The 71,043-nt window shown below is 46.6% G+C and overlaps 5 protein-coding genes and 1 pseudogene across 6 annotated transcripts; 3 read left to right on the plus strand and 3 right to left on the minus strand.

The window, feature by feature from the left end:
• Positions 1-5,899: 5,899 nt before the first annotated feature.
• Positions 5,900-10,482, plus strand: gpr37l1a (G protein-coupled receptor 37 like 1a). The gene is given in 3 exon segments (XM_047025832.1): positions 5,900-6,759; positions 7,901-8,839; positions 8,841-10,482. Coding segments are annotated over 3 exon segments (1,770 nt in total). The 5' UTR covers positions 5,900-6,069; the 3' UTR covers positions 8,982-10,482.
• A 7,865-nt stretch (positions 10,483-18,347) lies between these two features.
• arl8a (ADP-ribosylation factor-like 8A) lies at positions 18,348-27,540 on the minus strand. Its single transcript, XM_047025879.1, has 7 exons — positions 27,083-27,540; positions 24,133-24,213; positions 23,705-23,778; positions 23,406-23,499; positions 20,605-20,672; positions 20,039-20,109; positions 18,348-19,899 (listed from the first exon to the last, which is right to left on the minus strand). Exons 1-7 carry the CDS (start codon positions 27,203-27,205, stop codon positions 19,850-19,852), a joined length of 561 nt encoding a protein of 186 aa, XP_046881835.1. The 5' UTR covers positions 27,206-27,540; the 3' UTR covers positions 18,348-19,849.
• Positions 27,541-27,672: 132 nt separating this feature from the next.
• c9h6orf89 (chromosome 9 C6orf89 homolog) lies at positions 27,673-34,928 on the plus strand. The gene is made up of 8 exons (XM_047025847.1): positions 27,673-27,984; positions 28,375-28,670; positions 28,881-29,046; positions 29,588-29,736; positions 30,604-30,752; positions 31,138-31,273; positions 31,366-31,489; positions 32,500-34,928. The coding sequence occupies exons 2-8, from the start codon at positions 28,482-28,484 to the stop codon at positions 32,580-32,582; spliced, it is 996 nt and encodes a 331-aa protein (XP_046881803.1). The 5' UTR covers positions 27,673-27,984; positions 28,375-28,481; the 3' UTR covers positions 32,583-34,928.
• A 118-nt stretch (positions 34,929-35,046) lies between these two features.
• znf76 (zinc finger protein 76) lies at positions 35,047-45,111 on the plus strand. 2 transcript variants are annotated; one of them, XM_047025799.1, is made up of 13 exons: positions 35,047-35,175; positions 39,420-39,499; positions 39,605-39,688; positions 39,867-39,944; positions 40,259-40,488; positions 40,698-40,811; positions 41,363-41,564; positions 42,216-42,395; positions 42,566-42,769; positions 43,304-43,392; positions 43,784-43,912; positions 44,014-44,118; positions 44,376-45,111. In XM_047025799.1, exons 1-13 carry the CDS (start codon positions 35,159-35,161, stop codon positions 44,463-44,465), a joined length of 1,602 nt encoding a protein of 533 aa, XP_046881755.1. In that variant the 5' UTR covers positions 35,047-35,158; the 3' UTR covers positions 44,466-45,111. The 2 variants fall into 2 exon arrangements, with proteins under 2 accessions (XP_046881755.1, XP_046881754.1); XM_047025798.1 differs by lacking the exon at positions 35,047-35,175 and having other exon boundaries at positions 38,661-39,499.
• Positions 45,112-57,967: 12,856 nt separating this feature from the next.
• Positions 57,968-60,618, minus strand: btg2 (B-cell translocation gene 2). Its single transcript, XM_047025883.1, has 2 exons — positions 60,134-60,618; positions 57,968-59,568 (listed from the first exon to the last, which is right to left on the minus strand). The coding sequence occupies exons 1-2, from the start codon at positions 60,279-60,281 to the stop codon at positions 59,189-59,191; spliced, it is 528 nt and encodes a 175-aa protein (XP_046881839.1). The 5' UTR covers positions 60,282-60,618; the 3' UTR covers positions 57,968-59,188.
• Positions 60,619-63,475: 2,857 nt separating this feature from the next.
• LOC124470619 overlaps positions 63,476-71,043 on the minus strand; it is a 7,931-nt pseudogene continuing 363 nt past the window's right edge.

The following is a 71,043-nucleotide window of genomic DNA, read 5'->3' on the forward strand; positions in this document are numbered from 1 at the left end:
CTCAAACACACTGTAGCTGCATGCAGCTCCCACAGTCAGGCCTCAAACACACTGTAGCTGCATGCAGCTCTCACAGTGAGGCCTCAAACACACTGTAGCTGCATGCAGCTCTCACAGTCAGGCCTCAAACACACTGTAGCTGCATGCAGCTCTCACAGTGAGGCCTCAAACACACTGCAGCTGCATGCAGCTCCCACAGTCAGGCCTCAAAGACACTGTAGCTGCATGCAGCTCTCACAGTGAGGCCTCAAACACACTGTAGCTGCATGCAGCTCTCACAGTGAGGCCTCAAACACACTGTAGCTGCATGCAGCTCCCACAGTCAGGCCTCAAAGACACTGTAGCTGCATGCAGCTCTCACAGTGAGGCCTCAAACACACTGTAGCTGCATGCAGCTCCCACTGTCAGGCCTCAAACACACTGTAGCTGCATGCAGCTCTCACAGTGAGGCCTCAAACACACTGTAGCTGCATGCAGCTCTCACAGTGAGGCCTCAAACACACTGTAGCTGCATGCAGCTCTCACAGTGAGGCCTCAAATACACTGTAGCTGCATGCAGCTCCCACAGTCAGGCCTCAAACACACGTGTGTGGGTGGTCATGTGACACCAGCACTTTGTTTTTACTGTGTCTTATCTCCCATTTATATCTCTTATTAGTAGCACCTGTGATGTGTCTGTGTCTTTCAACAGGCTCATATTTGCATGCGCATTCAAATGTTTTGGTCATTTTCAGTTTGTGTTCCATTTTTTACTGACAGAATCTGAATGCTTTGAAGTTCATGTTGACATTCAATCTGAAAAATGCAAGCAAAAACCCTAAAAATGTACATTTACAATTAGTCATTTAGCAGACGCTCTTATCCAGAGCGACTTACAGGAAGTACAGGGACATTCCCTCCGAGGCAAGTAGGGTAAAGTGCCTTGTCCAAGGACACAACGTCATTATTGGCACGGACTGACCAACAGAAAAAAGTTGTTCAGGTAAGTCAAGTACACCATCAGGAGAGAATTTAGAAGATATCTGAATGTGTAGGTTGATACGCTTCCCCACAGCTGACCTGGACATGCCTGTGTGGGCCTGTGTGGGCCTGTGTGTTCATGGGAAATTCAGAAAGTGTTTGGACCCCTTTTGCACATTCTGTTGTGCTGTAAATTTTGTTGTGAATGGATACAATTCTGAACCCATTCATCACCATTGATAATCCATAATGACAGTGAAATCATGGTTTTAAAAAATTCATGAAAAGTTCCTTGAGATGTGTCTGTTTGCTTTACTTCTCCTTGAGATGTGTCTACAACTTGATTGGAGTTCACCTGTGGCAAACTGAATTGTTTGGACATAGTTTACAAAGGCACAAAGGGCCTTTTTCTGCAACACTGTGTCAGTCAGGCCTGTATAGGGAAGCCACGCCTCCGAGTTAAAGCCATGTGACAGCCCGCTTGGAGTTTACCAAACAGCCTTTAAAGGACTCAGAAAGCATGATGAAAAGATGGGAAAGAAATGTTACTCTTTGGGCAGAATTCCAAGCGCAATGTCTGGCAAACACCAGGCACTGCTCATCACCTGACTAGCACCATCCCTACGGTGAAGCGTGGCAGTGGCAGAATCTTGCTACTGAGGTACATCTCAGCTGCAGGGACAGGGAGGCTGGTCACTACTGAGGGAAGGATGAATGCATCCCAACACGGAGAGGTCATAGAAGATTACCTGCTCCAGAAAACACAGACCTCAGACTGGGGCGACAGTTCCCCTTCCAGCACGACAACGACCCCAAAGCACACAGCCAAGACAGCCTGGAGTGACTTCAGGACAAGTCTCTGACAACATCTTCCACTCCTGGTTTCTACACACAAAAATACCAGGCCCAGTTTCGCATGCTTCTGCATGCTCCCCAGGCCCAGTAGTCCCTCTGCTCACTGCCACATCTCACCACATCCTCTGATTGTCAGTTTCTGGCAGCCAGTTGAGGCATCACAAGACAAAACAATGTGTGGAGAAGCTGCCAAAACGATTGTTTTCAGAGCTGGATTTACCTGTAGTATTACAAGTTCCTCGACTGCATTCCTAAACAAACAAATGCATGCAGGAAAACCAACACTTGATGCAGGTGTTATCATGGATTACACACAGACGGATGAGCAAGGTAACTCAAGTTCACTATCAAACAGCAGCACAAATCCAAGTCCCCAAACGAAACAACACTGACAAAAACGATTAACAAACTGGGACCAAGACTGAGAAGAACGACAAAGACAGCAAGTAGAAAACAGAATACAGAAAATACTTAAACCTTTAAAGGCTTGTTAACAAACCCAACAATCTGGCCAGGAGAGATAACCCAAGACAGGGCAATGAAGGTGAGGCAGTTTGGCTGAGCGGGAATCTCATCGTCCTGTAACTCAACAAGGAGAACACAGAGTCTGGGGGACATCTAGTGGAGAAACACAACACCACATCCGCTGTGCTGCTGTTGGGAGTCTGCTACACCACGATGAGACCAGCCATGGCCCAGTCAGTGACCGCTTTGCCACTTGGTGCAACAAATCTTTCTTAGAGCTAAACATAACAAAAACAATGGATGTGATCGTAGATTTCAGAACTCATGCTTTGATCTATGATACTACAATCATACGATTTCACATTGATGAAAACCATGACAACAAGGTTTTTTCTGCCTTTTATAGAATCAATCTTGTCCTTTTCCCTTGGGTCATGGTTTGGTACCTGTTTTGTGTGTGTGTAACACTTTGACATGAACTTCTTGAGAGTTCCGATATTTTAATTAAATGTTTATACTATGATGATACTTGTTTTAAAGTATCTGTTTTATATATCCGGTACTATCTATAAACATGATCCAAATGCTTTTTTTTATGGTACTTATTTAGGTATAGATCATATCTGTCTATCTGTCTGTCTATCGCTTTGCCAGCCTGCCTGCCTGTCTGTCTGTCTGTCCGTCGGCCTATCTGTCTGTCCGTCGGCCTGTCTGTGTGGCTCATAAACAAGTAAAGTTTAAAGCCCTCATGTAATCCATTATAAACACTACCAGTAAACGATTTAGAAATGCCCATTGTCTCCAGGGTTAACTGCATGTGCTGAGTCACACCTTCTAAATATAGCCAGTATTGATAAGAAGAGGAAGGTCAAACGTCTTACGTAATCAGACCTCATCACCGTAAGGGGCGTGTCTGTCCGGACATATATAATATAGAGAGTTTGTGTTTTAAATAGCACGACATAGCATCAACTGTCTTGGAAAGGAAGGGAGAGTGAGCGGTGTGTGTGGGCACTGAGTGTGTCCTCACTGGAGTGTGTGCACCTGTTGTTCCACAAAAGGAAAACTGTGGTGACGAGGGCAATCCCCTGTAAAGGAAATAAAAACTTTACCACGATACAGCAGTGGGCTGTGTTGCTCCACTCACGTTGACATGCACAACTGTTCCTGTCTCCTGTAACAGAAGACCTGCTGTAAAAAGACTCAAGTCGTTCCAGGACAGTAAGAGTGGTCCATGCATTGTAGTATGTTGCTTTACTTTTTTAGGTACAGGCGTTAGGTGAGACCAGGCCTGACCTAATCTTAGAATACCTGTATGAACCCCAATAGCCCCTGAATGCTTGGATCAAGGTCTGGATGTTTGTGTATGTGTATGTAAGTCGCTCTGGATAAGAGCATCTGCTAAATGACAAAATGTATGCGTGTGTGTGTTTGTATGTAAGTATGTGTGTGTGTGTGTGTGGGGGGGGTGTATCTGTATGTGTGTGTATGTGTGTATGTAAGTCGCTCTGGATAAGAGCATCTGCTAAATGATTAAATGCATGCGTGTGTGTGTATGTGTATGTATGTGTGTGTATGCGTGTGTGTGTGTGTGTGTGTGTGTGTGTGTGTGTGTGTGTATGTATGTATGTGTGCGTGTGCGTGTGTGTGTGTGTGTGTGTGTGTGTGTGTGTGTGTGTGTGTGTGTGTGTGTGTGAGTGTGTAAGGGATCTCAGAGATGGAAAACACTTGTTTTACTTCCTCCTGGCTTCGCAAATAAGATGAACGACATTCCTTGACTGTCAGACCAGGATATGGAACATGTGATCCCTCAGTCTCTCCAACCATCTTAATAATCTGTCTGTCTTTGTCTATCTCTCCATCTAGCTATCTCTTCATCTCTCTATCTATAAATATGTCATCTGACTCCTCAGAAGCAGGGATGTTGTCTGTCGGTCTCTCTGTCTGTCTTAGAGCCACACAGTGGCATCTTGGTTAGCTTCAAACATTAACACTGGGAATGAACTCAGCAGGTTATGTAATAGGTTCTGTGTGGCTCAGGGGGACATGGAAACTAACATTTTCATGTCATGATGTTATAAACATCTGGGTTTCTGGGAAATTCATGGGCAAGAAGGAGAATTCTGATGTTCCATTTGGGATCAGTCAATATCGGTTGTGTTTATTTCCCTGACTGGATGTTTGGTGGTTTATTTTCTTTATCATGAAGACAATGGATGGTTGTTTAAATTGGTCCATCATCTTTAAGCATAAATAAACTCTGTTGTTTTAACCATGTCCTGCCCCCTTCTTATTTTCCGAAAAAGTTATTTCTGGTTTTAAGGTTTTAAGTTAAGGGTGGGGAAGTGATGAATATTTAATATCAATTCAGATGGCTAAGCGGTGAGGGAGTCGGGCTAGTAATCAGAAGGTTGCCGGATCAATGATGTCAAATGACGTTGTGTCCTTGGGCAAGGCACTTCACCCTACTTGCCTCGGGGGGAATGTCCCTGTACTTACTGTAAGTCGCTCTGGATAAGCACGTCTGCTAAATGACTAAATGTAAATGTAAGAATAGTCATTGAAAGGGTAGACTACTTGCGTTACAGTAATGACACTTTGACCCGCCAAATTACGCTGACAATGCTAGCTAGATAGCATGGGCGTATCTAGCCTATTTTGTTGGGGCTGGAGCCCAGTTTAATTAGCCCCCCCAAAACATAAAAAAAAAAACATGCCCCCAGACCCCCCTAGTTTTGCTGGGTCACAGGAAAAATAATAGGTTTTATCTAAGGGCTTAGCCCCCCCAAAAGTGGGAACCTAGATTCGCCCCTGCTAGATAGTTTAAAATGGAAATGATAGAGAGAGCCATGGTGTGTAAAATCCCACGTGAGGTTGGCAACTGATAGGTCATACATAGTTAAAGATTTCTCGCCACACCCACCTCACGCTGATGGCCGGAGCCTTATCAGTTAGACCTGTTGACGGTGTCGTTACCATCAATGAAATCTGCAGCAGCAGAGTTGAGACCACGGAGGGACAGGTTCGGAGAAAGCCATTGTACACTCCGGTTTTGGCATCTTAATCCATTCCGAGACGATGTCGCCATGCTGTGCCATGACGCGTTTCTGCGGGAACCTAATCAAGCTGGAATTGGTGTAGCCTAACTTCCAACCGCACTGATTTCAAGCAAGAAAGCAATAAATGTTAGCCCATACACATAAAGCTCTAACCTATAACTATAAGCTACCAACGTTCTTCTGAATATATAAAGCAGAAAGAGCTTGGATTTACCCAAAAATAATCCGAAATAACATTTGGGAAAGATTCTTCTGAATCAAGACGAGGATTGATGAGTTTAGCCGTCAGTATTGTAACCAGGGTTTTTTCATGAACAGTCTTTATTGTGGATTTATTACTCTTTAAGCCTATCACGGATTTTGAATTATTTGAATAAGACACAAGATGTAGGCTAATTTATGGTAAAGAAATGCCTTAAAAAAACGTCTTAAACATTTTGAAATAGTACCTACCACAAATAGTATCTACCACACTGATGCCATGGGGTGGCGCAAATGTCCACCAGCCCAGCCAGAAGGCAGCAGCAGTAACAGACGCACGCTTCAGTCACACCAACTTTCTCATCAGCACCAGTTGTATCGAGTTCTGACCAGCCAGAATAGAAAATCGTGTTCCTTAGTAGACGATCGCCGTGATTGGCATTTGGGAAAGTCTTCTGAACTCGTAGTCTGCACATTTAAATCAACCTTTGTAGGCTTTTGCAGGGCAATATTGGAAAGACCTTTGAAAATGACTCCTCTTTTAACTTTGTTGTTGCTGTTTTTGAGGACTATAGAGTCTCGTCATATTGTGTCTGGGCAGGCAAGGCTGAGTAAGGAGAGGACTGCCCTAGGCACAGAGTTGAACCGGGAGGCAGGTGAATTGACCCAAGAGGATTTTGTCGCACGGGTGAGTCCTCACCACGGTGAATCTATCACGATAAAGGAATCCATAAATCAGAATTTCGACAAACCCCCCAAAAGAATTCCCCGAGGCGCCAAAGATGGGAGCCCAAAGAAACGGGACCAGCATTCTCCTCATAATTACCGACACCCTAGACCTTATGATCCGGACGGTTACTTTACGACACCTAGCAGCGCACATAATTCCGATGGTGCTGTCCGGGGAAACTCCTCTAACAAAGGAACTGTGCTCCTTCATAACCCACTCTACCCTGTTACCGAGAGCTCCTACGGGGCTTACACGGTCATGTTACTGGCTCTCATCCTGTTCGCCGTGGGTATAGTGGGAAACCTAGCGCTCATGTGTATAGTGTGGCACAATTACTACTTGAAGAGCGCTTGGAACTGCATCCTGGCCAGCTTGGCTTTCTGGGACTTTCTGGTGCTGTTCTTCTGCTTGCCCGTCGTCATCTTCAACGAACTCACCACGAAAAGGTTGCTAGGTGACCTCTCGTGTCGTTTAGTGCCGTACTTGGAGGTAAGAGAAGTGATCCTTTGTCAGCAAAAATGTACAATATAGGCAGAAACCGCAGGTGGACTTTCGGACAGGTGCGTCATGTGCAGGTGTTTATAAAAACACCCAGCCCATTAAAATAATACTACAACATTATTTGGTCTGATCTAGACTTTACAAGTTCTTGTTGGGATACTCTTTCAAACAAAGTTAAAGTTAAAAGTCAAAGTAAATATTACAATTAATATACAATTGTACAATAGCATAATAACTAACATTCCAACAATTCTTTGGGCGTATTACCCAATAAGCCAATTTCTACATTCTGGGAAATACTACAGTTACACACTGTTTATTCAGAGTATGCCATACTTCAACTTTAAACTGTACTTAATGACTGGATGGGTGTGTAAGTAGCTAGTAATTGCAGTATGTGCACCATTGCCTGTGTATATAGTTGTCTGTAGACTGAGTTGGTAGACTGCCAGCCCCTCACTGTGTCTCGGCAGTTAGCTCATTGTTATGCTAACGAGCGCCTTACTTTAATTGTTGAAGGGGTGTGCTTAACTAATTGATGGCATTAGACTCTTGCTGGAGGAGGGGATTTGGGGCCAGAGTGACCTTGATAATGATAGGCTGTGCTCTCTTTCTACCAAGCCCAAGAATAGGAACATTTCCATGTATTTTACGGCATTCGTTTTTTTTCCATAATGGCAAGGCAAATGATCGAAAAAGTTAACAAAGTTTTGTCAAGTAAAGCGTTTAACTATTGGACATTGGATAATGATTGCCTACGTGGCCAATTCAGAGTAATAAAGTTGGACTTTATGACAGTCTTACATTTCCTAGGAGTCATTTGAGGTCAGACACTGTATGCACTCTATGGGCAACTGTACTTCTGCGGGGTTTACAGTGTATCAATGTTTCTCTTGGTAGAATTATCTCTGATGATTTATTTCACCTGTCCCTTCTCCCCTAACTACTGTCTGGTCTTTTATTAAAATGATTCACCCCTTCTCTCCATTCTCCATCCTCCCTGCACTCTTTTTCCTACCTCTATACCTCCCAAAACCCCCCTCCCTCCCATAACCCCCCTCCCTCCCTCCCAAAACCCCCCTCCCTCCCTCCCTGCTCTCCTTTTGCCCATCTCCTCCCCCCTGTCAAGGTCACCTCTCTGGGCGTGGCCACCTTCAGCCTGTGCGCCCTGAGCATCGACCGTTTCCATGCCGTCACGGCCGCCCCACCCCTCCGCGCCGGCCCGCGAGTGGAGCCCTGCCAGTCCATCCTGGCCAAGCTGGCCGTGGTGTGGCTGGGCTCCATGCTGCTGGCCGCGCCCGAGCTCCTGCTCTGGCAGCTCAGCCAGGAGACCCTCAGCACCCTGCCCTCCGCCCGCGACACCACCCCCCGTCTGGGGCCCCTCGCTGGGCTGAGGGCTTCCAGGGACGGAGGGCCTCTTGGGGGCGTGCAGCAGCCCCAGCCGGGGGGCCCCCTGGTGGACATGTGCGTCCGCAGGCCCTCCTTGGACCTGCCGGAGTCGGTGTACTCCCTGGTGCTAACCTACCACGAGGCGCGCATGTGGTGGTACTTTGGTTGCTACTTCTGCTTACCCTTGTTGTTCACGCTGGCTTGCCAGTTGGTGACGAGGCATGTGGCGGCGCAGGAGGCGCTGCGGGGAGGAGCCGGCTCCGGCGGCACAGCCGGCAGTCACTCCTCCTCTTCCTCCTCTTCCTCCTCCTCTTCGCTGAAGAACAAGCAGCGTGTCCGCTGGGAGCAGCGTCTGAGCTCCACTGTGGTGGCGCTAGCCGCCATCTACGCCGGCTGTAACCTACCCGAGAACGCCTGCAGCATCGTCCTGGCGTACCTCTCCGCCCCTGTCTCCACGGCCACTGAGGCCCTCCTGGCTCTAATTGGCCAGTTCCTGCTGTTTGTGCGTTGCTCGGCGACGCCGTTGGTTCTGCTGTGTCTGTGCCGCTCGCTTGGCCGGGCCTTCATGGACTGCTGCTGCTGCTGCTGCGACGAGTGTCTCCCAGACGCCTCCTCCACCACGGCCCCCTCCACCTCCGCCTCTGCCCTCTCCTCCCCTTCGTCCCTCTCCCCCCCTTCCCTCTCCCTCTCCCCCCCCCTCCCCCTCCACTCCCTCCCCCAAGAAAGACAAGCTGAAGATCGGGTCCGGGACTTCACCAACGATCTACTTTGACAAGGCGAAGGAAGCGTCCTCTGTGCTGGCTATCGGTACTCCCTGCTGAGGCCTTAGGCCTCTAGCTCGGCCCCAGCCGAGGGCAGCTCAGCTGGGGACACAGTCAGGAAGCTGCCCTGCTCCTCCATCTTGGCCACACTGGATGGGCCGGGTCCACATAGAGAGGCAGCCTGCTGGACGTTTTGGGCTCAAATCTTTTCTAGAGAGACGATGTTCAGTAGTTAGGGTTACAGACTTGCAGTGAATGAACATTCTCTTCTATGACTTTGGTTTGTTCTAGTTTGGTTTGACTTTGAAATGTATGTAGATATGTCAATCAAAACTGTACATTTGTCGCTGAATACGAGGACAAGCTGAATTATCTCAAAACTTTGAACTTTGAAAACTTATCTCTTCTATGACTTTGGTTTGTTCTAGTTTGGTTTGACTTTGAAATGTATGTAGATATGTCAATCAAAACTGTACATTTGTCGCTGAATACGAGGACAAGCTGAATTATCTCAAAACTTTGATCAACAACTAATTTTGAAAGGTCACTGACTTTTTTGTATGAGTTTTTATGAAAAAAAGAAAACAATGATGTTGGCCAGCTGTGGGTCATTTAAGCAGAGTTGAAGAAGTCAAAGGGACTGTGGGCTGACTGTTCTCTTTACGCACGCCTTCGCGGAATCTTCCAGAACCCAAGGAATGTGAACCAGTGACACACGGCGTCAAAGTTTGTCATAATATTCATCACTGGTGATTCAGTTTACAGTCAATGTTCTGTCGGGGTTTAATCAGTGAACTCAACTCAGTCAAAGGTCTTTCACTTAAACAACTCAATTCATGTTGGAGTTAACCCTCGTGAATTTGTGAGGACAAGTCAGTTTTTAAGGGCTGTGGGAATAATTTAAATTGTCTGGGTGCAGCGTTTCTCAATATTTTGTCCTTCAAGACCCACAAAACAATTTCAGTCTTGAAACAACATCAGATACGGACACCTATGTCAGTCTATTTCTTGTTTTCCAGTTCCAAGCCCTTTCTCAGTTTTCTGTAGCCTAGCAGACAGGGAGGTCAGACCACTAGAAAACTATGGTAGCTATTTCTCTCGTGTAAGATTTCTAACATCTACTAAACATACTATTTTCACATATCATGTAGCGAGGTTACCACCAATGCATTTCTAACCAGTATTCAACAACAAAGTTTATCAACCTTTGAAACAAATTATGTAAGAATAATGTTAATATGAACTGGAAAAGCTTGTTACTTTACACAAGATCAGAGTTTGAAAACCTGTTTACAACTTTGACTCATTCCAATATACATATACAAAGTGATACCCCCTGTCACAGGAAAATCTAAACTGAAAAAAACATTTCTTCCCAACTGTGGAAATGCTAATATTACTCAAATATGATATCACACCTGACAATGGTAAGTACCCTGGCATTGTGAATATACCTGTTGAATTCCAAATAACATACTGTATTTAGTAGAGATGTAATATTGATAGTATATTTTTGGTAATTTTTGTACTCAGTTCTCTTCCCAATAAACTCTGAGGCTGACTGAGGCTGTTGTCATGTTTTCTGGTCCAAGAGATCATCGCTGAGGGAAAACATTCCCTGCATGAGCACTTCAGTATGAGGTTAAACAGGCTACCATGACTGCACAAACACACACACTCACTCACACACTCACACACGCACACACTCCCTCACACACACACACACACTCACGGACACACAGACTGTTACAAACGACCTCAGTCTCTCCGGCTCACTCAGTCTCTCCCACACACGTCCACAGTCCCACCGTGTGTTCCTCTCTCTCACAGAGAGAGACAGCATGGCTTCTTCTCCCAGCTGCATCTGTCCTGTGTGATGCGTCCCAGCTCCCTGAGCTGAAATATTTGTCCTCCCACTTAGTTGTGCCTGGGCCTTGAGAAAGGAATGGGAGGGGAACGGCTCTCATAAGGCCAGCATTGTCCCTAGCTGCCCACCCCGCCCCCCTCCCCTACCCCAGCCAAAGCCCCTTTGCCGCATATCAATAGCTGGCCACCAACTCAGTTGCCAAGCTACAGTCACATTTGAGTTCCCCCCTCCAGAACCCCCCCCCCCCCCCATTGGTCAAAAAGAAAGAAGTGAAGTTGGGGTGGGGGAATGGGGGGGGTTGGGGGCACAGTGATCAAAACAACCCGGCTGCACTTTCCCAAAACCCCCTCGGTTTCTCTGGTGGTTGCTGTGGCAACATGTGCAGGGGGTGGGGGTGTTGGGTGGGGCTGCGGGTTTCTGTCAGCTGCTCTGTGAAGCCAGACACTCCTCCCCCACCTGCACCACCTCTAACTCTCTTACCCTCCTGTCCAGCCCTCAATCTCACCCTCTTGTTCAGCCCTCTGTCTCACCCTACTTCTGTCCAGCCCCCCGTCTCACCCTACTTCTGTCCAGCCCTCTGTCTCACCCTCCAGTCCAGCCCTCTGTCTCACCCTCTTGTCCAGCCCTCTGTCTCACCCTCCTGTCCAGCCCTCTGTCTCACCTTCCTGTCCAGCCCTCTGTCTCACCCTCCTGTCCAGCCCTCTGTCTCACCCTCCTGTCCAGCCCTCTGTCTCACCCTCCTGTCCAGCCCTCTGTCTCACCCTCTTGTCCAGCCCTCTGTCTCACCCTCCTGTCCAGCCCTCTGTCTCACCTTCCTGTCCAACCCTCTGTCTCACCCTCCTGTCCAGCCCTCTGTCTCACCCTGATGTCCAGCCCTCTCACCCTCCTGTCCAGCCCTCTGTCTCACCCTCCTCTCCAGCCCTCTGTCTTACCCTCCTGTCCAGCCCTCTGTCTCACCCTCTTGTCCAGCCCTCTGTCTCACCCTCCTGTCCAGCCCTCTGTCTCACCCTGATGTCCAGCCCTCTGTCTCACCCTCCTGTCCAGCCCTCTGTCTCACCCTCTTGTCCAGCCCTCTGTCTCACCCTCCTGTCCAGCCCTCTGTCTCACCCTGATGTCCAGCCCTCTGTCTCACCCTCCTGTCCAGCCCTCTTTCTCACCCTCCTGTCCAGCCCTCTGTCTCACCCTCCTGTCCAGCCCTCTGTCTCACCTTCCTGTCCAGCCCTCTGTCTCACCCTCCTGTCCAGCCCTCTGTCTCACCCTGATGTCCAGCCCTCTGTCTCACCCTCCTGTCCAGCCCTCTTTCTCACCCTCCTGTCCAGCCCTCTGTCTCACCCTCCTGTCCAGCCCTCTGTCTCACCCTCCTGTCCAGCCCTCTGTCTCACCCTCCTGTCCAGCCCTCTGTCTCACCCTCCTGTCCAGCCCTCTGTCTCACCTTCCTGTCCAGCCCTCTGTCTCACCCTCCTGTCCAGCCCTCTGTCTCACTCTCCTGTCCAGCCCCTCTGTCTCACCCTCCTGTCCAGCCCTCCATATGCTTGTTGCACTTGCAGGAGCGGACATCTTTGAAAAAGGTTAATTAAGATGAGACTCCATCTCTCTCATTCTCTTTTTCCTTTCACTTAACTTGTTTGTTCTTGCCAGCCATTGTACTCCGTTGCTAATGAAGTACTTTTAAAGTTGAAGAGTCTCCTTAAGTAGGATCATGTGCCAGAACTTAGTCCCTCGATGCAGACTAGGAGGACAGTGGAAACTATTTGTGAGGTGACCCACATGAAACGTGGGGTTACTTTCTTGTAAGCTGTTAAGTAAACAGGTTTTTAGCCAGGTCCCAGCCTTTGGAAAGCATTTGGATGAACATTCTGGAATGGCCACTTTGAGCTCTTCAACAGGTTAAGTGGAGACACTCTGAAGAAGATTTCAACAATGGTTAATCTGTTTTCAGACCACAGAGCAGCAAGGAAAAGCACATTTTTAGTCAGGAACACTGTCAGAATTTGTATTTTTTTATTAGGCAATCTTCATTGCCGTTTGTTCGAAACACAAATGTTACTTCATGAATTTCGTTTTTTTATGTGTCTGCTTAGTGTGTAGAATTTTTTTGCGTGGTAATTGTCATGTTGTGCTGATTTACCACTGTAACCATGAGTTAAATACTGTTACGTTTGATAATAAGAGCTGGATTGCTAACAAGTTAGTATATGCATTGTAGTTAGCTTCCTTCAGCTAGTAATCTACAGCAGCAATTGACGAAGCCGCAACGGTCCCGTTCTCGTCAAGTCACGCAAAATTGGCGGCGTTTGAGGGGACCTGGGGTAACCACATAAAAACGATGTCAAAAATGAGTGTGAGTTTGAATATATTTTCAACATCAGTGCGCGGATGTTAAATGGACATCATGTTTTTGACGTCAGTTTGATTTGCATATTTGACCAGTTTTTGACGTCAAATTTTTATGTAAATTTGATGTATTTTCAACATCAATTGCCCACTGGTTAATGTACTGGGAAAATAGAAGATAGAGGCATGGATTTAGGTTTGTTTTTGCAACTGTACTGTTAACTATTGACATAACTATGATCATTATATTGGGATAATTTAGGGATGAGACACATTTTATGTAGCAAACTCATAAGTATCACAAACTACCATATAAGTAAAACGTAGGCCATTTAGGTTTGTATCATTCTGAAATCATTGTTCATCATTGTATAATGTATGTTTAGTGTAAGTACATTTCTATAAATGTAGGGCTACATTTTAAACTAATACTGGTTAATAAAGTAAAATATGGCATCATAGCCACAAGGTCCATGGTAAATCATCTCTTTCTCGTCAGGTTAGTGTTACAGGAACATCTTGTTAAGCAACAACACAGGCTAAGCCTGACAGTTAGCCTGCCCCAAACCAGGCTTGTTTTGCAGCATAAGTTTCCATAGTAACTGAGCTCAGATTACATTGAACTGGCTTTATGGAACTAAATCAACTGGAAATGACCAGTTTGACCAATGACCAATCCATCTCATTGATATTCTGTGAGTTGATTTATGAGGCTGGGTCTTGGTGTTCAGTCAGCCAGACTGATATCTATGATATCCATATCTTCCACTTCCTGACGGGGAGGCCACAGGCGGTGAGAATCGGTGACCGCACCTCATCCACACTGATCACCAACACAGGCACCCCCCAGGGCTGTGTGCTCAGCCCTCTCCTGTTCTCCTTGTTCACTCACGGCTGTGCGGCAACGCACAGCTCCAACCTCCTTGGTAAGTTTGCTGACGACACAACCATCATCTCTGACAGTGACGAGTCAGCCCACAGAGAGGAGGTTGATACCCTGACATCATGGTGTCAGGACAATAACCTTTCTCTCAACGTCAGTAAGACTAAGGATATGATTGTGGACTATAGGAGGCGGCAAGAGGAGGAGCATGCCCCCTACTCATCAACGGATCCGAAGTGGAGAAGGTCAGCTGCTTCAAGTTCTTCGGGGATGAACATCAGCAATGAAGCAGGACACCTACGACACACGTTGCCTCAGGAAAGCTGGCAGGATTCTAAGAGACTGTTACCACCCATCCTTCAGTCTTTTTAACCCATTGCCTTCTGGCAGGCGATACCGGAGCATTCGGTCTCGCACACGCAGACTGGACAACAGTTTCTTTCCAGGGGCATCAGGCGTCTGAATGGACATTGATATGGACACTGATACACTGTCAACACTCATACTAGTCACTTTACTCACTGTCACTTCAGCTACTGGTTGCATAATCAGCAATATTGCACTAATTGTACCATACTCTAGGTTAGTATAGGTTACAAGGTTGGTATAGGATATTGTGTGTATTGTAATATTTACTATACTGTATTTATTATTTTGTATATTTAGGAGGTTTATTATATAATTTGTTAGCTTATCATAAGTGTAACCTATGTTCTGAGTACTTATATGTCATGTTATGTTAGGTTGCTTTGCGTTGTCTTGTCCAAAGAATTTCAGTGCCCAGTCTGACCCTGTGTTGTTTTGTGCATCTGACAATAAAAGACTTAACATCTCAGAGCAGCTGGAGACTGATAGTTGAGTTTGAAGGCCCAGGTTCTGGTCTCTCCCTGATCTCCAGGTTCTGCTCTCTCTCTGATCTTCAGATTCTGGTCTCTCCCTGATCTCCAGGGTCTAGTCTCTCTCCCTAGGTCTCCAGGGTCTGGCAAGCAGGCTGTCTCATGACTTGGGTGCATCCAGGAAATCCACCTCAGGGGAGAGACCTTTGTTTAGGGGCACAGCTGCAAGGCTTATCAGAATCAGAATCAGAAAGGGTTTTAATCGCCATGAAAGTTTGCACAGACAAGGAATTTACTTGCAGGAAGGTGCATACATTAAACATATAGGAATCTTAAAACTCAAATACATGGTCTAACTAAACTAAAGGTACAAAGTCTAATACTAAGGGGATTTATAATAATAAAAGAAATATATATACAGTATATATATAAAATACTTTATAAAATAGCCATAATTTACAATGCGAAAAATACAAATAGTACAAAAGATACAAATTGTGTAATATACTGTAGTGCAAATTGCAATGTGGCAAGGTGTCATTGTGCAGATTGTGATTAAAGTCAGTGTAAGCCCTTGGCCTTGTTGAAGAGGCCAACAGCTGATGGAAGGAAACCTACTGTCAATGATGGCTGTGTAGAAGTGCACCATCATTGTCTTTGGCAGGTTGAATTTCTTCACCTGCCGCAGGAAGTACATCTTCTGTTGTGCTTTCTTGGTGAGGGAGCTGATGGCCAGTTCCCACTTCCACGTCCTGGGAGAGGATAGTGCCCAGGAAGCAGAAGGACCCCACAGAGTTGACCGGGGAGTCGCACAGGGTGATGGGTTTGAGTGGGGCTGTATTCTTTCTGAAGTCCACAACCATCTCCACTGTCTTAAGAGCATTGAGCTTTAGGTTGTTCTGGCTACACCAGGTCACCAGGTTGTCAGCTTCCCACCTGTAGTCCGACTCATCTCCACCAGAGATGAGCCCAATGAGGGTGGTGTCGTCAGCAAACTTCAAGAGTTTGACAGACGGATGACTGGAGGTGCAGGTATTGGTGTACAGGGAGAAGAGCAGAGGGGAAAGGACGCAGTCCTGAGGAGATCCAGTGCTGATGGACCGGGAGTCAGAGACTTGTGTTCCCAGCTTAACGCACTGCTTCCTGTCAGACAGGAAGTCTGTGATCCACCTGCAGGTGGAGGCAGGCACGTTCATATACGATATTTATATTTATTCATATTTGTATTCACCCAGGCTTCCATTCAGTCTACTTATTCATGATCCTGTCCACATCACATGCTCATATGATATTTGGGGTTAATTCATACTTTAGGCATGCCTGTATGCCTGTATGTGTGTTGTATTGTGTGTGTTTTAGTGACTGCGTGGCTGTATTTGGGACTGTGTGTATGTGTGTGCTGCACTGTGCCCAGCCTCTCTCTGTTTTGGTAGCTGCTCCATCTTGTTCCCCATCGGCTCCCAGCAGACTCAGGAACCTTTTGCATCACACGTTACCACGCCGACGGCCTCACAGCCAGCGCGGAATGCAAACAGAAGCGGCTCTGAGAGCTCCGGATCTCCAGGGGTCTGGGGCAGGAACGTCTGGGGTCAGCAGGCTAGGAGGGCTCGCCCTCTCAGCCGCCATCCATCCCTCCTGTCAGCAGCACAGAACCAGTCCAGCTGGGTCTGTCACGGGCCTGTCTCCGACTCTGTAGGGGAGGAGCTGGACCGGAGTGAGCCCAGCGGGGGACCGCTTGTGAGAGCGGTTCTTATTGCAGTCATGGTCGGTACCAGCGACACGCCAGAGGGAGGTCTTCCTCTTTGTGAGCTGTTTGGCTCACGGTTTTGCCGACATGGGAAACATCAATAAAGCTTTCACAAGTCAACACGGAGGTCTTTTACTTTCTGTGATTAACAAATACTGCATTCATTGAGTCCCATCACTGATGCAAAGCTTTACTAAGTGAAGCCAAGTCAAGAACCGACATCTGAAGGAGGCCTCGGGGTAAACTCTGGCTAATACGACTTTTAAGATGACAAATTAAATAAACAGTTGGGGACAGACAGGATTCCAACCAGTCACTGGTGTTGTGGACGAAACAAAGAACAAACTCCTGATCTGTTAGAGCTCTTTCTATCCTCGAGGGCTGTGTGTCGCTTCACTGCATGGGCGGCACTACAGCGTGTGTGTGTGTGTGACAACAAAAGTGTGAGAGCGACACAAAGAGAGAGGGAGGAACGTAGGCCTGGCGTGGGAGGGGGTTCTCAAGATGAGAGGAACAATTCCCATACTTTCCCCAAGCTCCTTTGCACTTGAAGCTTGAGAGGGAAACCTAAATATATGCTGCCCTCTGGTGGTTACAATTGAGAACTGCAGGCCTATAGGCACTGATCAAATTCCTTGATTAGAGTAAATATTACAACAACAAAAGAAAGTTAAACCCCTTTATTTAATATTTATGTATGACCAAACTCTTCAGTCGTGGTCATTCCGATCTTGACTTTTGACTATTTGGTGGCAAACTCTTTTGTCTCTGTTGGTGAAAAACCTTTGAAGAAAAGTGTGAGTGATGTGTCGCTCTGACATATAACTGCGTCTGACTGAAGTACCCTCCCCTGAACACACTCAGGTGACTACTGACTGAAGTACCCCTCCCCTGAACACACTCAGGTGACTACTGACTGAAGTGCCCTCCCCTGAACACGCTCAGGTGACTACTGACTGAAGTGCCCTCCCCTGAACACACTCAGGTGACTACTGACTGAAGTACCCTCCCCTGAACACACTCAGGTGACTACTGACTGAAGTACCCTCCCCTGAACACACTCAGGTGACTACTGACTGAAGTACCCTCCCCTGAACACGCTCAGGTGACTACTGCTTTGGAGCTTTAGTTTAGAAGAGCGTCAGTTGGTAGATTTATTACTGTTAATGTTTGCCTTTTAACATTTGAATTAATTGAATGTTAGATGGTAGAAAATTGCCTTAATTTTGAACTTCATGTGTGGTTGCAAGTACCAACAGCAATTCTGGACAAGGTTCCTGGTTAATCGTGGTATGGCACAGCAAATGGATATAAATGGAACTGATTTGGCCACCTAAACGCAGGGCATCTGTGACCACATATCTTGTCTCAACATCATCTGACCTTTCAGTTGCAAACCAAACATTTGATTTACAGACCATCGCTCTCCTTTGTTTGAATTGTGAATCAGCTGGCACCATTAGCATAACTGGGAGTTAGTGTCACTTTGAGATCATTTCACGTATCCTAGAATTTAATCTTAAATCCCCCAGCCATAACCTTTCATCACATTGTTAACCATGAAGGGAAAGGCTGAAATAAGGCTTAAACTGTGAGTTTAGCTAGTAATTCTGTTGCAATTTTCATGTGCAATAAGCATATTGAATGCAAAGGTGATTCTAGTTCTAGGTCGTCTAGCGGCCTTACTTATATTAATATCACATGATGTGTATGCTATCACTACTGAGTGACCATGTTTACTGGCTGGGAAAATTGTTTATTTATCATGTTTAAATATTCGAAAAAAAACAAAAAACGATCTGCATCCGACCCCGCGTGGCTGGGAGTGAAAGGGATGTTCTCCCTTGGGCTCTCAGTGGCACGTGTTGCAGCCCTAAGCTACCTGGGCTAGCGGGCCTGCTGTCTTCGGAGAGGGTGTTTGTGCAGTCCACTAGTCCGGCACCAGGGGAGTCAACTGAATCTCCACATACTGCCCAGCGCTCAAAGCCACTGTTAAATTCCCTGCCTGACTTTATAAGGAGGACGACGTAACCGTGACGACAAACACCCGTTTCTGCTGCAAACAGTTTTTTGATGATCCTACCTGTAACCTTTGGTCACTTTGTGTGGATAAGTGGGTGAACATAATGTTATAACGACATTGGTATGACTCATATTAATTAATATAAAACAAAACAGCTCCCACCTCACAAATACATCAAATTCAAATGCAAAGAAAAGCATATACACAAACAAGACCAAGGTGCGTTCAAATGGCATAAATTGTGTGCTTTGCATTACATCTGTGCTTTATGTTTTCAGTAGGATTTTTATAATGCATTGTCTGGTTCAAATACAACAATACAGCATACATTTAGCTTTTTAATAGAACATTAATGGATCCTTAGAAAATCCTTCAGTTTTAATAACTGACTAGATTTGTTGAGGTAAAAAGGAGCTTGTGAGAGGAAATCTTTGCTTTTAATGAATCATGTGTTGGTTGTTTAGTTCGTAATAAACGTGAGAGGAATAGTTCTGTAATACATGTCTGCCCAGCAAAAATGTAGTTTTACAATGTGTCAACTTTTATTACATTGCTCTCATTTAAATAAAGTGACAAATATTGGTGTTCTAAGTCAACACAGCAGTTTGAAAATGTCAGCGTTTGAACACACATTAGGCCCCCACCAGCAATTAAGCTGATGCTGCTTGTATCAGTACCAGTGCCTGCCGTATTAAAGCAGGACCCAGGAGAATGAAGAGGAGTCTGGATCGCTGTTAGAAGCCAGCTTTATCCAGTCTTTAAGTACATGGCGTAAAAAAAAGCGTAGATATAAAACAAAAACAATTCAAACAGTGCAAATCATAATATCTCACAATCTTTACAAGAATGGAATCCATTGCTTGGGGGCAGAGGATAAGAAGGGGGGGGGGGTGGGGGGGAGGGTCCACTGGCTCCTCCTCATTCTGTTTGAACAGATATGGAAAAACTTCATGGCTGTCAGCAAAACTGTATATGACTTCTTCCACCCATCCAAAATCACAGAGGTAAATACAAACTGGCACAGGAGCTGGGGGACCAGGGGGGGAGTAGAGGAGAGAAATGTTCAGAGGGAGGAGGATGAAATGCAGGAAGGAGAGAAAGAGAGGAGAGGGAGGGGTGAGAGGAGGTAGAGGAGGGGAGGACACCGTTTGTCTTGGGGGGGGGGGTGGCCGTGGGAGGAAGGGAGGGAGAGGAGGGAGGAGGGAAGGAGAGAGAGGAGCAGGAGGAGGATTCAGGTCTCATGTCCTCCTGGTTCTAGAATGCTGGATCAGCCACTGTAGTGTGATATCTGAGGGGACACACAGAATTATTCTATTTAAATGATACTGTTGTTTGCAAAAATGTAAGTAGCTTTGGTATTTAAGTAGTAGTATGTAAGTATGACAAAGATTTGTAATTCTGTTCTGTGTAGCCAGACAGATATTTACCAATGTTGTCTTTTTCCTTGCAGGAGATAGAGTAACAGCAGATCTCTCTGTCCTGAATGGCTGACAAATTCCTGCGAGGAGCAACCAGGGCAGGAAGTGGAGAGAGAGAAAAGGAGAAAGAGAAGGAGAGAGAGAAGGAGAGACAAGTGGAGGTGGGGGTAGAGAGAGAGGGGGAAGTGGGGGTAGATGGTGAGTAGATTAACACTAAATCACAGTAGATAATTATCTATCACAGTGGATAGATAATCACAGCAACTTCAGTATAAAGACTATTTAATATACAAGCAGAAACAACTCCTTAACATCAAATACAAAAAATGTATGAGACGTTTTGTTTTTTAGGAAATAATAAGGAAGGAATAATAATAAAAATACTAACTGGTGTGGTTTTGGACATCAAAATAACATCAACTAGGCCATGGATTGGTTTACATCAAAACAAAGTTAAAGTCAATGAGTCATTCCATGTAATCTCCACCTAAAACAGGAAGTGAGTAATTTGATAGTTCACATCTTGATGTTCCAGACATGCTTTCATTCTGAAAACCTCAGAAGACTGTGCTTACATCCTCTCGATAAGTTCCTTCTCATCCAAGGCACCTGGAATGTCTCTCTTGTTCCCCAACACCAGCACCTGAGAGACAGAAGCACCGAACAGGAACCATGTTAGGAAACCAAAAATGGTGTTCTAGTGCTATAAAACCACTCCGTCGCAGCATCACTCACATACTAAATTTAACATTTAATTCCATTTGATCATCTGTCATATTTTATGTGAATTCTGTCATCCTATTTTGTCTGGAATTTTGCTACTTATTCTTCCAAATAAGCCTTATATGTAAACTAGTGCACAGTGATGCAGTTGGTGACACAGATTTCTAGAATTGTAGATAGATAGTGCAGTGCCTGTGATGCAGCTGGTGATGACAGTTATTCTCAGTGCCTTTGGTACCTATATTTCTCAGATCAGCTATTCTAGACACTTATGCACATCATAAAGGCCATTTCTCATTATTTCAAACAAATTGCCAATGCTCTAGTACATTCACGCAAATAATTAAATAGCCTTTATTTGTCTGCTGTTTCATACATTATCAATTGCTTATGTAATGTTGATCAAATTGTATTATATTGGTTCTATGTTAAATTGTCTTACCACCACAAACTTACACAAATTTAGTTCATAACAGAAGTCATTACATGCACAATGGTTGAGGTCAAAATCACCATACAGCTCTTGCATGTACAGTTCTGCCCCAAAAAGAATCTTCTGGGGGGAACATGCCCCCAGACCCACATAGTTTTGCTGGGTCCCAGGAAAAATAAGATTTGCCCCTGTTGCAGAGTGCCCAGTTCTTGAGATGGTCATGGGAAACTAATTTGTAATACATACACAAACAGCCAGAGATTCCTGACATTATTAGAGACACAGGCACTGATACAAAGCTAAACGAAGTTTAATGTAACTCCAGAGAGCTGAAACTGCATCTCTCTCTGCATGCCTGCGCTAACGGGCTTCTCATCTATTAGAATTACCAAACCAGGCTAATGAGAGTGGATGAGTGTAGGGGAATATGGCCGAACCCTGTTCATCCATCTTGGTTTGGTTTCAAAAGGCTCCCAACCTCACTAATCCCAAATCTACCTGTTGTTGGTCAGGACAGGGCAGTTACATGGACTGTTCTCCCCCAAACACACCTGCCTACTTCTACAGCCTACCCACCATTCAACTTGTGTGGTTGTGATAGGTTGATGCTTTGGCCATTCTTAGTCAACTAAGTATTCCACAGGAGTTGGGTGATCTGTCGGGTCAGAGTTCAGGTATTGCTTGTGAAGCATATCCAACTTGAATGAATCCTAATAAAATATGTCAACTTCACTTCATATTATATTACTCGGCCCAATTACTGTACTTTAAAATGGGGGGGGGACTATGCATGCTTAAATACTGTAATTCCTAGATGTTTCATGATGTATGGATCTGAATATTGTTTCATTTAGTGAGTTTGTTCTTTGACCTCATAGACCTTGTTTTCAGTGTCCAATGTGCTTCAGAGCTAGATATACATAAAGGCACTGAACAAATGCTTATGGGTAACACATCTGACAGCACCATGAGTCAACCTGACGTTATGGTGCTGCTTCCCAGTCATGTCGAGGTATCAGCAGGTGATCAAAACGTCTTCAACCCCCCCTTCCTTCCACCTGCGCCTCCCTCTCCCTTGGTAAGCTATCCATCCTGTATAGATTTCACTACTGTGTCCTTCAAATGGTTGCCCTTGTCGATACATCTCTCACCCTCCCTCCCTTCCTCCGCTTGGAGGGGCTTGGACATCTGCAGTCTTTGCAACTAGTCATTCTCCTTCCTCCTATCCCATTCATTCCTCCCCCTCTCCATCATCCTCCCCCATTAATTCCTCCCCTGTTCATTCCTTCCCTCTCCTTCCTCCTCCCCCATTCATTCCTTTCCCTCAGAGTTTTCTTGCGTTTTTTCCTTTTGTCATCATACCCTACACTCTTTTTCTACCCCCTTAGCCCCCCCTTTCTTCTTTTCTCTCTCCCCGTCGATAAATCAGAACCCCAGTTCTACGGTCATCACTCAGACACACATTCATTATTCATGTCTGTGCTGAAGAGTCTGTGTGTGTGTAAGGACAAGACAGCTGTCACAGCGTGGATCATCTTCATGTTAGAACGAGCCTCTGTGAGGCGACAGCAGCAGACTGTCATTGCTGCTAGCTGGTGTCTTGCATGCTACACAGCTGCTAACTGGTTTCTTGGTACGCGACACAACTGTTGCTACACGGCTGCTAGCTCGTGTCTTGCATGCTACATGGCTGCTAGCTGGTGTCTTGGTACGCGACACGACTGTTGCTACACGGCTGCTAGCTCGTGTCTTGCATGCTACACGGCTGCTAGCTGATGTCTTGTATGCTACATGGCTGCTAGCTGGTGTATTGTATGCTACATGGCTGCTAGCTGGTGTCTTCTATGCAACATGTCTGCTAGCTGATGTCTTGTATGCTACACGGTGGCTAGCTGGTGTCTTGTATGCTACATGGCTGCTAGCTGATGTCTTGTATGCTACACGGTGGCTAGCTGGTGTCTTGTATGCTACATGGCTGCTAGCTGGTGTCTTGTATGCTACATGGCCTCCTGACCAGCAGCATATAACTAAAGCATATAACATTAGTCTAAAGTCTAAAACGATTCAACTGACACACCAAAGGGGACTCTATCCACACAGCCACAGCAACTTTGCCAATACTGAAAATACAGTACAATCATTTCATCACAACAGTCAACATGGAGCATGTGTGTCTTGTTAGGTCAATATTAGAGCATGATCCAGGGGCTGTCCACTCACCGGGATGCCCTGGAGCTGGGGCTTGTCTAGGAGGTTGTGCAGCTCATTCTTGGAGGCTTCGATCTTCTCCTGGTCTGCTGCGTCCACCATGTAGCTGAGTAGGGCAGAGAGAAGAGAGCGAACATCAAAACTGTGAATAAGTGAACAGTGAATGAATAGTACACGGGGTATACATATATCGCTCTGGATAAGAGCGTCTGCTAAATGACTAAATGTAAAATGTAAATGTACATCATTTTGTGGATTAGATGTATGGTTAGTGGTCACAGAGGTGTGTGTGTATGTGTCTGTGTACTTACACTATTGCACTGACTCCTCGACAGTACCTCTCCCACATACTACGGAATCGAGGCTGGCCTCCGATATCCCACAGCTGCAGAAATACAAAACACACATTTAGAACCAGTACACACACACATATACTCCTGCAGAAACACAAAACACACACATCTAGACACACTTATAGTCCCGCACAAATGGAAAACACACACGTGGGAACCCATGTACACAAACCTCTTGCTTTTTCCACCAATGATTCATTACTCAAATCCCAGAGCAGACAGATAAACATTAAAGTCCGTTCCATCAAGGACAGAGACCACAGGTTTGCATCCCCACGGACACCATGAGCAGGGCTGGCCGCCTGTCACAGACGAGGGCCACGGGGCCTCGGAGGGAAACCACACCCTCCCCTCGTCCCGGCACCAGGACGCCCGGCAGCACTCACCTTAATGGTGACGTTGCCCTTGGTGATCTTCCTCATGTTGAAGCCCACTGTGGGGATCATGTCCTCGCTGAACTGTCCCGACTAGGGGACGGGGAGAGAGAGAGAGAGAGAGAGAGACGGAGAGGAGAGAGAGGGGATAGAGATTGAGGGAGAGAGGAAATTACAGTGAGAAGGAAAGAGAAAGTGGGAGAGGGAGAGCAATAAAAATGGGTTAGGGAGAGAGAGAAACAGTTAAGGGGAAAAGGTGTGGACAAAATATGGAGATGAGGTGTTAGTGTTAGAGAACGGAGGAGGGGAGGGATAGAAGGGAAGTAGAGAGAGATTAAAAACAATAATGTTTTTGTCAATAGTGAGACAGTACTGATGACGAACCGTGGTTGCTTTATCAATGTGTGAAAATAATAATCCACCCCTACCAAGATGCACATGTATCCAAACATACTGCTTGTTTACAATGACCCTAAAACCAGGTCGAGCGTTTAGAGGTGGTAAGCTCCTGAGCATGAGAAGGATGAAGGAGATCATAAAAGGAGCATTTCCTGGACAAAAACCATTCTCCAGGGGAAACTATGTCTGACCATGTTCCAGTAAGCTGTAGGCCACACACTACACCAAAAAGAGGAAGAGAGACAGGGAATTTTCACTGGGAATAAATTGTGTTGAACAATTGGCTTTGTCATTAAATGAAGCTATTTTTCAGCTCTGGAAACACAAAATACCATTAACATCAATCTCCTTGCACCGTTCCTCAAGTCAAGCTATTACTGTCATTAGAAAACAGGTTCCTTCATCAGTCACCTGACGCTCTTTCAAGCTTTCTCAATCCATACCAACCAGGAAGTCAAGTGCAGCAGCAAAAGGCCAGTTTGTGTTATTGACATATTCACACCACTTTGTCACTGCACACAGGTGGAATAGCTTTCTCTTCTCCAACTGCAGCTTTACTTCCATTTGAAGAATTGCAGCTTTCGACAAGACAAATGCATGACGTGGGTTTTGCCCATCCTGTAACGATATTTAATCAGGACTCTGCTAGGCATTTTATTACAAATGAACCTGCGATGCAAAGACTCTCACAGTTCAATACTGAAAGAGAGAGAGATGGCTTGCTTGGATACCTGAAGAAAAATAGATTAAAAAAAATAGTCAGTGACAGGCACCTTGATGGGAAACCTCTTTGAACCTTGTGGATTGTACAATAGTAAAACTAAGAGCTGGAAAGCTACTGGATGGAAGTGCTTGAGTAGACAGCTATGGCTGTAATCCCCTCTGGACCTGTGAAATGATATGAACTCATAGTGCTGGGCTTTCTCCGTATGCTCAGGGGGTTCTTTTAAGATAGTTCAGGTTATTTTGATATAGATTTAAAAAATAAAAGGACAATGTACAAGCACACACCTGACTCATCATCACACTGACAAAGACTTCAGTAATAATTACACCACTGGAACAGTTTAGACACTCCTCTCCCTAATACACCTCTTTTCCTCTTTGCCAAACTGCATTCAAACAAGCTATCTGCCTCCAGGCTCTTAGTCATGAAGCCAGACAGTTTAAGGACACTTTCCTGTAACTCTTTAGGAGTGTGATGACAAGAATGAGACACACACAGACCTTCACAATAAGAGTCCAGATAGGACAACGACACCAACAAGGATGACTCACCCCACCCCAATGAAGCATCTCCCATCCTGTGGGTGAGTAGGAACACTGCCCAGTGCCCTCTAATGCTGGGCCCTCGGACATGACATCACAAGTCCAGCCTTTAAACCACCTGGGCTTGGTCAGAGGGAGAGGAGAGCAGAAGAGAGTGGACCTACTATGATCTGTCTGGCTGTGCTGCTAGAGGCCCAGTTGTCTTTCAGACTGCCAGTGGATGATGCAACATGTGTGTGACCATGTCTAGATATACAGGAGGGTCTGGACCTCTATTCACACTTGGCTCTCTCTGTCTTCAATGGTGGTTTCAGTCTTTTGGACCTTACTCTGTATATTAATGTAGCTTTTAGCTGGGAAGTACAATTTCACTCTATACTATGTGGAGAAGAAATGTTGAGATATTAAGGGGCAACTTTGTATTTTGACCAGTCAAAGTGTCTCTGCATTTAAGTTACTTAAGAGTTGAGCATGTGCCCCCTTTGCTGTTTTTGGAAGGCTGACTATCCTTCACAGAATTTTTACATTTGAGTTATGTCCATTTTTACTCTCACATTTATCTCAGTGCTTATAGTAAATCTAATTTGTGACAGACAATGTTCACTTAGGATTGTTAGCTTAATTATCAACTGTATTAGACAGCACAAAACTCAATGAGCAAAGTTAAGAGTTTTAGATATTGACCAGCATCTATCAAATCTTTTGACTGACTTGCTAACTCCATCCACCAGCCGAGTAATATGATCCAAAGGTATTCTCTTTGTCCAGTTGTTGTTTGGAGTAGACAGAGACAAGGGCCAATGTAAATGTATGTGTGCTCTAAAACGTGTGACTGGACATAGACAACCTTTTCCTGTTCCCTCCTGGTTTTATGTGTGCTTGCAGAATAGAGTCCCCAGCTATACCAAGGTAGGCTAATGCACATTCTTGGAGTATTTGAAAAGCGATCTCGTTTGTGTGCGGTAGCTTAATTATAGAAAACTGGGCTGTTCAATGTTGCACGTCTCGTTTCCCGACAGCATCACTGATGTCGTCATCATACGCGCATCATGTGGTGTCTCAGTAGTTAGTACACTATAGGGTCATTAAACGGCCATTTATTCCAAATTACAAATAGAAAAATATTTTGGGGTGATAAAATAGTTTCAGCTTTATCGACAGGGAGCTAGTGCTACATACTTGTTTTCATTTAGAAAAATGCTTCCCTTACGATCGGAGCTCAATCACGGGATCGCCACATAGTCCAGTCAGTCATAAATCGATGCACCCATACAATCTAAAACACTGAAATTACCGCTATAACGTTGACGAAGGTGGTCTTCCCCGAATACTGCAAACCGACCAGTGTTAATTCCATCTCCTCCTTCCAAAACAGCGCTTTAAACCAGTCCAAAAGCTTATTAAACAAGGCAATCATCTTGAGATAGCGCCTAGGTGGACTCGTAGCAAAATATCAGCTGACTCTTCACCGCCTCGGCGAATATGAGAGAGGAATGTGAAGATGTAGACTTTCCGTTCCAATCTTGGACAATCAAAATGTGTGAGACTATGTTACGTATGTTGTCGTTAACAAATGTTAAACGCTCCCGGCAATATTTCCTTACTGTCTGTATAAAATTGGTTACGTTTGCCCTTCCTCATTGGGTGGGGTTACGATAGATCCATGCACAGCTGATTCGAAACAATGCGTGGAGAGGGGCGCATTGACGGAGCTACAGCAAGTTGAGGGGTTCATTCGCTGTATGGCGATCCCTGCTGGAGGGTAGACCGTACCGCACTGTGGATTTGCTCCAAATGGGTCCGCCTCTAACTCTATGGTCCGCCTGCTGGCAGATAAACTGTGGTTACAAAATATTGCATTTTGCTGTTTAACGCTACAGATTCGTCAAAATATTTTTCTCAACGCCAGAAAACCAAAATCGAAAAGGACCTGAAATGTTACAGAAAAAACGACAGAATAAACACAATACATAATCATAATGCATGACCGTACACGTTTTGTAACTTTGATATAGGCCTACTGAAAGCGAGGTTTGATGGCCGAGTTGGCTATCATCAGTGTCAAACGCGAAACTGACAGATAGGGAAGTGAGTTGACATCGTCATATTTCACAACAGCAAGCAGATGGGGATAGCCAGTTCGGCGCAAGCAAAATGAAAAACACCATCAAAATTAAATGAACACTGCATCGCTAAGTAAGTGCATGTTGACATTGTTATGTTACCTTTACGTATTTTGCTTGTTGGACACGTGTTAAAAAAACACGGACTCCAAACTCATTGTCAGCTATTAGCTAGTTAGCGGCGAGCAAAAGCTGCCAGCAAAAGCCGAAAAAGCGTATCAGGCTGGCAACAAACAAAGTGATTCGACTTCTCAATAATGTAATTATTAATGTCTAGATAAGACTAATTGACCAAATACAAGGTTTAAAAGTACCTAGCTGCGTTTGTGTTAACATCAAGCTAGCTCGCTATTAGGCTATTCATTGAACTTGAAATACAAGTCCAGCCTAGGTTACATTTACTCTATGCTGTGTTTTTGGAATAGCCTCCCATTTTTTGTTTGCCCTCTCCAACTTTAAACAGAGGATGCACAATGTTTTCTCGCTTGACGTCGACCCAAGACCTTTAAAACAACCCAGCGAGTCTGACTTGACTTGCCAGAACGTTTTTGAGAAGTAACACAGCTAACCATGGGGACTACACTCAGTGAGCCGTGCATTTATGACAAATTGTCAGAAAGTATTGATATCCTGCGCCAGTCGGGTTATCGGTACGGCATGTCGGAGAGTGAGATTGAGAAGTTTATAAAGCAGGTCCTGGAAACGAACGAACCCAGGAGAGACCCACCCCAGTTCCCCATCCTAAGAGCCACTGTTAAGGTAAGACAATGGTACGATTAGTTGCTTAAAATACACACACACACAACCTAGTAATATCATTTACATATAACGAGCCAAACACCTTTATTCATAATTATTCATGTGTTTATACAGTTCCCACGATAAGGCAATTTACCGTATACCAGACATCAAATCCATCATGATGACCTTTTACAATATATGGAAGACAAACTTGTGGTGTCGTCCTAGTTTGTGGTGGTGGTGGTCCTGGTTTTAGGGGTGGTGCTGGCCTTCTCTTACCCCCAGAGCCCCCCCCAGCTGGGGCTCATCAACATGGGGGGCCACAACTGGTCCTCCCCCCTCAGTCACGTTCGCCTGCTGGCTCTGCCCATCGCCAAGAAGTACAACCTGCAAGGTACTACCCCCTCTAGACTGTAGGTTCAAGGTTCACTGCACTTTAACCAAGCTAAAGGAAACATGTACAGTAGATGTTTTTGCTGAAATATTAACCCTGCTGTAAGTTCACATACTCTATGCCAGCTGTGTTGTGGAGCAACGTCTTCTTCTCCGGTTTAGTGGAGGACAAATCCTACATGCATTACTGGTGTGTTTCCTCTTTCTGCCTGTTTCTGCGTTGAGTTGTTTAACTACTGAACCACGTCCCCCCCCACACACACACACAAGTAACTGCTACCAACCAGGACCTTAGACAACCTGGTCTATGACCTAGTGGCATTTTGTTAGTTATGACGTTGATCGTGTGTCCGTGTGTGTGTCCGTGTGTGCATGTGTACTTGTATATATGTGTGTGTGTTCCTGTGTGTGTGCGTGTGTGTGTACCTGTTTGTGTGTATGTGTATACCTGTGTGTGTGTTCCTGTGTGTGTGTGTTTGTACATGTGTGTGTGTGTGTGTGTGTGCGTGCGTGTACCTGTCTGTGCGTGTGTGTGTCCACAGGGTTCCATGAGTGGTGGAGTGCGGGGGCCGTGAGGCAGGGCCTGGTGAACTGTTCGGGCTGTGCGGAAGTGTCCTCGGTGCTGGAGGTCCCAGACACCCTGAGGGAGTCTGGAGCGCTGCGCCGCGGGCCCCAGCCCGTCCTGCTCAAGGTGACCCACCACCGGAGAGAAGGCCAAGCTGACGTGGCGCCGTGTTTGAAACGGTTTAGTGTAGACGCCTCGTGATGAGGGTCGAGCTTCTTTTCTGCTTGTGCGTTTACTGCCAAGTTTTTATGTTAATTTATGTTTAGGGAAATATCACAATGGTAGGTTATTCCTGCTGCATTAAACCCTTGTTAATGGTGATTTGATTTATCCAAATATTGTTTCCCTTTGCATTCAGTTTGTCCCAGCAGGGCCCACTTCCCTTTCTCTTGTATAATTGTGGTATTAACACTAATAGGGTTGGTTGTTAGGGGATTAGCACGAGCCTCACAAGATGGTGGCTGCATGCAACGCGGCGTGATGTAGCTTTGCGTACTCTCTATACCCACAAGTCCCAGCTAGCAGTGGAGGGATGGTTATGATCTACTAATGAGGACAGAACTGTAGCACAGATGTTCATGGGATTAGATGCTTATAGTTTTGTTCTACCCTAAGCAGGTTTTATCAACCATAAGTGCCAATAGTTTGTTTAGTTCAGTAATGTTCAGTTCTATTTACTTGATTGATCCTGAACATTTTAATAGCAGGCATTTATAAGTAAATCTCAACCCCATCCCCCTTTGGATAAAAGTAAATACATCAATATATTTGATGAGAAGGACTTTTGGTGTAGTAGTAGTAAATCATTTTATTGTAATAACATGTTGAGTTTATTCTTCATTCATCTTTTGTGAAGCAGCTTTTTGATTTGTGCCTTAAGCTTGTGTGTGTAAGATCCGTTAACTTAAATGTGTGTACGTGTGTGTGTGTGTGTGTCTGTGTGTCTGTCTGTCTGTATGTGTGTGTGTGTCTGTATGTGTGTGTGTGTTGCAGGGAGGAGAGACTCTGCTGGTGCAGAGGCAGCAGTTGGAGGAGCTGTACTCAGCCCACTCCAGCTCCATGTCCATCCTGCTGGAGGAGGACAGTCTGCTGCCGCAGGACCAAGGGTTCCCCCAGGGCCCGGCCAACTTCACCCTGCTCTGGTACAGTTTAGGGCCCGGCCAACTTCACCCTGCTCTGGTACAGCTTAGGGCCTGGCCAACTTCACCCTGCTCTGGTACAGCTTAGGGCCCGGCCAACTTCACCCTGCTCTGGTACAGCTTAGGGCCCGGCCAACTTCACCCTGCTCTGGTACAGCTTAGGGCCCGGCCAACTTCACCCTGCTCTGGTACAGCTTAGGGCCCGGCCAACTTCACCCTGCTCTGGTACAGCTTAGGGCCCGTCCAGCAGTGTTCAGTAGGGTTCAGCTGTATGAGAAGGTTGTGTTCATGAAAACTGGGGGGGTTGAGCTGGGCTCCTTGTTAAGGCATATTCAGTATGTAGTTTGACGGGAAGTGTCTTGTTCCTTCCTGTCCTTGACCCTGTCAGGAGGTTCCATTCTGGAGCCAGGGAGAAGGTGTTGAGGTGGCTCTTCCCCAAGGCAGAGCTCTGCCCCCTTCTGGACAGCGCTGGAACTACACTGCAGCGATGCCTGGTCACTCACAGTGCTAATTCTCAGAGCAGGGTGAGTTTGGAGCGTGTGTGACAGGTGTGTTTGACAGGTGTGTGTGTGACAGGTGTGCGTGTGTGATAGTTGTGTGTGTGTGTGTACTGCAGGGAGTCAGAGTTCTTGGCTGGCTGGTGGTAGGAGAAGGCTTGCCCACTGTCAGAGTGCTCCCCGTGCATCGCTGTCAGAAACACTGCAGCTCCTTCAACCTCTGGCTGGGCCCTGGAGACATGGGTGAGAACACGCACACACACATACACACACACACCCACACATACTGTGATTAGGGCTTGAACTAGGACACACTCAGACAGAAACACTCGTACCATGCAAGCCAACACACGCACACTGAATATCACAATCTCACTGCCTCACAGATACACGCCCTATTACAAAGACAGTAGCTGTGGATCCGTCAGTAGCCCTCAGATGTTGTAAGTCTGCGTGATGCTTCCGGCTCGGCGTGACGTGAGGTCATGCCCCCTCTGTGAAGGGGGTACATGTCTGGATCAAGGGGCCTCTACATTCAGATGGCTGTGAGTCAGTCTGCTAACGTCAGACAGACCACGGCTTCTTCTTAAAGATCTTGTCATTCGAGCGCATGCAGCCAGCTGCCATTTATGAGCTGATCGGTTTAACAACTGCAAAGGGTGAATAGTTACAGGGAACACACCAATTCACCCCCCCACCCCCCCACATATTTCCTATCAGTTATCACTGACCTGCCTCAGTCATCATTGACCTGCCTCAGTCATCACTGACCTGCCACAGTCATCTCTGACCTGCCTCAGTTATCACTGACCTGTCTCAGTCATCTCTGATCTGCCTCAGTTATCACTGACCTGCCTCACTCATCTCTGACCTGCCTCACTCATCTCTGACCTGCCTCAGTTATCACTGACCTGTCTCAGTCATCTCTGACCTGCCTCAGTCATCTCTGACCTGCCTCACTCATCACTGACCTGCCTCACTCATCTCTGACCTGCCTCAGTTATCACTGACCTGTCTCAGTCATCTCTGTCCTGCCTCAGTTATCACTGACCTGCCTCACTCATCTCTGACCTGCCTCACTCACCTCTGACCTGCCCCATACTATATGCCTATTGTCAGTTCTCTTCATGGCTGTTTACCTCTTAGGTTTACAGGTACATATATATTTTAGATATGTTTCAGTCAAGTCAACACAGTAAAGCATATTAATGTCCATATTCCTGTTCTTCACTCTTGACCTTGTTCCTCTCCAGTGTATGCCGACCCCCGCTACTGGCAGATGGAGCTGTTCCCCGGGAGAGGCCAGAACATCGTCTGTGACGGCTCCGCCTTCTGAGGGAGGAGGGGACGCCCTCGCCCCTGACAACCACAGAAGAAGAGAGGGAGAAGAGGGAGACAGAACCTGTCCTCAAAATCCCTTCTTTCTTTCCAGAAGCCCACAACTCTCTCGGTGGCATCTGATACGAGCGACTTGCTCTGGAGACACAGGCTGATTGGAGCTTCGACACGTCCAGGGCTCGTCCCGCCCCGCTGGAGGCCTGGATGCAGAACCTGCGCACTCACTCGGAACACGAGCCAGCGCTCACGCTCGCTGGATCAACGTTCTCCTAATAAAGGCTGCTTGCAGAACGCCATCAACCCCTCTATACCGAGCTAGCCCTAACTAGTTAGTTAAATCCTCCTTTTCTACACCAGTGTCTTCTCCAACGTTCTCCCCAGCCAGATCCACGACACTCATCACGACTTCCACTCCTATGTCCACTGAAGCCATTCACTAACTGTGTCATCATCCCAAACGAAGGCCACAGATCCTGGATGCTGATGCTGATTCGCAGATCCAAAGTCACAGGTGTGGTTTCTCAGTGGTACTTGGAGGCGGTAACCTGGCAGGCCTCACCGGACGAGGGCTCCTAAGAGGAGAGCTGCTGGGAGGGGAAAGGCTTTCAGACAAGTCGTCCTGCCTGTCAGCATGTTAGACCTTTTGTCAGTTCAAGGTGTCCTATTGTGGTGGAATCGAATAGAATTACAGGGGACATTCCAGAATGGAATGTTTGCATTTGTTCATGTTTTTGTATTTCTTCTCCTGAAACAGATTTTTTTTTAAGTTTTCACAGTGAGGGATGTGTGACATGCATGATTGTGATCATTCTGGCATTGGCAAATCATTTTTATTATTTGTAAAATGTTCAGTTCACTAAGGTGTAATTACTTACAAGCAGTGTATGTATTTAGCAGAGCTGGCTGCCATCTGCATTTGTATGAGTTTTTATTTTTTATTTTTCAAATACTTTTTTGGTGTTTTTCTGATTCTTGTCCCTTCCACAGTGAAAGCACTTTATCTTGCATTGGTTAACTGATTGATTGCCCTTGTTGAATATGTTGCACGGTATTTCAAGATGTCACACCTTGTCACGTCCTTTGAATGGGTCAGCCATTTTCTTTCTCTTTCACAGACCACTTGTTAATGCATTCTTAACACTTATCTTAAGTTACTATTTTACACATTTTCAGGTTATAACATGAACTACCATACCGTCACCTTTACACAGACATTATTGCAGAACCTTTTAGCCAAATATCATTATAATCCAAATATTGAGTGTTTAGGCTGGATTTTTACAAGGGGCTTTTGTTTTTCAGTACTGCTTTTTATTATCTGTTGTGAGAGTCAAGTGGATGGGAGTGCACCAGATGTGATTGTAACCCTGGACAGGTTCAGGAGCCAGGCTGGATGTCAGCGATGCAGAGGAGCCAGGCTGGATGTCAGCGATGCAGAGGAGCCAGGCTAGATGTCAGCGATGCAGAGGAGCCAGGCTGGATGTCAGCGATGCAGAGGAGCCAGGCTGGATGTCAGCGATGCAGAAGAGCCAGGCTGGATGTCAGCGATGCAGAGGAGCCAGGCTGGATGTCAGCGATGCAGAGGAGCCAGGCTGGATGTCAGCGATGCAGAGGAGCCAGGGTGGTGTAGCCCTGGTGGGGATGCATCTACGTTCCGCTGGCTAAGTGAACCCGGTTCTTCAGTAAGACCCTTTCATGGAGGGCGTTCTTGGTGTTTCCTGATCTCAGTGCTGGGATTGGCCCCGTGTTCTCAAAAAGGACTGTGCCCCAACAAAAAGTCCTTCATTACGGTGGGTTCCAGTGTCTTCTGTCTAACCGATAGGCCTTTTGGAATGTTGTTTTTTTAATGTTATTTTTGCTGCTCAGATATTAGTTTGGATCAAGGCTGCTCTGTATCAGTTGATTACTGAAGGTTCCGACAGTACCTTGGATCCAAACTTGCCTTTTCTTCGTAAGCCTTAATGCGATTACATTGGTTTTTACCTGCTTTCAATCTTTCTTTTTATTCAAACGTGTCGTTTATTTTAGCCTTGAGCATCATTCAAGTTAAACAAAGAACAGGGACATGCATAGAAAGTTAAAACATGTTATCTTTCAAACTAGGATGTCATATGTTTCAGTCACGAAAAAAAACTTAAGATAGGCCTACTATATTTTTTTTGTTGATTTAGCCACTTTAGTTTACAAATCTAGATACTTATTGTTACTAATTATTTTTTGTTAGTTTTTTAATCCAGTATCAAACGTGCAATGAAGATGTATAAAATGGGATGTTGATTTAACTGTAGTTTCGTCAGGCGCAGAATGTTTGGATAATGTTTCTAAATAAAACGTTCTACACCCATGTTTGACGTTGCAGATTTTGTAGCTATAGTAATTCATGAGTTTATGGAAGTGATACTTTAAATAATTGGGCCTTTTCGTAGTCACTCATTTGAAGAGAAAAAATTAAATGAAACCAGAGAATGTCTAATAAGGGTTAGGGTCTAATAATCCGTAGACGGGCTCTGATGAAACTGAACAAGTGTTCTAAAGTGAATATTCAGGTTTCCGGGTGGGTCTGAACCCTGGTGCATGGCGGTCTGCTGGCGGTGAGTATCCCAGTTTGCGCTGCTGCAACTTCACCAGCCGAGGGAGAGATGGGATAGAAAAATGGGGGATTTGGGCTAGGGAAGCGGGAACGCTCAGGGAATTGTACTAGTTCTTTAGTTAAATAGATACATTATTAATTTTCAAGATATACTTTGATAGGGATTAATTAACGGTGGTTCCGACGGACTAAACTGGTTGCGCTGCCAAATGGCTAAATCGAGCTCAGTCGAGTTTGAAGTAAAGAGGCCTTGTTATCTTAGTATAGCTAGCTAGTTAGCTAGCCTGCTTGTAATGCACCAAAGGGGCTGCTTCTAATGTCTAACATTAGTAATTTGGGCAGGTAATTTGTTGTATAGTGACTACAAGTCTTAAAGCTGTGATCACAGTTTAAAAATATTGTTTTGGATGTGACAACGGATATTGCATAGATTTAGCAGGCTAAAGTAAAGATAGCCTGTTAGCTACTGTGGCTAGCTACTGTAGTCGAAGCTAGCTCAACTTTCATGACAGTTGCTCAGTGGATGCACTCCAGTGTTCGCCGTACTGACCCATGATGCACACCCCTATCTTTATGACCGAGATTCGCCACAAATAATTATTAAAGGATATTCCCCAAACAGCCTCATTATATATTGAACTGCGAATATAGTGTATTTGGTAGGCTAGCTGTGCTAAAGAGTAAACAACTATTATTCTCATTAACTCTCTGGCCAGGGAAGAGTTCCCCTACTCCTATTCAGCCCCATAAGATTATCAGATGTCCTACACATAAGCATTTTGAGGATAAAGAATAAAATATAGAGATATTTCAACCATAATCAATATTAGACTAATACATTTTGAAGCCAGAATCACTTCATAGCATGACATCCAGTTTTAGTCGTTGTTAGGAGATGGGTCTTTCATGATCACGATACTTTGATTCCTTTACTCCACATGGCTCTATTCTGTTGCAGCATGCCTTTCTTAGGTTCTCATAGCAACCTTGCTGTATGTTTTATCCACTTTTGTTTGTGGGATGTTTGTCTTTTATGGCTGCAGCCTGCATGGGTGAAAGCCCCACAGATTGCTTGTCAGCTGCAGCTACCACCACCTGACGAACACGGCTGTAGCTACCACCACCTGACATAAACACGGCTGTTGCTACGACCACCTGACATAAACACGGCTGTAGCTACGACCACCTGACATAAACACGGCTGTAGCTACGACCACCTGACATAAACACGGCTGTAGCTACAACCACCTGACATAAACACTGCTGTAGCTACGACCACCCAATATAAACACTGCTGTAGCTACGACCACCCAACATAAACACCGCTGTAGCTACGACCTCCCAACATGAACACTGCTGTAGCTACGACCTCCCAACATGAACACTGCTGTAGCTACGACCACCGACATAAACACTGCTGTAGCTACGACCACCTGACATAAACATTGCTGGAGCTACGACCACCCAATATAAACGCTGCTGTAGCTACGACCACCCGACATAAACACTGCTGTAGCTACAACCACCCGACATAAACACTGCTGTAGCTACGACCACCTGACATAAACACTGCTGTAGCTACGACCTCTCAACATAAACACTGCTGTAGCTACGACCACCTGACATAAACACTGCTGGAGCTACGACCACCTGACATAAACACTGCTGGAGCTACGACCACCTGACATAAACACTGCTGGAGCTACGACCACCTGACATAAACACGGTTGTAGCTACAACCACCTGACATAAACACGGCTGTAGCTACGACCACCTGACATAAACACGGCTGTAGCTACGACCACCTGACATAAACACTGCTGTAGCTACGACCACCCAATATAAACACTGCTGTAGCTACGACCATCCAACATAAACACCGCTGTAGCTACGACCTCCCAACATGAACACTGCTGTAGCTACGACCACCGACATAAACACTGCTGTAGCTACGACCACCTGACATAAACATTGCTGGAGCTACGACCACCCAATATAAACGCTGCTGTAGCTACGACCACCCGACATAAACACTGCTGTAGCTACAACCACCCGACATAAACACTGCTGTAGCTACGACCTCCCAACATAAACACTGCTGTAGCTACGACCACCTGACATAAACACTGCTGGAGCTACGACCACCCGACATAAACACTGCTGTAGCTACGACCTCTCAACATAAACACTGCTGGAGCTACGACCACCTGACATAAACACTGCTGGAGCTACGACCACCTGACATAAACACTGCTGGAGCTACAACCACCTGACATAAAAACTGCTGGAGCTACGACCACCTGACATAAACACTGCTGTAGCTACGACCACCCGACATAAACACTGCTGTAGTTATAACCTCCCAACATAAACACTGCTGTAGCTACCACCCCCTGACATAAACACGGCTGTTGCTACGACCACCTGACATAAACACGGTTGTAGCTACAACCACTTGACATAAACACGGCTGTAGCTACGACCACCTGACATAAACACGGCTGTAGCTACGACCACCCAATATAAACACTGCTGTAGCTACGACCACCCGACATAAACACTGCTGTAGTTATAACCTCCCGACATAAACACTGCTGTAGCTACGACCACCCGATATAAACACTGCTGTAGCTACGACCACCGACATAAACACTGCTGTAGCTACGACCACCCGACATAAACACTACTGTAGCTACGACCACCTGACATAAACACGGCTGTAGCTACAACCACCTGACATAAACACTGCTGTAGCTACGACCACCCGACATAAACACTGCTGTTGCTACGACCACCCAATATAAACACTGCTGTAGCTACGACCACCCAACATAAACACCGCTGTAGCTACGACCTCCCAACATGAACACTGCTGTAGCTACGACCACCAACATAAACACTGCTGTAGCTACGACCACCTGACATAAACATTGCTGGAGCTATGAACACCCAATATAAACGCTGCTGTAGCTACAACCACCCAACATAAACACTGCTGTAGCTACGACCTCCCAACATAAACACTGCTGTAGCTACGACCACCTGACATAAACACTGCTGGAGCTACGACCACCCGACATAAACACTGCTGTAGCTACGACCTCCCAACATAAACACTGCTGTAGCTACGACCACCCGACATAAACACTGCTGGAGCTACGACCACCTGACATAAACACTGCTGGAGCTACAACCACCTGACATAAACACTGCTGGAGCTACGACCACCTGACATAAACACTGCTGTAGTTATAACCTCCCAACATAAACACTGCTGCAGCTACCACCCCCTGACATAAACACGACTATAGCTACGACCTCCCAACATAAACACTGCTGTAGCTACGACCACCTGACATAAACACTGCTGGAGCTACGACCACCCGACATAAACACTGCTGTAGCTACGACCTCCCAACATAAACACTGCTGTAGCTACGACCACCCGACATAAACACTGCTGGAGCTACGACCACCTGACATAAACACTGCTGGAGCTACGACCACCTGACATAAACACTGCTGGAGCTACGACCACCTGACATAAACACTGCTGTAGTTATAACCTCCCAACATAAACACTGCTGCAGCTACCACCCCCTGACATAAACACGGTTGTAGCTACAACCACTTGACATAAACACGGCTGTAGCTACAACCACCTGACATAAACACGGCTGTAGCTACAACCACCCAATATAAACACTGCTGTAGCTACGACCACCCGACATAAACACTTCTGTAGTTATAACCTCCCGACATAAACACTGCTGTAGCTACGACCACCCGATATAAACACTGCTGTAGCTACGACCACCGACATAAACACTGCTGTAGCTACGACCACCCGACATAAACACTACTGTAGCTACGACCTCCCAACATAAACACTGCTGTAGCTACGACCACCGACATAAACACTGCTGTAGCTACGACCACCCGACATAAACACTGCTGTATTTACGACCTCCCAACATAAACACTGCCGTAGCTACGACCACCCGACATAAACACTGCTGGAGCTACGACCACCTGACATAAACACTGCTGGAGCTACGACCACCTGACATAAACACTGCTGTAGCTACGACTAACTGACATAAACACTTCTGTAGATAACACAATATTACATAAACACTGCTGTAGCTACAACCTCCTAAAATAATACGAATTCTGCGTAGTTACATCGGCGCTGTGGAAAGAAATTAATAGAATGGTATCTCGTGTGTGTGTGTGGTGGAGCAGCAGGAAGATGGAGAGTTTGGGAGTGCAGGCGGTGGCGTTAAGTGATGGCTCCACTGCCTACATTGAACAGGCCATCAAAGGTGAGCAGTCTCACACACTTAACCCTTGAACAGGCTATGACAGGTGAGCATGCTCTCCTGGCTGACACACACACACCGGTGACCCTTCCATTTCCCCGTCCCTAGACGGGAACCTGGTGGAAGGAGACACCGTTCAGCTTGAGGACGGCACCACGGCCTACATCCAGCAGGTCACCGTGCAGCACAAAGGTCAGAGTTCACACCCGCAGAAATCGTCACTCACCTTATTTGGACCTACCCCTCAGCCTCCCTCAATCACAGTTCATCATTTTTCTGATGATTTATTGCACTTGAAGAATGCGAGATGTTCTTTTATGCCTTGTCTTGTGAGTTCAATTTTAATGAAAAGATGTGTTTGTGCTGACAGAGCCCCTTCCTTTTGAGGATGGCCAGGCGGTGCAGCTGGAGGACGGCACCATGGCATATATACATCACACCCCCAGAGGTAGACCACCTCCTCACCCCAACCTCCATGTTCTACTGTACGCAACACTGTGTAGGAGGTAGTCTTTTGAACCTGTGGAGTTATATAGGTGTTTCTGCTGACTCCTGATATGATTATTGTAGTCCCACCATCTTGGAGAAGAATAAACACAGTCATTTGGCTAGTCATGCATTTCCAGACCATTTTGGAAGATGACAGTTAGGTTTTAAGTGGCTGGTCTTAAGAACAGGATCCTGCACACTTCCTTAGGTCCACTGTCCCAGGTCTAGCAACATGTCCCCCTCCTTCAGTTCCTGACCTCTGACCCCGTGCAGATGGGTACGACCCCAGCGGCGTGGAGGCGGTGCAGCTGGAGGACGGCAGCACGGCGTACATCCACCACCCGTCTGCCACGCTGCCGCCAGGGGGCGCTCTGGAGGAGCTGGCCGGAGACGAGGGCGCCAAGCCAGACGCCGTCAGCACCCTGGGCAGCTACGGGTCTGAGACGGACGTGAGCGAAGCTATGTGTGGCGCTAACAGCCTGTTGGATCATACCACTGTGCAGGTGAGGGATCATACCACTGTGCAGGTGAGGGAAAGGGCCGAGGACTGGATGAAGGACTTTTCTGTTTGTGTCATGTCTTGTGTATCCATAGCAACACCATCATCCGAGCGTTGATGATGTTGCCGTGGGGGATGTTTCACGAGATTCATGAGATGTTGTTTGTGTGTTTATTTTCCCTGTGTTTGGCTTGTCCTCTCATCCTCTTAAAGGTGGTGTTTGAAGGGATGTGGGGGTCGTCTAAAAACCAGCAGGTCGCAGAGAAGAGCTTCCGCTGTGACTACGAAGGCTGTGGACGCCTCTACACCACCGCACACCACCTCAAAGTACACAAACACACACTACACCACCTCAAAGTACACACACACACTACACCACCTTACACCACCTAAAAGTACTCACACACACACACTACACCACCTTACACCACCTCAAAGTACTCACACACACTACACCACCGCACACCACCTCAAAGTACACACACACACACACACACACTACACCACCTTACACCACCTCAAAGTACTCACACACACACACACTACACCACCTTACACCACCTCAAAGTACTCACACACACTACACCACCGCACACCACCTCAAAGTACTCACACACACACACACTACACCACCGCACACCACCTCAAAGTACACACACACACTACACCACGTTACACCACCTCAAAGTACTCACACACACACACACTACACCACCTTACACCACCTCAAAGTACTCACACACACTACACCACCGCACACCAGTGTTAGTGAGTGCTGTGCTGCGTGATGTGTTAGTCAGTGCTATGCTGCGTGATGTGTTAGTGAGTGCTGTGCTGCGTGATGTGTTAGTGAGTGCTGTGCGGTGTGATGTGTCCAGGTGCACGAGCGTGCTCACACGGGCGTGCGCCCGTACAGGTGTGAGCTGGCGTCGTGCGGGAAGGCCTTCGCCACGGGCTACGGCCTCAAGTCCCACCTGCGCACACACACTGGGGAGAAGCCCTACAAGTGCCCTGAGGACATGTGCTACAAGGCCTTCAAGACCTCCGGAGACCTACAGAAACACGTGCGGACACACACAGGTAGGACACCAGTAACACCAGTAGGACACACACCAGTAACACCAGTAGGACACACACCAGTAACACCAGTAGGACACACACCAGTAACACCAGTAGGACACACCAGTAACACCAGTAGGACACACCAGTAACATCAGTAGGACACACACCAGTAACACCAGTAGGACACACAAGTAACACCAGTAGGACACACCAGTAACACCAGTAGGACACACACCAGTAACACTAGTAGGACACACCAGTAACACCGATAGGACATACCAGTAACACCAGTAGGACACACCAGTAACACCAGTAGGACACACCAGTAACACCAGTAGGACACACCAGTAACACAGTAAGACACACCAGTAACACCAGTAGGACACACCAATAACACCAGTAGGACACAGCAGTAACACCGGTAGGACACAGCAGTAACACCAGTAGGACACACCAGTAAGACCAGTAGGACACACCAGTAACACCAGTAGGACACAGCCATAACACCAGTAGGAAACACAGCAGTAACACCAGTAGGACACACCAGTAAGACCAGTAGGACACACCAGTAACACCAGTAAGACACACCAGTAGCACCAGTAGGACACATACCAGTAACACCAGTAGGACACACACCAGTAAGACCCCCTCTCTTTCTATCTCTGTTAGGTGAGAAACCATTCCACTGTCCGTTTGAGGGCTGTGGCCGCTCGTTCACCACCTCCAACATCCGAAAGGTTCACATCAGGACACACACAGGCGAGCGGCCCTACATGTGCCCCCAGCCCTCCTGCGGGCGCGGCTTCGCCAGCGCCACCAACTACAAGAACCACATGAGGATCCACACAGGTGAGGGGGAGGAAACACACTCATACACACACATTAATACACACACACACACACTCTCTTACACACACACACACACTCCCATCAGCTACACACACATCAAAAAACCACACGAATGACTCACACTCACAATGACTAACTCCCGTGCCCCCCCCCCCCCTTCCCCCCTCCAGGAGAGAAGCCGTACCTGTGCACGGTCCCCAACTGTGGGAAGCGTTTCACGGAGTACTCCAGCCTGTACAAACACCACGTGGTGCACACACACTGCAAGCCCTACAGCTGCAGCCACTGTGGGAAGACCTACCGGCAGACGTCCACACTGGCCATGCACAAGCGCACCAGCCACGGGGACTTTGACACGGCCGCGGAGCAGGAGGGTAGGCCTGGCCCGCACACACACACACAGGGAGGAACACTGAGAAACACACAGAGAAACACTGAGAAACACACACAGAGAAACACACACAGAGAAACACACACAGAGAAACACACACACAGGGAGAAACACACACAGAGAAACACTCAGAAACACACACAGAGAAACACACCCACACAGGGAGGAACACACACTCGCACAAAAACATACGCAGAAAAACACACACACAGAAACACACTATAACAGATACATATCAGGGCTTGAAATTGCAACCATTTTGGGTATCATATGCTTCTGAAATTGTGCTTCTCAAAATATATTTGGGAGCAATTGAGTGTGGCAGACTGGCCACTCACCAAGTGCCCACGTCTTCTTAGAAACACGAACAATATCAAACCTGTCACCTTTCACGAAATGTCAGTAGAAGAATTGGTCAGGGTTTCGAAGAGGCTTTTGTGAGGCCCTGTATATGTATGTACATATGTCTTTACCCTGCATGTTGACAATGCCACTAAAACGTCCTGTCATTGGACAGACGCGGAGGCGACAGACACTGCCCTCGACCAACCGCAAGACTCCTACTTGGAGGGAGCGGAGCAGCAGGAGGAAGAGGAGGAGCCTCAGGTCTGATTACATCCTGTTTCCTCCTCTGTTTGGGCTGCAGCGGTCTTCTCTCTCTCTCTCGGGGGGCATGTCACCAGCAGAGGGTCTGGGGTGGCTTGTGTCTCCTGCTGGGCTGTGTCTGTGTCAGGGAGCTGCTGTCAGCTGTTCCGGATCCTTCCAGCAGCTACAGACTCTTCTGGAGATCTGAGGGAAAAGGACAGGAAGTGAACATGTTCAGGGAGACGCATGAAAATAAAACCATATATGTTTGACATATTACATGCGGTTTTGTGATGTCACGAGCTCTCTGATTTCATAACAAGCAAACAAACAGTGTTTAAGGAAGTAGAGAAGGTTACACAGGAAGTAGTGTCGTGGTCGTCTGAGGGGTTCAGCTGTTTGCCATCCACAGGGCCTTTCACCCAAAGATCTGCACGCCATCACCATGGTGACCCAAGATGGCACCACCATCGCTGTGCCGGGACGGCAGACGGAGCAACACGTTACCATGGTTACCGGGGAAGGGAATGAGCTGCAGCCGGTATGTGCCCTCCCCCCCCCCCCCCCCAACACACACACACATTACCACAAGAGTACTTTGGATAGTTCTGTTATGTCATCTGTGGTTGCGTTGCTCGGCAGGTTGCCATAGTGACGTCGGACGGCCTGCTGCGGGGGGGCACGGCGTCTCTGTACCAGCAGGTGGCGCTGCTGGCCACGGCTAACGGCACCCAGATAGCCGTCCAGGTGGGACCGGCCTCTGAGGCCTTGTCTTACTCCAAACATCCTAGACAGTAACACATAGGCACTTACGTCTGACGTGGTTCAGGAACCCCAACCGCGTGTGAACCTGTCAGTGTGTTCTGAGGGAGTCTACCAGCGCAGAGCATTAAGGCTGCTGGAGCGCTGGAGCCAAGGGGGAGCGGAAACATACAAATAATGCTGTGTGTGTGCGTGCGTCTGTGTGTGTGTGTGTGTGTGTGTGTGTGTGTGTGTGTGTGTAGCTGGAGGACCAGCAGACCCTGGAGGAGGCCATCAGCATGGCCACAGCCGCCATCCAACATGGAGGACTGGTCCCCGAGGGGGACAGCTGACCCCCTCCTGCACCCCTCTGAGGAGGGCTTGGCACCCGGCTCACTCCCAGACCTCCAGGAACCCCCCTGGAACTCTCCTCTTCTGAAGCTGTGGAAGACAACCGTCAACCAATCACACCCTGAGGGGAGGGGCCGTGAGGGCTGGTCATGATGATACCGGGGGGGGGGGGGGGGGGGGGGTTGGGGTCAGTGCTGGGATTTTATTTATTTGGCCTTTTTGCCTTTTCTTTTGCCATGGTGTAATATCCTGGAGATGCAGCTCTATGTGGCCACGGCTCAGGCTAACAGGGTTCAGCAGGAACTGCTGCAGGGCTTTGGTTTGCTTCTTTAAGACTTTAAAACGTGAGTGTGTATGAGTTTGGGTTTGAGTTCAGGTGTGACTGACCACAGGCCCTCAAGTTCTACTGGTGCTGAACAGTCGGTGGACATTGTGGGTTGGTTTGAGAAGTACTTGGTACTAGGAAATAACACAAGTGTTCTCTGAAGAAACTGTCTGTTGACGTGAAGAGCTACAAGCTTGTTCGTCTGCATCTGTGATTAGTAGGTGGACAAGCACAGGGGTAGAAACCCAAACTGTATGTGACATATAAAGTTCGGGGTTCATGCATGACTTCGCACATTTGTCAATAAACTAGCTTTATCTTTTCTTTTCGTGTGTTTGTTGAAACCAAAGTTTTGGTTTGACCAAAAGATGTGAGTTTAAACCTTTCCGGCAAATTTCTACACTAGATGGCAGTCTACCGCCAAAAAAAGAAAACATTATTTTTTACAAAATGAAGCCTGTTTTGATCGTCTGCAGTACATTTACATTTAGTCATTTAGCAGACGCTCTTATCCAGAGCGACTTACAGTAACTACAGGGACAATCCCCCCGAGGCAAGTAGGGTGAAGTGCCTTTGGACACAACGTCATTTTTGGCTCGGCCGGGAATCGAACTGGCGTGTTCAGATTACCAGCCCGATTCCCTCACCGTTCAGCCACCTGACTCCCCGCAGTACCTATGCTTCACAACAAGGGGCACATTACACCTACAAACTTACTTCCCAGTCCTCATGTTTTGAGAAGGCCACAGTTGGTTTAGTGGATGCTCGCTCTAGGACATAACTGACAGTTGCTGTACTGGAAAGTTCCCAAAGATTTTAATTCAGGCATTTAAAGGCAATCGTCGAGAGCTGGCTGCCATGTGTTTGCATTTAACCAAAGGTTAACTCAAATGTCATGACATTCTGGATGGAAAGAAGCATGTCAAGGACCGAAAGACATATCAAGTTGGCAGATAAATGGTGCACTTAACCACACATTGAAAATACTTTTTGGTCAGGCCAAATCCCACACGTAAAGTAAATTGCCCTTAGCAGAAGTGCCTGCGAGTCCATTCATATGTTTATCATTCCAAAAAGATTTTTCATGAAAATTCTCTCATTCATACAACTTAGTAGTTCAACAAAACTGCCAACAAAGAGATGGGGGGAAAACTAGGATTAAACTCTTGAGAGAAAGAAGACAAAACAGGGAGCAAAATGTTGTATGGAGGCCGTCTCCACCTCCAGATCATTTGTTTTGAGTTGCCACTTGTTGTGCCCCTCACCCATCCTCACCCTCCCCACCTCGCACTCACAAAGAAGCAGGGACAGATGGCAGAGCACAGCCCCTCTCTCCCCCTCTCCCTTCCTCTCCTCCCCGGGAACTCCACATTCCAACCCAGCTCAGCCTCTTCCCCCTCTTCCACCAGGCCCTGCATTGTGGACGCTTGTTATTGTGGTGCTTTTACGGTAGCTAGCTGCCTAAACGCACTACTGCCAAGTCAAGTCTGTTCTTTGTCACGTCAAAGGCCTAGCCTTTGATGAGGAAAAGAATCATGTATAAGGAATCAACAATTTGACAGATTGTAAAGGACAGATTTAGTCTCCAACAGGGATACATAGATGCAGGGATTCCACTGCTTGGGAAGGGAATCTTGCCTTTGCTCTGTGTGACGAGAGCTTTTGTTCCAGTCAAGAGCACCATGAATCTAATCCGAAGCTGTGAGTAGTTGATAAGCATGGCTCTGGAAGACGTTCCAGGTGGGGGTGAGGCAGGGTGTGGATGCCTGGCGGAGGCACGGTGGTCTGGATGATACCCAGCACCATCAACACCGACGAACACCCCCTGTTCCAGGACCAGCTGTTCCAGGACCAGCCTCCCCAACCCTGACTCCACCCAGTCAGACGCTAAGCTGAGCACAGATCAGAGTTGTGTGTGTGTGTGGTGGGGGGAGGGGTACATAAACCTCTGTTTATATCAACCAGTTTCCACCAACGCAGATCACACACCAAAGCCTGAAAGCCCTCCTCTCTCCTCCTCGCCTCTCACAGCCCTCCCCTCTTCACCACTTCCCCTTTGTGGCTTCTGTTCTACCTTGGCAACAGAGCCTGATTGGTTGAGCGGCTGTGACATCATTGCCACTGGGAACCAAACAGCTGCAGTGAGAAGGAGAGAGAATGAAAGAGATGAGGGAGAGGAAGGGGAGGAGGAGGGAAGGAGGGAGAGAGAACGAGGACGGAGAGAGAGAGAAGGGGAGAAGGAGGGAAGGAGGGAGAGAGAACGAGGACGGAGAGAAGGGGAGGAGGGAATGTTCGATCGTGTGTTAGAAGAAAGGTGAAATATAATGGAGAAAATCAAAGAAGGAAAGGATATGAGGTGTGACGTTAATGACAGCCAGAGAGAGGAAAACGTTCAATAAATGTAAATATATTTTAGGAGAGAAGTGATGGATGAGGCAACAGTGATAGACACAAAAAGGAGAGGAAAAGAGCGCGAGAGACAAAACAGTGGCAAGGTTTGGGCCATTGTCACTTCTTGGTGTCCTGTCTTTTCTAAGGACTCCCCAGAAGGTTGCTCTCTCTCCCTTCCATGTTTATGAACACGCGTGTCCTGGATGGACAGGAGTTTCCTGTTTCAGTCTGAGGAGGGAGAGAGGAGCACACATCCAGAGCCAGACAAACCAGAGGCCATATGAGCCGTGCCATTGTTGATAGTTTCTTTTTTCTGTTTTTGTTCATATGTTGCTAACCACAGGGGAACAGTATCTTCTACTGTAATAGAACACCCTCCCCCCCCCCATTTGGTTAATTTCTCAGGGGACTCTGTGGTTTTTTGTGGAAGCGCAACAAAACAACCTTCTGATGGTTCGACCAACCACCACCTCACTACCTCACCGCGCAGCAATTAGGGTACACTCTATTCTACTGCACCCTACTCTACTGTACCCCACCCTACTCTACTGTATACCATTGTACAGTTGTTGTTCTCTCGTGGTAGGTGCAGTTTCACACACATGCAGTTCCATATCAGATCATATTAAACACATGCAGTTCTACATCAGATCATAGTGAACACATGCAGTTCTATATCAGATCATATTGGACACATGCAGTTCTATATCAGATCATAGTGAACACATGCGGTTCTATATCAGATCATAGTGAACACATGCAGTTCTATATCAGATCATATTGAACACATGCAGTTCTATATCAGATCATAGTGAACACATGCAGTTTCATATCATCAAATAATATTGATCAGAATCAGAAAGGGATTTATTCACCATGAAAGTTTGCACAGACAAGGAATTTACTTTGGCAGGTAGGTGCAAACATTAAACATGCAATCGAAAATTTAAATATGAGAACTAACTATACTAAGGGTACATAACTAGCAATACTAAGTGGAATTCAAATGAAAATTAACTATACAATAAAATATAAAATATATGTTGCAGTAATTTACAATATAAAAATACCAAAAATACAAATCCCTGGGTGAAACTGTACTGGTGCACAACAACACAGGGCAACAGAACAATACCAGACAAATGAGTAAATAAATAAGTAGAATATAACACAAAAAGACACGTTTTGTCTGTACAGACACACAGTCACTCACATTTACATACACAATAGATCAGTAGGTGTATGAACCAGGTGTCTGGCTTGTTTGCTGCTGCTAAGCCGTGGCTCTGGTGCTCCTGTTGAAACCTGTCTCCCTGATGTCTATCAAGAACATGAAGCCTGGGTTAAAGTACTGACAGAGGTAGATGTGTGTGCGTGTGTGTGTGTTTGTGTGTGTGTGAGTGTGTCTGTAGGGTGTATGTGTGTGAGTGTGTGTGTAGGGTGTATGTGTGTGAGTGTGTGTGTTTGTTTCTTTGTTTACCTCACATTGTCTCTTGCTTATAGTCTGTGACCTGAATCTCTACCTCAGACAAACATGGTTGAACATTTCCCCCAGTGTGTGTGTGTGTGTGCGTGTGTGTGTGTTGCACCATCCAAAGTTCTTGATTATGTCACTCTGACCTACTAAGCTGATGAACACACTGGGGTGGGGATGAGGGTGGGTGGGGCACACACACACACCCCAACACTACCGCTAGTGAGAGTTAACCCCCAACACTACCGCTAGTGAGAGTTAACCCCCAACACTACCGCTACTGAGGGTTAGCATGTTGACCGGCAGCCTATGTTCGGTATGTGGGCTTATTATTGTTTGCCAGAGGGTTAAGCAAGGCCTTCATGACTTTACACACGTACCCACCCACATGCACACACAGCCTGTTATCAGCCTTATCAGTGGGCAGCCTGGAACAGCTGGTGAAGTTAACAAAGTTAAGGCCTAGACCAGTCCAGGACTGTTAGTTTTTTCAAAAAGCACTCAGGGTTTTTCGTTTGTCAGAACATTTAATTTAGTTCCTCCCTTCCTTCCTAGTCCAAAACGCAGACAGAACTGAGGAATGTGTGTTTGAATCAGACCAACTTGATCAGTGTCCAGGGAGTTGCAGGGTCCCAGGGCTGCTTGACTGCGATCAAGGCTGTATTTGAGGACACAGAGAGCATGTTCACAACCTGTTGAACTACTCACAACTAGCTGTTTGTCAACGTTGACGGGATGTTCTTTAGGTTGACCCAGTAAGTGAATGTAACAGGCCAAACAACCATTTTATGGGAGATTGGACGGGGAGATTGAGTGTCGAAGATTCAAATGTTTTTTTTTCTCAGCCTTTGTTTTGTTTTCATCTCAGTCTGGCGGCTGCTTCCTGTTCCTGCTATCAACAGTCGTGCCTTGCCACTTCCTCCCTCCCCCACCCCTCCTCCCTCCCCCACCCCTCCTCTCTCCTTCCCCCACCCCTTGTCGATGTGATGGAAAACCCAGACCCACAAGAAAGCAAAACACACTCTGTTTTGATGTGTGCCAAACACACACTGTTTTGTACTGTGTCAGTTAAGTGACAGTGTTTCTGCATTTGTGTGTGTGTGATTGTCAGTAATGTGTGTGTGTGATTGCCAGTAGTGTGTGTGTGTGTGCCAGTAAAGGGTTAACCACAGCTGGGGAGTGTTTGGCTGGTGGGGGGTGAGAGCCGCCATGTGGTGGTTGTTTGGGGGTTCAGAGAAGTGGGAGGGTCGTTTGGGGGGAGACTGGAGGAGGGAAGGAAGGGGTAGTGGCAGTGGTGGGGGTGGTGTTGAGGCAGGGTGGGAGCAGAATGGGGTGTGAGAGGGGAGTCTCTTTAATGTCTGACCACATGACTGCCCCCCTCCCAAGACACAAACACTCAGACACAAACTCTATCTGCGCAGCCAGAGAAGCACTTTGTGAATGAATGGAAGTGCGGGGGGAATCTTTTTTTACATACAAGTGTGTGTGTGTGTGTTCGGACAGCTGCCCCAGGATAGGGTTCACGGCATCCACAGGGAACAATCCAGGCTTTGTGAGGCGGGGGGAGGGGGAGGGGGGGAGGGAGAAGGAAACAGGACAGAGAGGAGGTACAGATATTTAGGCAACAGCTGCTAAAAGACTCACGTAGACCATAAAATTCACCCCTCCTTCTAAACTGTCACCTTTGCACCTTGACCACGGCCAATTCTGTGGTCATTGGAGTTTATTGTTGTTTGTCCAGTGCCCTACTTTCAGGAGAGGGCCTGACTTTAAAGCCGGCAGGTAGTTATTTGGGTGAAAGTCTTTGTGACAAGACTTCATTCACCAAGTGACTTTGTACGTAAACTACAAATGCTTTGTAGGGTGTAGCGGTTATTTGATCATAAGGGGACAGTGTGGAGTCAGAAACTGCATGACAACTACATGTTGCATGTCTGTCAGTACATGGAAACAAAAGTTCTCAAAGGATTTGTGAAATATTGGTTTTAAACATACCAAACAATATACAATGGCCAAACAAGCTAACCTCTCATTAAAAAGACAAGACAAAACACAAAGAAAATATCAAAATAATCTTAGAATCTCAACCAGGGGGTTGACTGAATGTTTCTACCCCAAACCATCCTAACATGTGGGTGGTGCCGAGCTCTGGAAATGTGGGGGGAAGGTTGGAGAAAGCAATGAGAAAGAGAAACAGAGAATTCTCCTGAGCCACACAGTCAGACGTGTCTGTGTTTGACAGTAAACAGCCCACAACTTCTGCTCTATAGGGGCTCCCCCTGGAAAGATTAGTCTCTTTGTGCTTGACACAAATGTCATTTTCACCAAGAGAAGAGAGCGCTGATGTGGGTGAAACAAGAGAACACAGAGATCTGTTTCACCTAGATACTGTGAGCGATAAAGAAGAAGCCATCTTGGGAGGGAAAACAGCCTCTATGTCTCAGGGCAGCACTTACAAAACACCTTTGTGGAGTGTGGAAGAGAGATGGGGAGGGAGACGGAGTGTGAGAGACATAGAGAGAGCAAGAGATAAAGAGAACGAGAGAGAGAGATGGAGAGAATCTCAGCCACAAACATCCTGCCTTTGTGCCTCTGAAGATGACTGTTGTGTGATGATGTTGTTGCTCTGAGTCTGATGAAATACAGATCCTTCCTTGACCAACCGCTGAAACACTGTTAGAGCTTGTCACCTCTGACCATTGACTTTCTCCTGTACTTTACACACATGCAGATAAGCCTATTTATCTCAGTTGATAAATTGCTGCTCCCATACTAATGGTTCTGATTAACTAGATAAGGGACTTGAAATACTGTCTTCTCTCCAATACACTGCTCGCATTGAGTCCTTCTGTCTTTATCACTTTGTTTACCTTACATTGTCCCTTGCTTAGAGTCTGTAACCTGAATCTCTCGGGAGGCACAGTGTGATGTTGATTGTTCTCTTCAAATGCCTCTGAAGAAACCCCCCAAAACTCCAAGGAAACAAGGACTCTGATGATTCAAAAGAATCAAAGACTCAAAAGTAATCAAATAATATTTAGGGATATTTAAATGTTTGCTACATTACATGTTGTTATGGTTCTCATTGAGTCTTACTAAGTGTTCTTGAGATCAACAAGGGGTTCAATCATTGAACAGTAACTGTTGTAACCACAAGTTTCAACAGCCACCACAAATCTAAGGCCACATTTGACCAAAGAACATAAAAGGAAGATCTGTTGTTGAACAACGTGACGCCCTTTTATCACTCTGAGAGATTTAGGGAAATTCAGAGTAAGGAAGTGAAAGAGCCAGTGTTTTCCCCTCTACCATCTCTCTACCAACTTATTTTTGGTCGATGCAGAAAGTCGTTTCACTCGGAAACAGGAAATGATGTAAAGGGCGTGAGGAGGTTTCAACCAAAAAACGCAAGTGGACACACACCTGAAGTGGACACACCTGTTGAATTGTGTTGTGATTAAACCAGATGTAAACCCAGTCAACAGAACGTGCACAACGTGCCCACCGCTTGACCCTCCTGAAGTGACCTCACCCAGAACCACAACAATAACAGCAGCTCAGACGGTCTTCATCTCCCTTTTTTAGATAATGACATTGAAATGAAGCCATTAAGGGGCGCCAAACCAATTATCCCCCCCCCCCCCACGCACGCACACACACACACACACACACAACTCCCTCTGAGGTAATCTTAAATGGCAGGCCCAGAGACGGGGGGGGGGGACACGGTACCGTAGGGGATTAGCCAAATGGTGGGCTCACAGGGGAAATTTGACCCATCCTTCTGACCTGCCTATCTGTTTAGCCTGCCTGCCTGTCTGCCTGTCGGCCTGTCTGCCTGTCTGGTCCCACAGACCTAACTAACTACACCCCCCCCCCCCTCCTCCTCCTCCAATTCTAACCCAGTAAATGTAGCAGGATGGCCAAACAATGCCCAAACCACCCAGAGCTTTGGGTGTGTGTGTGTTTGTGTGTGTGAGTGTGTGTGTGTGTGTGTGCGTGTGTGCGTGTAATCTGAGAGGATTGCGTTTGAGAGAAGCTGGTGTTGTCTGGCTGGAGGATTGGGGCGGTGCAGCCTAAACCCTGAGACAACACTCTGGTCCCCTCAGGGCAGGGAAGGGCAGCACACTGCCAGGAATGAGAGACAAGAGAGGGCGAGGACAGACTGACAGCCACAGAGGCAAGGAAAAACACCTCCTCCTATCCATTTTGCTTTATCTTTATGACGTACTGTAGGTGAAAAAACAAGACCCCCCTTTTCCCCCGGCTAGGGAGGATGAGTGTGTTTGGTGGCTGAGCGGTTAGGGAATTGGGCTAGTAATCTGAAGGTTGCCAGTTCGATTTACGGCCGTGCCAAATGATGTTGTCTCCTTGGGCAAGGCACTTCACCCTACTTGCCTCAGGGAAATGTCCCTGTACTTAACTGTAAGTCGCTCTGGATAAGGGCGTCTGCTAAATGACAATGTAAATGTAAAATGTTTGAGAGGCCTGTGTTGCTGTGGCTCATAAGGGGGGGGGGGGTTCCTCCGCAGCTAAACCACAGGTGGCCAAAACCTGTTGATTGAGATTGTTTTTTGTTGAGGGAAAGGTACAGTCACCAATATTTACCTGAACTTTTTTCGTCAGAGCTGCTTTTTGTCTCACTCTCTCAGCTCGTAAAAGGGCCCGTCAGAACAGCCAGCCTCCCAAATAACCAGAAATACAAGTTGTTGTAGCAATAAACTTAATGAGTTTCTGAGAAAAGAGAGGGTGATAGAAAGAGTGAGAAAGAGGGAGAGGCTGAGAAAGAGAGATACAGAGAGAAGAGAGAAAAAGCGAGATTAAGGACAGCCAGGGGAGGAGACCTGCCTGGTTACTGCTGCCCCCCTGTCCTCCAATCAGCAGGCAGACACGTCTCTCACGGCTCTGATGCGACCCAGCAGCTGCCTAGAGGTCAGAGGTCACCTACCGAGTTTTCAATGGTCTGTTTCAACATCCCACCCTGCAGCCTGGCTGGGAATGAGGTGGGGGGAGGTGAGGACAAGGAGTAATATATTAGCATGCTAGAGCTGGGACTAAGGTTGTTCACTGAATGGGCCTAAACATGTACAGGTCATAAGTAATTGTGCACACCACTGAATTCAACTGTAAGAGAGATTCTCTGTGGTTTGATTCAGGGTGACTAGGGTCCAACGGTCTTTCGGTATGAAGGACTGATTAGGAAAAAGAGAAAGAGCAAAGATTCATTTCTGCTCTCCTACAGTCGCTTCCTCTTCACAGTAGACCATCAGGAGCTTTTCAACAACACACTAGCTAGCTTGTCCTCCGCTCTCTCCTGGCCAGCAAGGATCTAGCTAGCTTGTCCTCCGCTCTCTCCTGGACAGCTAGGATCTAGCTAGCTTGTCCTCCGCTCTAGGATCCTTGGCTGACAGGCCCGGTTCCAGCCCACTTTAGTAGAGGCAATGAGACCTTTTTTTTTTTTTACATTTTAGCAGTTAAAGCTTCCAACTTTTTTCTCTTTGTTTCACTACAAGACTCAAAACACAATTTAGCTACCCAACCACCAGATGGGACAAGAGGCTGCCAACTGTCCAGAAACTTCGCAGACATGTTTTATGATTGACTGAGCCGAAACAGACAAAATGCTGTGGAAAAAAACAGAAACAAAGAAAAACTCATTCCGATTTTTTTCCCTTCATTTTGGTTGTGCCCACCCCTTGGAACTGGTATCTGACCAGGTACAGATCGCCTGTCTACCTTCAGCTGAGACTGATGACGGCCATTGTTGTTGAGCTTCTCCTATCATTGCTGCAGCTTAGAAGATCTGCCTTATCTGTCTGAGCCTGAGGTCTGAAACTGCGCACACACACACACACACATACACACACACACACTGACAGACACTCTTCGCCAGACACCTCTTACCGACCACCATGCTAAGTGGATCCTGTATCTATTTAGTCTGGGGAATGTTCTGCCCCACACTCCCTCTGACTTCCACACTAACAACCAGCCTGTGTGTCTCTGTAGCAACCGACGGAGAGAGCAACAGCAGCTATTCAGAAGGAGCCGTGAGGGTTAGGCTGGACTCAACCTAACCGCACACAAACGTCAGCTAGCTCAACCGAAGAACAAGAAGGAATTCAAAGCCTTTTTCTTGTACGATTCACCCGAAACTGTGATAATGACAAGAGTAACTAAATGTTCTCAGTGAAAGGTCCTGTCTTTAAAATGGAGGACAGAAGAGTTTGAGCAGGCCAAAGAAAGAAAGGAAGAGACATTAGGATTCAGCCAGAAAGTGAAAGATTGAGGAGACATACTGGGGTAGCCTGACTCTTTGACCACAATGAAAAATGTGTGTGTACAATGTTGGTGGCAGTGTTTTATGACATCCTTTATGTAATGGTAATATAAAAAGGCACCCTGGTACAAACAACACCATATCTCCTCTGCTTGATATGGCTGAGTTGGTCATTGTATTGCATTGTATTCTTATCTTTAGGTTTTGAACATTTGCCTGTGAACTCCTGTTAGGGAGTGGTTGTTTGTGGACTTTGCAAACCATGGTTAGTTGACGCACACACACACTCACAAAAGCACATGCTGAAACACACAGAGAGAGCAAGAATGAGCAACAATAAAAGGCTCATGTGTGCCAGGACATGACCTAAGCCTGCAAAACAATGATCTATGTAGGGTGTGTGTGTGCTTCTGCGTGTGTCTCTCTCTGTCTCCTTTCTTGTGGCCCACGTCATGAGAGGTAAGTGTGCTAGAGTGTGTGTGTGTATGTGTGTGTGTATGTATGTATGTGTGTGTGTGTGTGTGTGTAGTTCTAAACACCTCAAGACCCCCCTCATCATGTCTTGGACCCCGTCCCTTGCTCTTAAAACAGTCCAAACACACCCTGATGTAAGAGGCCAAACTCACTTCAGGCACTCGCTTCACACCAACTTCATCTTTTTAGTCTTGTTGTGTTTGACTGTGAGCACACTCAACACACACACATACACAACACACACACATACACAACACACACACAACAAACACACATACACAACAAACACACAGCTAACACATTAACACATTAAACCGCTCCATTAACACACAGTCCTTGTTGACAGACATCTACACTTATATTCCTCTTCACACCACCTTTTTGATGATATGATGGCCACCCCTAAATCCTGTCTGTCCCTCTCCTGCATGTCGTGTCTGCAACAACACACACATACACTCAAACACACACACACACTCAAACCCCAAAGAAAATAATTCATGGATACACACAGCCCTTAGAACTTGTATTAAAACAGGTTGTTCAGCTACAAAGGACAGATAAATACACAGAAATGTTTGTCTCTGTTGATGCTTAGATCTTATAAGCTTAAGGGCTTTCCAAAGTGTGGTTGGATGTCTTACGGTACATCCAATGCCTGCATAACCAAACACAAGTGGGACCAGCATCACACAAACACACACACACACACACAGCCTCACGCTTGGAGGTTTCCACAGTAGCACACACACACAATGTCAATCTGCCTCATTTGGCAGATTTGAGATATTGCTTCCATTTCCACTGTTGTCTCTATAAAACCTGACCCCTTCTCTCTCACACATTATACACACATCACACCAGCACCAGTTTTCCACTCCAGGCACTTGTTGCTGTAAAAAAGTCAGCCTGTTACTTGTTTCCTCTAAGAAGAGGATGAAAGGGGAGGGGGGTCACCAGGCTGAAAGAGGAGCTTCTGCTGCCTGTTTAGGGCCACAGGGCCGTGGAACGAGGGAGCAGACAGATGGTGAGAGAGAGGGGACACGAGGGAGGAGGGACGGCTAGCGAGGCATACTTTTTTATTTATTTTTATTATCCCTGCCCCCGTCTCACCCCCCCCCCTGCCGTCTCACCCCCCCTCCCAGTCTTTTCACAAACACCAGATGCCCCCGGCTCCTGAAAGGACTGAGGGAAGCCGTGCCAATTGTTACTCCGTCGTGTGCTGGAAGGGCTTTCGGGCGCCCCTCCTCTCTCCCGGGTCAAAACAAGGCTGAAACTGGGGGGGGATCCCAGGGATAATGGGGTCGGGATAGAAAAGCACATATTGCCCGCCTTATCTAGCATTTTTGGAGGGCTGTGTTTAAGTGTGGCCTCTATCTGGGTCTGGATATGAGGGGAGTGTAAGAGATTCGGGGGGGTTGGCATATTGCTAGCTGTGTTCTTGTGTTTGAGTCATGTACGTGGGCACGGAAGCACAGTCACACCAACAGGGGAGTCTTTGCCATCTGCATGTGTGTACTTGTGTGGTACAGTCAAACGCTTTGCATATTTCCTGGTCCTCTATAAACTGTATGAGTCACAACGTTATATGAACACAACTCCTGCTGAGCTATCGGGCATTACCAAGCAACAGCGGAACATTTCCATCTCCGTTTGTTGCGTGCTAAACATTTTCTTGAGTTGCATAAGGCCTGTTGATGGATGTTTGGTTTGCTTGATTTGGTTTGACTTTTCAGGTCAGCTCGATTCCTCCTGTGAATGAGTCAGACGACAAATGCAGGGATTAGGTGGATACCGAGAATGGAGGTCAGGTATTGTAGTGGGAGCTGGCCAGATAATGGATGAGGAAATATAACTCCCAAGATACTCGTGGGCGCTCGGGCACACTGTGGAAGACCAAACACACATTCACAAAATGGTGGCTCTGCCGGCAGCTGTAATAGCTTTCACTGAAGCTTGGCTGTTGACATTTTCTACAGCAGACTATTTTGGATATTTGTCCCTTACAAGTTTGATTTCCACCTGTCAATCCTCTTGATAGCAGCCACTTGATCAACGCCAAGCCAACACACCCAGCTTTGGAGCTTGACCCTGCGTTCAGTGAGCAATGCCGCTTCAGCTGACTGCTGCAGTTGGATCCCAACAGTGTTAAGTGAATTCTCCGAGGCGAAACAGAGCCCCACCCCTCCACCTGTGAGTGATTTGAGAACATGCCCAGACCTGCCTGTCAGCACTGATAAGCAACGCCAGCGCTGAAGGCCAGACAAGCCCAGTCATGGGCTTGAGTGAACGCATGAAGAGAATATCGAAGTGAATGAGTGAGAAGTGTAATACAAAGAGCTGAGACTTACTTGTGGTTCATGGTTGGGTCCATCTTGATTTCAGTTTACGATTTTCCCTTTACAATACTTTTAGTGTCATTGCCGTGGTGACAGTTGCCTTTGTCTTCCATTCCGTATACAGTACTTGCGGTTGTAAGCTCAAGTAATTTCCATGTCTACATCCAAGTGCTAAAGGAACAGCAGCCGCTACATTGAGAAACCGATCAAAAACGCACTTCTCATTTCATAAAGGTTTATTGTAATAAACTGACAAAAAAACTGTACAAGTATCTATATATGCACAAATCCATTTAAAAAAATTTACATTAAATGCATACTGTGCTTGAAATAGCTTACAAACTCTACATGTTTTTGAACACCTGTCTAAAACAGTAAACGATGGGGGAGGGGGGGGGCTGCTCAACAGCCCGGGGGGGGGGGGGGGGGGGTGCTACAACAGGGACAGGGCACCCAACACAACCTGGCAGTGACAGGGGCGCCAACGTAACGCCGACCGACCACCTCACAGCTTCTTCAGAGGCAGGAGACCTGGCGGGGGGGAACACTGGCCAGAGACCCAGCACTAAGCTACCGGTCTCCAATAAACTTTTGCAGGAGAGATAAGCCCCAGGTTATGGTGACACGGTAAAGCTATAAAAATACACACCTTTCTATTAGGATCCAAGAGCTTTTTGTTCCACTGGTTGTCGAGAGATTTAGCCAAACTTCAGTTTCTCTGAATACTCTGACTATTGCACAACAGGCTCATTAAGACAAGAAAGAGTTTGGCAGGTAGATTCCAACAATAAAAGGGGGTTGGTTACACGTCGTTGTTGCTTTAAGGCAGTACAACATGGGAGGCAGTTTACACTGGTATGGCGGACATTTTGTCATTTGTAGTCTTTGATTTTTGAGTGGTCCCGTTGCAAACCAGCAGTGCAGTGAAATACACAACAGCTTCATTGTCACAGAAAATCACCTTAAAATGTAGGTACCTGAACGAATCCCTCCCCCACCCCCACCCCCCTTTACATTCGTGAGAAGTGATTGAGTGAAATGTCAATACTATTGCACTAGAAAACTAAAACTGGATCCCAGAGTTGTTTTTTCTTAACTTAAATACAGCCCAGGCTTGTGGTTTAGTGTGCAAAGATGGTCAAAGGACAGACGAGCATAACAAGAGTCCTAGTGCAAAGCAAACCTGTGGGCTGGTAGTCAACAAATTCATAAAGTCGCTGCTTAACCCGAAGAAACAATGTCTAAACATTACCCAGTGCTTTTTTATGAATATTCCAAATCAATTAAAGTAATGGCAGATAATTTAATTTTTTTGTTTCTTTTAAATCTTGGGGAAATGTCGAGAGGATGGGAAAAAAAAAATCTCTTGGTGGTCAACGGCCTTCACATGAGCTGGCAGTGCCTGTCGTGGTTGTCCCGTCCCGTTGCTAGCCCGCTCCCCACTAGCTCGACACGGTCATCAGGTAGTTTTTCGGAGGGCTGGTACGGCCTCCCATTAGGAAGCTTTTCTTGCAGGTCAGCTGGGATTCATACGGCGAGGCAGTCTTGTTTACGACGGAGGCTGCGGGGCTGGGGGTAGACGGGACTTCGGCTTCGTACAGGACACATGTGGAGCCGTCCTCACCGATGCGGTAAGACACCTCGTACGGGTCGACCCACATGGTGAGTTCCCGGGGCAAAAGCGAAAACAGCTCGTCGCTGGTTAGTCCAATGCGACCCGCAGCCCGGCCAATGATGGGGTCCATTTCGTGGTTAATTCTGATGCAGCGGTAGCCAGAGCCCCTCTGGGGCTTGTCGGGGAACCAGTGCTGCTGGTAGTGCTCTGGAGAACAACAAAGGACAGTTTAGAATGAACTCGAGTGGTTCCGAGTGGCAAGTTGTATTTTTTTTTTTACTACACAGCAGGATCCATACTGAGTGATAAAAGCTAGGACATAACCCTGCTGCTTAGCAGACTGGAGTAGCGATGGAGTAGCGATGTCTAACAGCTGTGTAACCCCCCTCCCCCAAGAGAAGTGATAATCAGCTCGGTACAGCAATTTAACGAGCGAATCTCTACCTAAACTGGCAAGCTAACGTTTGCAAAATTATTGATTTGGGAAGGGGGGGATTCCCTCCAACTATAATCATTATTGATATTAATACACGATGAGAGCAACCTAACCTAGCAAGCATTCTGTTTGTCAGGGGCAGTGTTGTCTGTTGATCAGACAAAGCAAAGGCCCGCATCTAGCTAGCTAGAGCTAGCCCCCTGCTAACGTAGGTTAAAACACAACATAACGTTCAAATTTGGGGTAGATTTTTTCAAAATAGTATCGACTATCACTACATGAGATACTAATATAATTAAAAACGTCGAGTAAATAGAGATCGACTCGTTTTTTTACCTGATAATGACTGCTGCAGACAATCCCTGAAAACCTGTAGCTGGTGTTCGCTAAGGAAGCCTCTTGTTCTCAGCAGCCGGGATACAAAGGTCGCCGCCGCCGTTACTTCAGGGCCCATTTCAGATTTAGTCGGGTATCCTTGGTTCATAAAATGATTCAAGCCGCTCCGGGAGGCAGTTTGATCGACCGCTGAGTGAAACAGGCGAAACCGTGGTTGATTTGGAAGCTAACGGGCCTCGATTGGCACGAGAAAAAAATTGTTTTCGGATTTGGATGAATTCTCAAAGTCTGTATGTTTGTTTTCTTAACGCAACTAGTTGGCTCCAGTCAACGCAACAAAGGGCATTCTTTATCCCAAGTAAGAGCTAGATGAGTCGGAGTAGGAGCGCTGCCGTTTGATCCTTGGTCCCCACACAGTGTTGTGAAACAGTTTGTAGATTTCTTTTATCCAAAGGCTGAGACTGGCTGACGTCATTTCACAGCCTCTTTGATTGACTGGCTCTCTCGACCAATTGAACTCTAAACACACCCCCTTAGTGATACTCTCGAAGAGTGATTGGTTCAGAAAGTGGAAAACATTCCTGTCGCGTAGTGGGGGTTAGATGCAAATAGGGTTCCGTTCTCTACCAAATATAGACATTGACGTCAAACTTGTCGAGGTATTCGTGACGACAGTCTAACAACAATACACACATAGCGCTTTTACCGTAAACTCCAAGCAATTACGCGTAGGTCAGCACACTACCTCAACCTTATGTCCAAGTAACTAGAACAACTTCGATGCCAACACATCAGCAAAGACGACTTCTGAAGTTATTTTTCATCACATCACATTGAAAAATTAGTTATGTGCTTCGCTCCCTGCTAGCGCCCTTCCTTTCATTTTCATAGTTGATGATGAGTGTGAAGGGATAGGATAAAGGAAAGGAAAGGAAAGAAAGCAACTCGTGACCCTCAAACAAAGACATTAATACGAAAAATTGAGCTAGAAAGGAAACATCGAAACCAGTCAAGACAAAGGAGAGAAGGAAACTTTGCCAGGGACAAAACGTTTTAGTATTCAGCTGTCACTATAGCGACATCTGCCGGGTACAAAAGAAAACGCATGCATTTCTCCTGCGATTAACTCTTTTCGATTCAATTTAGAAACATTTTAATACATTTATACTGCTCTTGTGGGTGGAACATTGTTTCTTTAAACTGTAATTTGGAACTTCACATCGTTGTACATTTTTACAGATGGTGATCCTGACGGGAGCCATTTTAAATCCGTGTTTGCTCTTAGGACCAATCGATGTTGCTTCATATCACAACTGCTTGTTCACATTAATTCCGGAAACAAGAAGTGTATTGTCTGTCTGTATGTATGTATGTATGTATGTATGTATGTATGTATGTATGTATGTATGTATGTATGTATGTATGTATGTATGTATGTATGTATGTATGTATGTATGTATGTACAGTGCCCTCCAAAAGTATTGGAACAGTGAGGCGAATTCCTTTATTTTTGCTGTAGACTGAAAACATTTGGGCTTGACATCAAATAATGAAAGTGAGACCAGAGATCAACGTTTCAGCTTTTATTTCCAGGTATTTACATCAGGATCTGATGCACAACTAAGAAAATATCACATTTTGTTTGAATCCACCCATTTGTCATGTGAGCAAAAGTATTGGAACAGATATACTTAAAACATATTTAAGTGAATAAGACTTAATATTTAGTTGCAAATCCTTTGCTTTCAATAACTGCAGCAAGTCTGTGACCCATTGACGTCACCAAACTTTTGCATTCTTCCTTTTTGATGCTTTCCCAGGCTTTCACTGCAGCCTCTTTCAGTTGTTGTTTGTTTTGTGGGGTTCCTCCCTTCAGTCTCCTCTTAAGCAGGTAAAATGCATGCTCTATAGGGTTTAAGTCTGGAGATTGACTTGGCCAGTCTAATACCTTCCATTTCTTGCCCCTGATGAACTCCTTTGTTGTTTTGGCAGTGTGTTTTGGGTCGTTATCTTGCTGCATGATGAAGGCTCTGCCAATCAGTTTGGTTGCATCTTTCCTTAAATTGGCAGACAAAATGTTTCTGTAGACTTCCGAGTTCATTTTGCTGCTGCCATCATGTGTTACATCCTCAATGAAGATTAATGAGCCCGTCCTAGAAGAAGCCATGCAAGCCCAAGCCATGACATTACCTCCACCGTGTTTCACAGATGAGCTTGTGTGTTTGGGATCATGAGCAGTTCCTTTCTTTCTCCAAACTTTAGCCTTTCCATCACTTTGGTAAAAGTTAATCTTTGTCTCATCAGTCCATAAAACTTTGTCCCAGAATTTTTGAGGTTCATCTCTGTACTTTTTGGCAAATTCCAGCCTGGCCTTCCTATTCTTCTTGCTAATGAGTGGTTTGCATCTTCTGGTGTAGCCCTTGTACTTTTGTTCATGAAGTCTTCTGCGAACAGTAGATAGTGATACCCTCACTCCTGCCATCTGGAGGTTGTTGCTGATCTCACTAACAGTTGTTTTAGGGTCTTTCTTTACAGCTCTCACAATGTTTCTGTCATCAACTGCTGATGTTTTCCTTGGTCTACCTGTTCGACGTCTGTTACTTAGTACACCAGTAGTTTTCTTCTTCTTCAGGACATTCCAAATGGTTGTACTGGCTATGGCCAATGTTTCTGCAATGGCTCTGATTGATTTTCCATCTTCTCTAAGACTCACAATTGCTTGTTTTTCACCCAAAGACAGCGCTCCGGTTTTCATGTTGTTTTCACCTCTGAATACAGTCTGCATAGACAAAACCTATCTTACCCAATCTGAACCTGAGTGTAGACATTCAGTGGTATTTATTGATTGAATAATGTATGTAATAGGACACACCTGGGCAACAAAACACACCTGTCAGTCATATGTTCCAATACTTTTGCTCACGTGACAAATGGGTGGGTTCGAACAAAAAGGTGATATTTTCTAATTTGTGCATCAGATCCTGATGTAAATACCTGGAAATAAAAGCTGAAACGTTGATCTCTGGTTTCACATTCATCGTTTGATGTCAAGCCCAAATGTTTTCAGTCTACAGCAAAAATAAAGGAATTGGCCTCACTGTTCCAATACTTTTGGAGGGCACTGTATGTATGTATGTATGTATGTATGTATGTATGTATGTATGTATGTATGTATGTATGTATGTATGTATGTATGTATGTATGTATGTATGTATGTATGTATGTATGTATGTATGTATGTATGTATGTATGTATGTTGTGAACATACATCTACTGATGCCTAATCTGGACACATCTTCAGTGATGTTCCTGGAATCATTGGACGTTTCGGGTCTTTCAACATCATACTCTCTCCTCCAGGTGACCCAGCCGGGGCTGATCAGACCCCAGTTTGTGTCCAGATGGCTAGCTAGCTACCATGACTCCATGGCTCCCTTCTTTTGAGCCACAGCCATCTTGAGGCTCTCTCTGCTGCATCGGTGGTCCTGCGGATGGCTCTCCTCTTTCTCTCACCCTCGATGCCTAAACTACTGAAGGCTCTGGCCAAGGAACGGGCTGCAAATCCTCTGCATCCAATCTCCACAGGGAAACCCCTTGCTCTCAACCAGCCTGCCGACAGTCACTGACCAGTCCTGCGTACTTGGAGAGCTTCCTCTCAGAGGCTTCTTCCAAGCGATCCTCCCAGGGGACTGTCAGCTCCAGCAGCACTGCTTGCTGGGTGGATTCAGACACAAGGACAATGTCTGGTCGCAGGCTGGTGACTGCAATATGGGTGGAAAACTTCAGCTGGTGTTCCAGGTCCAACAACAACTACTAGTCTCTTGCAGACGTCAGGATGCCTGCCGATGCTTTTCTAGCAGGAGTTGGCTGGTCCCCAGCTCTGACAAAGGCGATGGTTTTCTTGGAGGGTCGGAACTGCTTTGCCCACGCCAGTCCGGCGCTGAGGGCTTCAGCAATGGTCTTGAGGACTTGGTCATGCCTCCAACTGTACTGACCATCTCCAAGTGCCCTTGTACAGCAACTGAGGATGTGTTCCAGGGTTCCTCGCTTGGAACACAGTGGGCATGCTGGTGTCTCTGCTATGCCCCATGTATGGAGATTTGACGGGCTTGGAAGCACGTCATACACAACGTCAAGTCTTGTGCAGAAGCCCATTGAGGCGAATCCCACGGATCCTAAATGTTATGCTATATTTGGACGAGATGATGTCACTGTCACAGTAATGGAGGGCTTCAAGACCCTTCACCATGGCAACCTGAGAGATTCCAAAATAAGGGGTGCATGTTTTGTGTGTATTTATTTGTGAGTGATGGTGTTTAGGTTTGTGTATGTACATCTTCAATGTTCGTTTGAAGGAAATGCCCTTTCTTAGTCCTCACAGTCTCTGAAGACTCCCCTGGAGTTACAGTGAGTTAACCTGGATGAGGAATTTGATGCGGTGTGGCTCGGCTTTCCAAAGCTCAGCTCCAAGTCACTTTCCTTTCAACTGCATTCTCCCATCTCGTCCAAGCTCCCTGTTGCTTCATTCCCACTGCCTTGCAGGTTCTCGTCTCTTCCACTGCTGCTCTCACCTCCTCCTGAACAAGTCGTCAACCTTCCTTGGAAAGGATCCTAGCCCTGCTCGACCTCATGTGACCACTCCCACCAGGCTCCTGTGACTCAGCCTTGCATCTGCCTCTTGAACTGCTTCCTCTGCCCTCCACTTCCTGACAGTCACTCACTTGGATCCTTGCTTTAGCCAACTTTGGATCACTTGAGTTCTGTACTGAACCACTTCTCTGGCTCTAGTTACCTTGAATTACCTTGAAGGATTCGAAAGGCAGTTGCAGTTTGTTGGTGTTCCCATAGAGTGCAATGCTGCTTAGGCTCCTTGGTAATCCAAGCCACCTCCGGAGGTGGTTGCTGACCCTCCTCAAATGTTGAGATAGGGACCGCATAGACAAGGAGGGGCCACAGGATCCTGGGAAGAATGCCATGTTGGTAGACCCAGGCTTTAAACTTCCCAGGTAGGCCTGACTTGTCCACGGATTTCAGCCAGCCATCCAACTCAGTGCAGGTCGACTGGATAGATGTTGTCTCTCAGAGAGCAGTCAAAAACCTTGCCCAAACTCTTGACTGGCTTCTCTGTGATAGTATGTATGTATGTATGTATGTATGTATGTATGTATGTATGTATGTATGTATGTATGTATGTATGTATGTATGTATGTATGTATGTATGTATGTATGTGTGTCTGTGTGTCTGTGTGTGGTGTGTTTGTGTGTATGTGTGTGTGTGTGAGTGAGTGACAGAGAGAGAGAGACGGGATGAGGTGTGTGTGTGCCCATGCGCTGTAGATAGATAGAACCCCAGTATGTTGGACTTTGCATGCATGTTCATCTGAATGAGCGATGAGTTTCTGGGCTAAAGTGTGTTTCAGTGTCCTTAACACCTATGATTGTTGTCTATGCTGACTAAACATGACCCCTGACATCCACAGACTGGTGTCTAGTGTGATTAAGCAGCATTCTAGGGCCCATTCGTAGATCAATACTTAAGAAAGTACTGCTACCTCCAATCAAATGTCTTGTGCAGAAGCCCATTGAGGCGAATCCCACGGATCCTAAATGTTATGCTATATTTGGACAAGATGATGTCACTGTCACATTAATGGAGGGCTTCAAGACCCTTCACCATGGCAACCTGAGAGATTCTAAAATAAGGGGTGCATGTTTTGTGTGTATTTATTTGTGAGTGATGGTCTTTAGTTTTGTGTGTGTGTGTCTGTACATCTTCAATGTTCGTTTGAAGGAAATGCCCTTTCTTAGTCCTCACAGTCTCTATAGACTCCAGTTGAGTTACAGTGAGTTAACCTCACCCAAGCTCTAACCAGCTCAGGATGTCATTAGTCTGTGACACTGCTCATGTGTGTGTGTGTGTTCACAAGTGTGTGTGGTGGAGCGTGTGATACTGGAGTGGGAGTTGTGTTTGTAGCCGGGCTGAACTGCTACAGGTCAAAGATGACATTAGAACAACCTCCCCTCCCCTTATGTGATTAAACATGTCAATATCTAACACAACAAGAGCTAACACACAACAAGAGTAGTCACCCGAGATACAGTACTGTGGGTGATGCAAACGAGACTCAATCACAAACAAACACTAACTGTGTGTACATGGCCAAGTACTGTATGTTCCCCTTTTTTTCCCTCAGCATGAATGCATGTCAACCACGAATACTATCATGAATAAAATTATTGGTTGTTGTGTAAATGCGTGTGTGTGTGTGGCGTGTGCTCTGATGCCTGACTGCGGTACAGGGCTATAGTAGTTCAGGGCAGGCCATAGAGGGACCATGTGCCGACCAGCCTACAGACACTCAACAGTCCCCAGCCACTGTTACCATGGTTCAGCTGAGTAAGGCTCGCCAGAGGACAGATGAGAGAGAACGAGATAAAGAGAGAGAGAGAAATAAAGAGAGGGAGAGAGAGAGAGAGGAGAGAGAGAGAGAGAGAAGAGAGAGAAAGAGAGAGAGAGACCTGAGCCTCAGAGCTGGCCAGATGGACAGACTTGTCTCTGTGGACTGCTCGACCATCTGTCACACAGGGCCCTCCCCTCCCCTCACCCCCAGCACCCAAGTCAGGCATGACAAACACCTCCAACCAACAGTCAAGTCAAGGAGGACACATCAAGCTATATACACACTCATTCTTTCATTGGCTGTCTCCTCACTTTACAGTGTAACCACCAGCCTTTATCAAATGTGAATTCAATGTCAACAAAACCACCATTAGATTGCATGCTTTGTCTGTCACCTCTACACTGGGGTTTCTACTAGTGACTGCCTGGTTGACATTTATGACTTCCTTTTTGATCCTAAAGTCAGCACTAAAATCACACAAAGACACAGGGGTTTAGTCAGTTGCATCATCAGAGGTACCAGAAAGTAGACCTATAAGACCGTTTCCTGGTTTATCATTCATAACCTTCTTATAAATCTTTCAGAGGAATCTTTTTTCCGGCTTCAGAGCCCAGTCATTTATTTGACTTGACGTCAAACCATCAAATTGACTGCATGACAGTGAAGATTCAAAGGAATTTTCAGCCAATGCTGCATGTTGACCTGGCATCTGACGCAAGATATGCCCACCCTAACCCTAACCTAACCCAGTGTTTTCTGCTGTCCAGGCTTGGTGTTGCCCCAGGGCAGCCTCCTGTCCTGACAGAGTAAGCCTTGACCCCAGCGCTGTGCTGCCACACACAGGCCCTCTGTGGAGCTACGCTGGAATCCCCCCAGGTCGTCTCTGCTCTTACACATATGGTACCATCACGGGCCGACACACACGCACACACTCACACACACACACACTGTCTCTCACACACACATGCTCACACACACACACACACTCACACACACACACACACTGTCTCTGTCACACTGTCTCTCACACACAAACACACACACACACTGTCTCTCTCACACACACACACAAACACACACACGCTCGCACACACACACTCACACACACACTGTCTCTCACACACACACAGTCACACACACTCATGCACGCACACACACTCAGACACACATACAAGCGTGCACCCATTCAGACTTGCACAAACCTACACACGCATGCCACAGTAAAACATAAGGAAACACTCAAATTCATCAGGACTGTTTAAGGAGCTGGTATTTACACACACCCACAGAGTCACATTGTTAAAATGCATCAAATTCAGACATCAGAAAACACACACACACTCACACACACACACACACCCCTCAGCTCTTCTTCTAGTTGGACTGATGAGACCTGACACCTGCCTCAAGCCCCTCATGTTTTCTACCCACGCCATCTCCCCTTCTCTCTCTCCTGCTCTCTCCCCTTCTCTCTCCCCTTCTCTCTCCCCGTGTCTTTCTCCCCTTCTATCTCCCCTTCTCTCTCTCCTTCTCTGTCTCCTTCTATCTCCCCTTCTCTGTCTCCCTCTCTCTCCCCTTCTCTCTCCCCTGTCTTTCTCTGTCTCCTTCCTTTGTTTCACTCCAACCTCCTTTTTCATGTTTTTCACAATATCCTTCTGTCTCCCTTTCTCTCTCACAGAGAGAGCACAGAAACTCTCTCTCTCTGTCTCTCTGTCTCTATCTGTCTCTCTCTGTCTCTCTCTGTCTCTCTGTCTCTTTCTCTGTCTCTATCTGTCTATCTCTATCTCACACACACTCTCTGTCTCTCTCTGCTATGAGCTAGAACTGAACAGGCTTCTCAGCTTTTCAATCAACGTTTGCTAACTCCTTCAGCTGAGTAACGGTTTTCTACCATCTTCCCTCTCTAGCGAACGCCCACACACAATCTAAAAACATCTCTGGATCGACTTCCATGCTTTCTGTTTGGGTCATCCGTTGATTTGACGAGTGCCTATTCAAGTGCTATTTGGTGCCATAGCCCTCGTGTGCTTCCCAAATATGGTGAAAACACAATTGATCACAACAGCTACGCAGACGAGAGCAGAGACAGAGGTGGGATGTGAAGGATGAAGTGTGTCCGGTAAAGGTGGTCAGTCGTTGGAGTGTGAAAAAAGGAGATGGCGAAAGAAGGTTCCGGGTAGCGGCATGTCAGTGGTTTCAACCCTGGTCTAGCCAGCCTCGATGTCGTTCTATGCTAGTGTACGGGCACTGGAGAGAGGTTTGGGATCTAACTCGGTTTGACAGTAGTGAGGAAAATAAATGAGGGTTACGGTGAGGGCCACACAAACACTGGATAGTTCTGCCGACCAGTTAGTGTGTGCGTGTGTGTGGCTATGTGGGCTCCTGTGTATGTGGGTGTGTGTGTGTGTGTCTACATGGGCTTGTGTGTACATATGTGTGTGTGTCTGTCATGTTGTGCACCTGGTAATGTGTGTACAGTTGTGGTTGTGTCAGTGTGCTTGTGTGTGTGTTTGCCTCAGCATCCGTCTGCTGTGTTTGTTGACGTGTGAGCATGCTCGGAGATGGAGGGCTTCCAGACAAGCTGAAGGGGCGTGCAGCTCTGTGTATCCCCCGTGAGATAACAGTCCTGGAGAGGAAAACAAATGAATAAATGAGGTGACGCTTTCTGAGGAGAACCGACACTAAGGTCATCCCAGACCAACTGACCCACGTCACCATTACATGAGTTCAGCAGAGAGTGGCTCCCCCTCTATTATCAAACATATATACCATCATTTCAAATCTTTAAATTGACTGCAGTGTGCATTCATTCAACAAGAAAAAATGGACTGGCAACACATTTTCAATCCAATCCAAATGCAGGATGTATTGTAAAAGTATTTTCCACACAGATATTAAATACCTTAGCTCATTTTCTACCATGCCATGAATTATCTTCTAAGCATGTTGTTATAAAATTAAGCACCTACCAAAGTAATTGCTGGTTTTACCAGCTACATCCCACCAGTAATAATAGGGACCCAATTACCTTGCAGTTCCCGATGTGATTAAGGTAGCCTAGCAACTAAATAGGCAGTGAAATGAACAATGAAATAATGCTCTTGTTTCCAGAGGCCTTCTTTGTGACCCCAAACAGCAGTTTGTTGATTCCAGTCTGGGTAGACTGTGGGCTGGGTGTAACCCGGCAACACCAGACTGTTGACTGGAAGACGTTACAAACCAGTGCACGGTGCAACTCATTAGCACGTGTAGGATCACTTTTTAAAAACACAATGTATACACATACAGTACATACTGTATCTATGGTAGCCTATATACAATGTATCTGTGCTTTACTGTATCACCGTAAATTAGCCTGTGTACTGTATCTGTGTTAGTCTACGTGTAAATACTATTTTATATTAGCCTGTGTACAAATATGATATCTATGTTAGCCTGTATGTATATTCTGTATATGTTAGTCTATGTATCTATACTGTATATGTTAGCTTCGTTGCAACTCCCAAGTGTCTTTTTCGTTATTGTTGTGATTTAAAATGTAACTTGTTTATGTAAAAAAGTTGTGATGTGTTCAAAGTTTCAATCCAAATGATGGCAGGATGCCTGTGTCTGTATTAAATGTTATCTGCAGAAGTGCCTCGCAACTGTTCTCTGTCTGCCTGTCATGGACATGTCTCAGCTTGTACTCTCTCCCTCTCTCCCTCTGTCTCTCTGTCTTTCTGTCTCTCTCCCGCCTCACCCTCCTTCCCTGCACCTCTGTCCCTTCATCACCCCAGTCCTTCCCCCAGTCCTTCCCCCTGTCCTTCCCCCAGTCCTTCCCCCAGTCCTTCCCCCAGTCCTTCCTCCAGTCCTTCCCCCAGTCCTTCCCCCTGTCCTTCCCCCAGTCCTTCCCCCAGTCCTTCCCCCAGTCCTTCCTCCAGTCCTTCCCCCAGTCCTTCCTCCAGTCCTTCCTCCTGTCCTTCCCCCTGTCCTTCCCCCAGTCCTTCCCCCAGTCCTTCCCCCAGTCCTTCCTCCAGTCCTTCCTCCAGTCCTTCCCCCAGTCCTTCCCCCAGTCCTTCCCCCAGTCCTTCCTCAAGTCCTTCCTCCAGTCCTTCCTCCAGTCCTTCCTCAAGTCCTTCCTCCAGTCCTTCCTCCAGTCCTTCCTCCAGTCCTTCCCCAGTCCTTCCCCCAGTCCTTCCCCCAGTCCTTCCTCCTGTCCTTCCCCCAGTCCTTCCTCCAGTCCTTCCCCCAGTCCTTCCTCAAGTCCTTCCTCCAGTCCTTCCTCCAGTCCTTCCCCCAGTCCTTCCCCCTGTCCTTCCTCCAGTCCTTCCCCCAGTCCTTCCCCCAGTCCTTCCCCCAGTCCTTCCCCCAGTCCTTCCCCCTGTCCTTCCCCCAGTCCTTCCCCCAGTCCTTCCCCCAGTCCATCCCCCAGTCCTTCCCCCAGTCCTTCCCCCAGTCCTTCCCCCAGTCCTTCCCCCCCCTCTTTCTCTCTGCACAGGAAAAGAAAAAAGAGGGATGTAACAGTTACAC

This window comes from Hypomesus transpacificus, chromosome 9 (assembly GCF_021917145.1).
Source record: "Hypomesus transpacificus isolate Combined female chromosome 9, fHypTra1, whole genome shotgun sequence".
Taxonomy (NCBI): Eukaryota; Metazoa; Chordata; class Actinopteri; order Osmeriformes; family Osmeridae; genus Hypomesus; species Hypomesus transpacificus.

Coding starts and splice junctions, on each gene's coding strand:
- znf76 (XM_047025798.1), top strand. CDS start 39,388: ATGGTATCTCGTGTGTGTGTGTGGTGGAGCAGCAGGAAGATGGAGAGT. Junction 39,945..40,258: donor TATACATCACACCCCCAGAG/GTAGACCACCTC, acceptor GACCCCGTGCAG/ATGGGTACGACCCCAGCGGC. Junction 44,119..44,375: donor GCACCCAGATAGCCGTCCAG/GTGGGACCGGCC, acceptor GTGTGTGTGTAG/CTGGAGGACCAGCAGACCCT.
- arl8a (XM_047025879.1), bottom strand. CDS start 27,205: ATGATTGCCTTGTTTAATAAGCTTTTGGACTGGTTTAAAGCGCTGTTT. Junction 23,779..24,132: donor AGGGCAACGTCACCATTAAG/GTGAGTGCTGCC, acceptor GTATTTCTGCAG/CTGTGGGATATCGGAGGCCA. Junction 19,900..20,038: donor CAAGGAAAAAGACAACATTG/GTAAATATCTGT, acceptor GTGTCCCCTCAG/ATATCACACTACAGTGGCTG.
- c9h6orf89 (XM_047025847.1), top strand. CDS start 28,482: ATGGGGACTACACTCAGTGAGCCGTGCATTTATGACAAATTGTCAGAA. Junction 30,753..31,137: donor GCCAACTTCACCCTGCTCTG/GTACAGTTTAGG, acceptor TGACCCTGTCAG/GAGGTTCCATTCTGGAGCCA. Junction 31,490..32,499: donor GCTGGGCCCTGGAGACATGG/GTGAGAACACGC, acceptor GTTCCTCTCCAG/TGTATGCCGACCCCCGCTAC.
- btg2 (XM_047025883.1), bottom strand. CDS start 60,281: ATGAACCAAGGATACCCGACTAAATCTGAAATGGGCCCTGAAGTAACG. Junction 59,569..60,133: donor TCTGCAGCAGTCATTATCAG/GTAAAAAAACGA, acceptor GTTGTTCTCCAG/AGCACTACCAGCAGCACTGG.